A 71,942-nucleotide genomic window follows, 5' to 3' on the forward strand; every position below is an offset into this window, starting at 1 on the left:
CTAGGGGAAAAGAGATGAGTACAAATACACAGGCAGGAAATAAGACGAAGGGGGAAAAGGCATAGAATAATCCCTCTCCATTTGATTACTACTGCTCGGTCCTTCTGAAAGGACTGGGGAAGGGAGGAACTATCAGCAGCTCCATCACAGCTGGGTGGAGCCAGACCACCAGGGAGATGGAAACTGTGGGGCTGAAAGCTGCAGCTGCCTTCTCTGGGAGGAACATCTGCAAAATCCTGGGCAGCAGCACCAGAGGAGGCGGAGCGGGCACAGGCAGCAAGCATTCCCAGGGATGTGCTCACACAGATAACTGTCCTACTGGATAGCTTCCCAGATTGCTGCAGCGGCAGCACTTCCCTCCCCCATCAGGGATGAAGCAAAGACTATTATGTGTGATAAACAATTCAAGTGTCAGGGAGGCCTCTTGCTTCAGCATCCTGTTTCTTTTGATGATTTTGATTCTGGCTGACCAGAATGGGAACAGTTCTTCCTCACCAGTAACATGATGGTTTCTTCTTGTATAGGGACTTTGAGACTACTAGCACCTCAGAGTCAAAGCAGAAATTAAACAGAAGATGGCAGTTACCTTGAAGCATTTGCCATCACCTTATGATCGAATGTTTTTCTATAGGAGGCCACTATCATTATACAGATGGGAAAAGACAGCGGGGCAGAGCTGACAACTGACTGGCTGAAGGTTCACATGTAAGCTTGGTATGGGCTTAGGACACCAGCTCTTCTGGTGCACAAACTTATGAGGCTATGGAACACTCACTGGCTCCAACAGCCAGTACATGACCGGGGTCACATCCACACATTTTATTCCACTCCCACCAAAGGCAGTCCCTGGTACACATTTTCCCCAGACAGTGCTTGGACACTTTCTGGAAGAAAGTTAGTCAAACAAGCCAAAGGCATGCCAAAGACCCCACTAACAACTAAGCACTCTGAAAAATAAACCTTGGCCATGTTTTACTTACCAGTGTTACTGCAGCCTTAGAAGGCTGAGCGATAAAGGATCTTGATATCTTTGTCTCACCTCACCCTTGTGCTGATCTAGCTTGTTTTCTAGATCAACCTGCTACCTTCTTCTATGGGTCAAAATTCTTAATGTGAACTCTCTTTGCTATTTGTATCTCATAATTAATAAACTAACAGTATAGGTCACTCTGAAAACCCCTGTTCATTTGTTGTTCAACTCTACTAAGCTCTGCAGTATCTTTCCTGCTGGAGTTGTGAGTTGTCTGATGCCAAAATTTGACATATGCCCTCAGAGTATCTCTTTCTTGCCACCACCAAGCAGCTCCATGTTAATAGCATCTATATTTATTTGTTATATAAATACAAATACATAAAATAATATATATTATGAAATCAGGCAGAATGTTTGAATATTGTGGAGGTGGCTGAAGTACCACTTACGACGGGCAGGTACTAGTCTAATAGTGTTGGCATGAGTTATCATCCTGTACATCATCAGAGAAGTGTGAGAAGGCACATTCGAGTTTCAGTTTCACATGACAGACAGGGTTAAGCTGCCAGCTTGGGAGATGTCTCATAATTAACCTGCATGTAGCTGATGACCATTCCACAAAATGTCATTTCTGTGAATTGTGTGAGATGTGGGTTGCTTCTAGGTACCTCCTCTTCGAACACAAACACTTCAATATAGTCTTCTGCACAGAGCTCACAGCACTTAAGACACAGCTGTATAAAAATCTTCATCTAGCCTTCATTGTGGACTGCCTCAAGGGGCTGTCCATCTTTCCTCTCTCTCCCCTACCCTTTCCCACAGTCTGTCTTGCACTAGATCTTACCTGTCTGAAAATTAATCTCACAAAAATGCAAAAATCCAGAAAACAAAGCATTTACTGCAGTTTGATGAGACCTGCAGTTAGATCTAAATAACAACATAACGAAATTGCATCTTCCTTCCCTCTCACTGCTTAATTACAGAAAAAAAAATCCAAACGTGCAGTGTACTAATGTTTGGTTATTCTTATTTTCACTGTACAAGTACTGATGGTTGCAATCAGCCTGTGATTCCACTATGGAGAATGTCCAAGCACAGGAAACAGTCTCCTCACATCTCCTCTTTATTTTCCAAACAGGGGACTGGGGAACAAAGGCATAGGAAAATGAAATAGCGAGGAAGCAATAGCATCAGAAATGGCCTCTGTGCCTTCCCTGTTTAATGTCAGTACAGCATCTGTGAAGTAAGAACATGTAGTAGAAAGAGGCAGACAAGGACACAGTCCCTGTAGGTGGGAAATCCTTAGTATCTCAGTCATAGTAGTGGAGGAGAGTTAGAGTGGCATGGAGGGATGGAGAACAGGAGGAGGAAAACATAAGGACAGAATAACCAGTTTTGTAACTATATAGGAGTGGAATAAAACTGCAGACATAACCGGTAAACTTAAATGTCAAATTAGGTAGGTGTCCTATTACCTTATTTGCATTCCATGTTAATGTGATCATAACTACTTGCACACATTTGCATATTTTGCAAATATATATTTTAAGACGCAATCTTCAGAACATGTCCTAGTCTAAACAGGAAAAGCTCAGGCTCACAAAGCAGCCAAAACTTTGAAATGGTAAGGGTTCACCTTCATCACAAAAAAAAATTCTTTATGTCCAGCAATGACTGCACATTTATGCGGACCATCTGCTAGAAAAAGTTATATCTTTAAAAGAGCAAGCACATGGAGACAGGAAATGTTTGAGTATTTGCTAGAGGACATTTTTAATTGAATTTATGTAGACCATTATGAGAATGCTAAAAAAGCAGAAGCTCAGTCAAAATTCAAGCAAAATTAAGGGTTCTAAAGCTTTTCTTCGTAATTTGCCTATGCAATCAGCTATTCAGAGAAAAAGAAAAAATAGCATCTGTTGATACAGCTATACCGAGCTACCATAACGATCTACCCCACATTAGCAGAATCTTTAGGCTGAAGCCCATAAAAGATTAAAACGGTTTTAAGGCACCCCATAAAAATGCTGGGGATCCCGTGCAGAGTTACTGAACTGCGGTAAGAGTTGCTCTAAATTCAGAACCCCGGCTCCCCTCGCTCGACCACCTTCACCTAAGGGCGGTGGATCTGTTTCCGTAAGGAGCCGCAGGGTGGCAGTGCTGCCACACACCGCTGTGAAGTCATACTGCGAACAGGAAAGCAAAACCACATTAACAAGCAATACCGTCACGGATGTACTCGCAACTGATTTTAAGTCAGAATCTGAAATAATTATTCTTGACAAGTGAACACAGCAATGCATTCTATGATTCTATGTCAACGATTAAAGTGAAGCTACCAGAGGAAAACATCTCAATTCTGGAGTTCTTCAAAATTTAAATTTCACATGGCTCCCTCTATCCTAATTAAAGCTATTCTGCCATCACTTCAGACATGGAAAGTACATAATTACAGAACCTCAATTTCAGAAAATGGTCAATTCAGTGAATAGTCTGCACTGCACACATATAAATATACATATATATATACTTTTCATATAAAGATTGATGTGTCTTTATAAACCTAAAGTCAAGCTGACAGCTTTATGTCCGTCATCAGTCTGGATGCTGGGTCCTTAATTGGCCACACTGCAGCCATGCTCGTTTGTTCTTGGGTTCCCAAGTGAAGCACAACAAACAGCTCTTCCAAGAGAAAATGTAAGTATAGCCGAAAGGCAGTTCATCACAGGCTATACTCCCTAGAGATGGCACAGGTGGCACAGCCCAGGACTGTCCTGGACAGGGAGAACCAGAGCCATCCCAGCCATCCCCACTATGTCCTCTTGTCCCCTCCCATCTCTCCTTAAAGCATGCACCATGTGCCCACTTTGTAAAGATTAAATAAGCTGCATATTGGACAAGTGCAAAGCTACAGCCTTACTTTAGTCATTTTAATGTTAAAACTGAAAAGAAAAAAAAAAGTGGGCCACAGTCCTCGGAGGACTTGGGAATATTTGAGGCTTCTCAGCCACCTGCTCATATCTTTGTTTCACTTGGAGTCAGCAGTCTGTTCACACACCAAGAATTACTATGAGAGCTCACTCTCGCTGCTATGGACTAACCTTTCGGTACCAAACAACATTGCTTTGAATTTAAAAAAAAAAAAATAAAACAAACCAAAAAAATCCTGCTCCAGTGCAACACACATGCATGTAACAGCAATGCAGGCAGTGCATTGTTGCTGCCAGTCCGAACAGACGATGGCTGGACAAGCAGTGGAAACGGGACAGTCTCAGGTTTACTCTTTGCACTCGATGATCTTAAAAGTCTTTTCCAACCTAAACGATTCTGTGACCGTGTCAGGAGCACTGCTGACCCCCCGGTTGCCGCGGAGAGCGCACAGAGCAGCCGAGACAGCCAACACGAGGCGTGCAGCAAGCTCAGAGCGGCCCCACAGAAACGCAGGTACGTGTCATTAGCATTCACACCATCCGATCCCCAAACTGGATCAGATCTCCTGCCGCTCTGCTGGTGAAGGCGCTGCCTCGGGCGGTGCGGCTGGGATCTAGGCTTTCGGATCGGGCACTGGAGCAGCTACCCGGGGCGGTGGTTGAGTTCCTATCCCTGGAGGCGCTTAAGAGACGGGCGGACGCAGCGCTCAAGGAGGCGGTTTAGTAGCGGGCAGGTACGTTTGGACTCGATGATCTCAAATGTCTTTTCCAACCAAGCGCTTCCGTGGCTCTAACGCTACCCTAGCGCCTCCAGGCCCGGCGCCGCCCTCAGCCCGCCGCGCCGCAGGGGGCGCAGCAGGAAGGCGGAAGTGCGCTGACTGGCGCGGCCCCCTTCTTCCCCCGCCTCGCACGCCGTGACTTCCGGTGGCCGCTCTAGCCAGGGCCGCGTCTATGCCCGCGGCGCTGGGGGATGTTTATTGTCGTGGGGAGTCGGCCCAGCACCCGCAACGCCGCCGGGCGCCAGCGGCGGGGCGCCTAGCAACCGGCACCCCGCTCCGCCCCGCGCCGACCGCCGCCGACCGCCCCGCCCGCACGGTAACGGCTGCCGCGGGCTCCTCCTCCTCGGCGGGGCCGGCCCGCTCCGGGGGGATGCGGCCCCGCGCCGGGGGCGGCCACTGGGCCCCCGCGCCTCACACCCCCCTCGCTCCCCACCCCTCCCGTCGCTGCCCCATCTTTCGCAGTCCCTCTCCCTTCGCTCCCTTTCTCGCTCCCTTCACCCCCACCCCGCCGCCTTCGCACCCCTCTCCTTGCCTCCCCCGCTCCCCTCGCCCCCCCACTCCATTCACCCCTTCGCCGCTCCGCTTCCCCTCGCCCCCCTTCGCAGCCCCCCCCCCGCTCCTTCGCCCCCTGCATTGCAGCCCCCCCTTCACCCCTCCGCCCTTCGTCCCCCCTATCCCGTTTTCCCTCGCCCCCCCCCCCCCCCCCCCCCCCCCCCCCCCCGTCGCTCCTAGCTTTTCCTCCTCCTCCCTTCGCCCCCCCACCCCCGTTATGCTCCGTTCCCGGTTGGGTGCGGGAAGAAGTGGGAACCCTGTCGGCTCCTTCTGCCGCGGTGCCGTTTCCCCTCCAGCCCCGGGGCGGCCGGTGCGCGGCAGGGGCCCTCGGGGAAGGGATGGGTGCAGGATGTTCTCCAAGGGAAATGGGACGTTTCCCGGCGAGGCTTCCTCTGAGGGCTGTCCCGGTCACCGAAAGAACGTGCCCAGCCCCGGTGTAAGAGCCTAGTTCCCGGCAGCCACGTAGCGAAGGGTTGGGATCGGGCAGTGGCGGCCGGCGTGGTCAGGCCGCTGTCTGCCTGTGCTTTGTGTCTGCCGGGCTTGCCGGAGAAGTTTCCGGCTAGGATTGAAGGGGAAAACATCAATTGTTTGCTAACCCGAGTGTTAGGGCACTGGGATGCGTAGGGCTTTGGGTGAGATCCCCAACTGTGTGAATAGGAAAAATACTCACGTTTCCTCAGTCGAGATGCCCAAATAGTAAATGTTTGAGGGAGCGATAGAGGGATGAGGGGCTTGCCTGTTGTGTTAAAATATTCAGATTTGGGGGTTTCTTACAATATTTTATCAAGTTGGAATGGCCACCTAACTTGTCAGTTCAGACTTTTGCAATACTTCGGACAATTTTCCATATATCATAAACACCTAAGGAATTGTTCTTAATGCTTGGCATTTGACTAATACTGGATACTATAAGGGAAAGACGGCACAAAATTTGATGTAAGTGAATCTTGCTTTGAATATTAATGGACCTTTATGATGAGAAAGATTTGAGGAAAATGGCCTATTATGAATTAATTCAAAATAAGATTTGTAGTGTTTTTCTATAAACAGTTTGCCTTTATTCCTGCAACTGGATTTGTGTTGGAAGACCCCAGGTCTGTGGGGGTGCAGTAGGCTTATCCAAGAGATTTGACAGTAAGACAGGGCTTTTGTGTTCTACCGGCTTATGGTATAAATGGTGTCATCATTCTGTTCATTGTTCTAATTGGACAAATCACTACTTTGACACTGGTTTTGGAATTTTGGATTTTTTTTTCTCCAATATATATTTGTTTCATTCTATAGGAAGTAGTCTTGACTGTGCAAATCTTGAAAAGTGAGAATATTAGCTTCAAGATAGTGTGCTTTGGGCACAATTTACCTTGCCACTAGAGACAACTAAAAGTAACTAGTGGTTGTAACTAAGCAGGTTCTCTGGACCAGAGGATTTTCTGTACAGAAGGTAGTAGCTATGTTGCTCTTGGTTCTGACAACTCATTCACCTGCCACCATGTCTGAATAATATCTGAAAATTCAAGCAATTCAAGCTGATTTCGGAGGTCTGTCGCCTCCGGTGTTTCATATGGACCTGTTTCCTGAGGGGCTGAACACAGGTCTTTAAAAATGCACCTTCACTGGCATGATGTAATTGTCTCTCCTCATTCGTGATGGGCTTTATTTTGCATATTCTCTGTTCTCCTAAGGAAACCTTGTATGGAGGTTCGGGTAACTTCTGCAAAAATACTTCTAAAGCATTAGTTTGATGAATGCCTACTGGTGCCATAGTGACAGCTATTCCTTCAGCTGTTTGTGGGGTCAGTCAATTGGTGAACTGCTTTGGAGCAATTTTAAAAATAACCAGTAGAAGTTGCTTGAACTTAGGCTGCTGGTGAAAAAGGTGCTCATTAAACTGTTCTGACATTAACATAACCATTGTTAGATACCTCCTCGATCTGCCTTTGTAGCCTGGAGTTTCTCTGATCAAAGGTAGCCAGAAGCTTAAAATAATACATTGTTTATAGACCCCATCCCAAGTGCCTTTCCTCTCTCTTTGATGATGATGGCTTGGAACTTCTTGAAGACAGAGCGCTGGCTTTTTTTAGTTTGTAAGATTTCAGTGCAGGGTGTTTGTCTTCATGTGTATTCGTATAGTATCTAAAATAGTATGGTTGTGGTGGTAACTGGGGAGGTATGGGTAGTGCTTTGTTTAAGAACTTGAGTGCTCATTCCTTCCTCCGAAGTATTTCTTATTCTGGGAGGTTTCTCCAGTTTCAGTTTAGAATACATTGCTTTACAGGGACAAATATCCTTGAGTTAGCTTTTGTTGTTTTCATGTTCATTATCATGCTTTACCTACCTATTGTTTTTTTCCTTCCTGATTTTCCTTCTTAGGGTAGTATTCCTGATGTCTCCCTGAAAACTATCTTGGAACAAACGAACAAACTTTAGAAATTTCCTTAATAAAATAATACAGACTTCTGCAGAGATGTATTTTAAGGTTTTTTTTTTTCATTTTATTTTTCATTTCCCCCCATATCTTATTAGAGAACATTGTTACACCCTTTTATAAGCATGTTCTTCAGGCTTTTTATAGTGCATGTTTTGTTACTTTTTAAAAATATTGAACTTGCTTCTGTTCACATGGTTCCTATGAATTTGGATTTCTTTCAGACTTCCTGAAGAAAGGTAGTAGGATGTGTTTTCTCTAGATTTTATTCTTTGTTGTCAGTACAGTGTAAGACAGTGAATTGACTGCCAAGGCAGAGGTTGTATTAGGGTGTGCTCGCTCACTGCTTGGACAGAAGTATCCAAGTCTAAAAAGATTTTTCGTTTACCCAAACACTTCTAAACCATACCTTGGAAGAAGTTAATTGTGTTTATACACTAAATGGGAATGGGTGTAGTCAAAATTGTTGACACTTGGATTAAAGTTCTCAGAAAACATGGGTAGCATTTAGCAGCAGCAAATAGAGTGGTTTCATCCATACAAATGAGAAAGAAAACCGGTGATTAATATTTGAAATGTTTGATACTTGAGTGAGAAGTTTAACAACTAAATGCTTCTGTTAGACCAAGTAACAGTGAAGTAGAATAAAGGCAGTTTTTTCATATGTTTATGTTGTATTTAGATACTGCTTCTATAACAATTTATGCCCCTTTTTTAACTGAAAGTGACAAAACCTAGTCTGGAATATTAGCCACAATTCAAAATGGATTTCAAATTAAAAAGCTGCTCCCTAAATATCTATTGTCGTGAACTTTCAGAACGTGGCTAATGAAAAAGGAGGCATGCTACTGTAATGTTGTGTAATTTTTCTCCCATTAAAATCTATGCAAGTAGGTTGTACTTATAACTAAGATATATCATAATTGCTGAGAACATCCGTACTGACAGCTCCACAGCGTATTAGTTTTCTTTTTTCCTTCCAGAACGCGCTTTAATGATAGACCTTTTGTTTTTTAAATTGTAATTTTCCTCTCTTTCAACCACTTTTTCCTTTGTTCTGAATGAGCATGTGATTCTTCTCCCCAGATACGTTTAAGACAAGCCATCAGGGTTTTATGGAGACATTAACTTACAGTATTATGGTTTGCTTGAAGGTTAGCAATCTTTGAAGGTTGTTATGCGTGACTGTGTTTATTCTTTCAGAACATAGATGTTGAGGGTGCCAGTAGAAGCTTGCTGATAATTGGGAGGTGCTGATGATTGGAGATATCTTGTGTTCCTATGCGACAGTCATTCCTGGGTTCCAGTAACTGAGCTCAGCAAGAGCCAGGGTGGAAAACAAATGCCTCTCTGAAGATGCCATGGGTTCCAGCTCCTTGCTCTGTGCTGGCCCTGCCTACATGCCATTCAAAATCTGCACATGTGCTATCTTTGGAACTAGTGCAATAAATTGCTAACCCAATCTGTAGCAGTCCGTCAAAACCAGATGGGATAAATAATTTCTAACTTTGAAGATTCGTATAATTTTGGGTTGTTTTTTTTTTTTAAAAAAAAGGTATGGGAGTACTAATTGGTTACTGTTTGTTCTCTTCTTTGCTTGCTTCCACCCCCAGCCCCTTCAGCCTTTGGTTTTTCTCATTCTTTGTTGCTGTTTCTTCACCTCTTTTTTGTGTTCTCACGCACCTCGCCTTTTCTTATATGGGACGAGCCAACAATTACAGAGTAAATCTTTCAGCCTGTAACAAGCTGCACAGTAGAAGCAGTAAGCATCACAGCAGCTGACCTAGTACATTATGCACGTCGACCTTTTAGTTTATTGCTTCTGTTTTGTCAGTTAGTTGTAGTTAAAGATGTACCTTGAGTGAGTTCTTGACTGGAGACTGGCATGATGATTGGGAAGTTGTAGTCTGACAAAAATACAAAATTAACATTATTATCAGTATCTTGAAGATTTCTGATATAGAATGTTTAAAGACATTTAGTTTTGTAAGTGCATTACAGTCTGTTATGTATGTTGTTCTTGATGCATAGTCTCCTTCCATTGCAACAACCATGTAAAGCTTTTCATATTTCTGGCCGTTTCTCTTTATTTTGATCTTTGCTTTCTGTTGTGTTCGTTTTGGATTAAATACTACTAAAATTTTAGATGAGTGGATCAAGAAAGTATTGCCCCTGTTTGTTAAGCTATACTCTACTTAAGCTACTTCTCCTGTAGTAGAAAGCAAAAAATCCTTATTGAACTACAGTATTTTTACATAAGTCCTTTTCACTAAATATCAGTGTTCTTGCCCTTTTCCCCCTCTCCTTTTGTGATTTTGTGGTTTTGTGATTTTGATGTTTGAGATGTCCACTGTCTCGGGTTTGGTATGCTTACAGAAGAGATGTCAGGAAGTCTGAGGCTGGGCTGAACAGTAGCTCTACTCCCTGTCTTATGTTTCTTCTCGCCTGGTTGAGGTGTGTGTTAGGAGTGTCACCTTCAATCTGCACGGGCAGACTGGATGCTTCCTCACTGCCTTTGGTTTGTTGGGCATGCACTGGGCAGCCATGCTGTGCCTTCACAGTTACTCATGCTTTTCCTCAGAAACACTTGATTCTACTTCGCGTGTACAGTACATGCATTCCATGCAGTTCCTGTAGGCGGTGCAGAAGGGGGTGAGAGGCCACTGGGGCTCAACCCAGGCTGTTGCTGCCACCAGGACATTTTGTATAGTTCACGTTATGCTATTATATTGTGAGACAGAGGCCAAGAGTGCTAGGTGAAGATGGGAAAGCCGTGATAGCAGGCTGTCCACAGACTGCAGTTTGTGTAATCCATGTTAGCTTAAAGTTATTTAGCGGGCTAGTCCATCAAGCTGTTAAGAATTATCAACTTCAGCAGAGAAGTGTGTTCTCCCGAGATGTTTAATGACATCCTCAAATGACCTGAGGAAAGATTATCTGCCGGAGCTATAGAAGAAGTTTCAGTAATCTTTACTGTATCCTAATATAGTTGCTAAGAGTTGTAACATATTTGACTAGCAAGTTTAAATATTATATACATATGTATACACACTTTATTTATGTTAAGTCTGGCAGTGTGGCTTTAAACAAGTAACCTCCTGTTCTCAAGCACACAGGATACAGACACCTCCACTCCCCACACACAGTTAACTTAAATGAGTCACAGTGCAGTAACTTCTGCTTCTCCTCTCCTTTCAGAGACGGATGTATACAATGTATACAATACATTAATAGGCAATTTTCTACTGGTATGTCTAATTTTATGCTCTTCTTTTCTCAGGATGTGATCTTCACGGTGAGCTGGTGGGAAAACTGAGTTGTAAATCACCCCAATGGATGCAGACAGTGATGTTGCATTGGACATTTTAATCACAAATGTAGTGTGTGTTTTTAGAACAAGATGTCATTTAAACTTGAGGAAGATTGCATTAGAGGGAGCAAATGTGATATACAAGCGTGATGTTGGGGTAAGATATTCAACACACCTCAATTATCTGTTTCTACAAATGTTCCTTAAGCTAAACATTCTCATGTATTAGATTGTGCATAGAGAAAAGCATAGTTTTATTTCTGGATTTCTGTCTTGATAAGTATTTAGTCTGTCATATGCTAAATTATGGTAAGGGAAGTGAGTGAATACAGTCTTAGAAGACTGCAGCTAGTGAGGTGAATACTGGGCATAAGGTACGTGATGAGACCTCTTAAATCTTGGAGTCCATTTTACCTCTCAAAATTTTATAGTTTTGTCAAGAAAATATGTCCTGATCAGGAGTCAGCAACGTGGGAGTCACTGTAATGAGAAAAAATGAACACAATGCTCTGGGCTTTCAGCTTTTTGTTCAGAGGAAACTACCTTCATTTAATCTGTTTTGTGAACACTGAATCACTGGCTGAGATATCCCACTCTTATTTTACTCTTCTCGAGAGCTGTGGTTTTTTAATTCCTGGAAGGGATGAAGGAATAGTTCAAGACTATTAAAAATTGAAGGAAATATAATTAGTGTAACGGTTGATTTGTCTAACAGTCGATTACTTTTTCCAGTGTGAAATTGAACTACTACTAATTCCCTATTCCTTCACTTCTGTTTTTCTTTATAGAAAGTATTAATGAAGCTTAGGAAACCTAGGATTACGGCCACGATTTGGTCCTCAGGAAAAGTTATTTGCACAGGAGCCACAAGGTGAGTTCCTGAAGATTCTTTCCCTAGTTGTAAATTCTTGTGTCATTTAAAATATAATGTTGTAAATGAAGAAGATAGCAAGAAGCAGTACTTGTCACTGTTAAGATTCGCTCACACTGGATCACATGTAGATTGTTGCCAAGGTGTGTTGCCAAGCTGGAAGTTTTCTCTGTGAAATGTCTGTATGAGACTGACTTGAACTCTTAAGCAACATCAGTTGAGCCTTGTGGGAGAACGGCAAGGAAGACTACTTTCTGAAGAAAATTCTAGAGATTTCATTTGAGAACTCTTCAAGAATTCTGTATTTAGCCAGAACTTGAAACCTGGGAAGGGTTGACCTTTTTTGAGAGATATCTCTTATTCTTTTGTGAAAACACACCTGTATTTCATCAAGTTCTACAGTGTTGAGGGACTGGGAAGGGAAGCAAGAGCAGACTCTCAGTTCAGATATGGCTAAGACTTGCTAAACTCTTAATAGATTAATTCCTTTAAGATATGTCTGCATTGTGGAGTAGGGGCAAGACACAATACTATATTTGCATTATTCCTGTATATGATCTCTGTCTCAATGGAAGATGATAGTTCAGGATGTTAACTACAAACTATCCGTGATGATATTTGTCTCTTTATAAAGAGTATTTAGAGTCACATATGAGGAAAATAGGTCTCCCACTTCAGCTGGAGCCAAGTGTGAAAATATATTCTTCAGACAGGACATAAAAGACTCCATTTGAATATCTAGATAGTTAAAATGTAATATGTACAGTAGGATAAAATGAAGACTGTCTGTGTGATCATGGTTCATGTGCTATATGATGTAACAGTTCATTTTGTAGTCTGAGTAGCATTGTGTACTTTATTTCTGTTAACACTAGATTATTTTCTTTCTCCTTTATAGTGAAGAAGAAGCTAAATTTGGTGCCAGACGATTAGCTCGTAGTCTACAGAAACTAGGTTTTCAGGTAATTCTAATGAAAAGACTTGTATGACTCAAGCAAAGCTGGTAGTTATGAGGGAGCATAACAATTTAGCAGTGAGCATGTTTTCACTCGGCTGCCCCTTTTGTGTTGGCATACATTGTCCAGATGCTGGTTATAGTGAAGCTGGTTTATTTTGTGGATTTCTCTTTTATTTGGCAGCTCAGAGTAGTGCTTCTTCATTGGCTCATGAACAACAAAATTTGTTTAATAAATGAACCACCTGCATATGGTTCTTTGATAGACTTTATAATATCTTGAAAATTTATTTGGAAGGAGTGCTGAAAGAGTGTAAACCTGCTATCATTTCAACCTAATTTTCCCTCGTTTCTGATGGAGTTGCAGATACATGTCTGTCTTGTTAAGGGCAAGTTTGAGCCCCTTTAATTAAAGGGTGGAGGGGGAAGTGCTTATGTACTGTCAGATTGCACAGCAGGGAATAAACCAAATAAAATACTTAAGACATGAAACCCCTCTCTTTTCTGGGTTAATATTCCCAGTCAAAACCACCACTATATTTCATAATAAAAGCTGAAAAATAGCAATATAAGTGATTGAAAATGCCCTGTTTTAGTACTCTAAAACTTCCTGGTAGTCAATTGTGCTGTTTACCTGTGGTTTCAGTTTGCAGACAGACTACTTAATAGACACAATGGCTGTCCTTTCACAGGGAGAGACAACCTGTGATTGTAGTTCATAAAGGCATTCATGACAGGCTGTCCCGGCAATACTGCATCAGACCCAAGGAGAAGTTAGACACTCTTCCTGTGTCCTCTAAAAGCTGGAACGGAACATTAAATCAGTTTAAATGGAATATATTTTGAAGATGAAATTGATGGTTGACCCTTTATAAGGATAAGTTGCTCCTACTGGTAGTATCCTTCCAAAAAGTTTTGACTGGGGAATGGTCATTATAAAGTTCAGGCAATCTCAGAAAATGAACACAAGTTTCTTCAGTGAAATTGCCAACTCTAATGCAGTGCACTTGTTTACTTAGGAATTGTCTCTTAGCCGTTTTATTTCCATCTAAAATGGCTATGGTAAAGAATTACTGCAAGCCAGTAGTTTGAGCTATATTTCAGAGAGTAGAAAAGCAGCTTGCAGTACTGGTCACTGGAGATTTTAAACAGAGCAATTTTCACCTTTTTTTCTGATTCTTAACGTTATTAAAAAGGTGTATAGCAACAAAGCATTAAAGAAATTTTCAGATTGCATAAGATTCTTGTAACAAAGAAATTTAAGCTTTTTCTCTGCTTGTTTTGATGTTCCATGTGCTATTTAATTTAACTTATTTCCAGTTTGCAAGTGTTTAGTACAGCAATATGAGTTGTTTGTGTCTCATTCTTAAACTGTACGATAATAATATAATGCGACTGTGAAGTATCTTGTTCAGTAGTTACTGTACCATAGAAGGATAAAGTAGGTGATTTGAGTCCGATAAGTACTGTTTAGATTCCTAGTAGAAATACATCAATCACAAGGTTTTCATTCTGAAATCTCATAAAAATATTCGAATTAGTAGTATTCTAACTTTTTTTTTTCTGCAACCCATATGTCTGCTTTGCTGTAAACTGAATTTCTAATGTGTTTTTTTCCCCTCTCTTTTGAAAAGGTAATTTTCACAGATTTTAAAGTTGTGAATGTTTTAGCAGTGTGCAACATGCCCTTTGAGATCAGATTGCCAGAATTTACGAAGAAAAACAGACCTCATGCAAGGTATGGTAGGATTTAAAGGAATTATAGTCTTGATGTACTGCTTAAGATTTTTGGTTCTAGATCTATCTTTTTTACTTTATATTTTGTTTTCCAGTTATGAACCAGAACTTCATCCTGCTGTGTGTTACAGAATGAAAACTCTCAGAGCTACCTTACAGATTTTTTCCACAGGCAGCATCACAGTTACAGGTATATGGATGTCAAAAACAAGTATTTTAGCTTGTTGGGAACATTCAACTTTAGGGCCATTAGGTTTAGGAAAGGAAAATGTTTTCAACGATCAACAGATATGTGGAACGGATTTTGTTTCCCAGTGTTAGCACCTAGTTTCGTTTTGTGTGAAAGTGCCAGAAGAGTTGTAGGTAGTGTCTTATTATTGGTAGGCTTAAGAATTACTTTGAGTGTACATAGTCCGTCTTTGGTGCAGAACCAAAAACTATCACTTTCTGTCACTTTAGTGGGAATTCTATCTTCCATTTGTTAGAGCTCAGCTGCTGGTTCAGAAGTTGGTTAGGGTTTTTTGTTTTCACATCTTAATTCCTTATCAAATACCCAGGCTTTATGGGCAATATTTATCAGAGGTTATCAGAAGTGGTTTTTAAGTATACAAATGCCATCAGATTTGGTTATCTGAAAATGCAGGGCTAAAAAGTATTTCAAGATTGCAGTATATGTTCTGAACAGAGCAACTGGTCTAGCCAAAACTAAATTTATAATAAATAAGAAGCTTGAGTCTCACTGGAGTAGTACAAGGCTCTCAGCATGTCTTGTCAGCCTCCTTATGAGATTCTTTATAAGATTCTTATTACTCCACATATGGGATAAAATCACTTTCATATTTCCGGAATTGTCCTTTCAAATATGAAGGGAAATAGAGTAAACATCAACATTTTAATTCCTTTTGGTTTGCTTGTTACTGTGACTTTGAAATATTTCAGACTTCTGTTTGTTTTGAAATCTTCTGTTTTGCCTAGGCATTTCTTCTAGAGCAAAAAAAATGTCCACAGTCTTGTTCTAAAAACATTTTAAATTACTTTTCTGTTTTACTATATTCCCTCTCAAGCACGTTCAGATAAGGTTCTGTTTGGCCATTCATGCTTCTGCAGTACTAGTACCTGTCATGCCACAGACTCAAAGAATTCTATTTGAGATACATAATTAGAAATGAAAAAAAAAAAAAAGAATATGTGGGGTTTTTTTAATGGAACAAGTATAAAAAGATGTAGAGTTACATTGAGAAAACAAAATAAAAAGAACTAATATGTAATAGGGATAAGTATTAATTTTTCTTGTGCCAAAATGAGTGATAAGGGATTTGTTTTGTTTTTTTTCCTCTATTTTATATTCCCTGCAATGATGATCCAGTTTTTACATCTCTTCAGCCCTACGGGGAGTGGCATTTTTTTACGAGAATTACTTGCCCACTTGTACTCTCACTTTCTGAAGTAGAACTCGCATTTCTGTAGTAGCAGACAAATTTAAGGAAGGTGCAGTATCTGGTCAGAAGGAAGGTATCTTTCACCAGGCTCGTTTTAGGGGAGTGCTTAACTCAACTTTTGACCAGTTTGAAAATACAGGAAGAATTCTATTTCATTCCATTTTCTTTCTGAGTGTGTAAATTAAAACAATATTTCTAGAATTGCTTTAATAAGTAGTTAGTAACTTAAGTTATTTGTGATCTTTGGGAACCAGTTTGAACAGATTTCTAAAGTGAGGTAAAAAAGTACGTGAGAAATTGCTGTTTTCATTTATTTGCATCAACAAACATCCATCCAGGATTAATTTCTTGTGACATGTTACTGCTTGCTTATTTGCAGTCTTAATTGTTCATTGCATAAAATGGTTTAGTATCATTAGAAAGCATTGCTAGTTCATTCTTCCTTTTCTTTCTCCAAATGCTTGTAGGTCATGCTAGATGACCTTCATATGCTTCATCTTGAGACAATAACCATTCCCTGGCTTGCAGGTTTTGTCCTGAGATCAGTGGTCGAGGTATTTGCAAAATCCAGACTAGAAAGTAATGGTCTGTAATTTTCAAAGTAAAATAACCTTGCTTGAAACATATTTGTGTTATATCCAGCATTATTTAGCAGTAGTTTTTGTTGGTAGATTTTTAAAGGGAGAAATTAAAGTGGGTAGGCTTTGAGTAATACAAATTCCTAGAAGAGTGGCGTAAATAGAAGTATTTTTCTGCTTCTGCCACTCAGCCACTGCTGCCTGATCTGGGCTGACTGTTTAAGCCAGTAAATGGAAAAGCACATGAGTTATGAACTTAAATTGCGGTGTTACTTATTTATAGTCTAGCCGTTGATCAGTGTAGAGCATCTTGCAGATCTCATATAAGAGTCCTCTCTTGTGTGTAAAAGTGCTCAGAGAACACCTTAAGTTAGGTGAAATGGGGGAGAATTTATTTTTGTCTACAGTATAAATTTGTGGTAGCTAAAAGTATTAAGGACATTTTAAGAGATATTATTGTTCTAACTTCTGATTCCTTGATTTTTTTGTTCTTACTTTTGTTTTTGTGTTTCTTTTTTAAAATATGTCTCAGGGCCAAACGTAAAGGCTGTTGCCAGTGCTGTGGAACAGATTTACCCATTCGTGTTTGAAAGCAGGAAATAAATTTTATAATTCACCACTTGATGGTTAGGTTGCCTAACCAAGCACCTTTAAAGACTGCTGCACATTGGACTAAAAGCAAAAAGGAAAACTGGACCAACCATAGCAGAGGAATACAGACTCTCTAACTTGCTCATGGCCACGGTATAAACTCCAGTTTTTTTGGATTTTACTCTTAACAGTGCTGTATTGTAATGAACGGAAGTTTACAAGATATGAAATTGCTGCTTTTGAAAAGACATTCTATTTATTTTTGCAGTAATTTCTGTGTATTCATAAGCAAAGCTGTCACGATGTGCACTACCTTTAAAACTTCTTTTTTTTAGTTTGAGCTTGTGTTTTATTTGTGAATAGTCTTTTACATTTTTGTAAGCTGAATATTGGGCACCAAAGAAGCTGTAAAAGTTATCTTTTTCACCTGATGAATGTGCACAAATAAAAGTTTGGAAAATATTTCTCTTCATACCTGTTCTGTTATATTCCTTTCCCTTTTTATATTGCAGTTAAAATTGTATAGTTGCAAATTAATTTGAAACAATGTAAGAATAGTCTTTTGCTGATACCTTCTGTTTCTGTTTGTAGTATGTGTAGAACTTTGTGTGTGGGTTAGATTGAAATCTATAATAGTTACGTATGTTTATCTGAGGGTGAGATTTGGTTTGCTCACAGTTCTCTTAACTACATGCCAGATTTCAAGTATTGTCTTGCTGTTACATGAAGAGAAGACATTTCTGAAAATAAAGGTCTACAGCAAGTGTTTTCCTATTAGAGGAAATCTTATCAACTAAAGAAGATACTGTAGAAAACCCAACTGCCTTGTCCACCTGCTGGATGAAAACAGAAAAAAGTTGCTACGTGAGCTTCAGTTTTCAGGAAAGTGGTGTACTTCAACTCTAGAAGATGGTATGGTCACACTAATCCAGCCCCCACCTGTTGATGAAATATTAACACAGACCTTTTCTACACTCTTCTTACTGCTCTTCTTATTGTATAGTATTTTCATGACAGGAGCTGCCAACAAGCAATGAAGCTTGATTCTGACTTGTATTATTATTGGTATTAATCTTGGACTTGGAAGCCAGTAGATGTTTCTCTCAATAAGTGCACATTTGAAGCAGAAGAGAGGTGAATGCTTAAAAGTAACTGCAAATGCTACTTTTAAAAAGATACAATAAATATGTATAAATGTATGTATGTCGGCTTTTCCCTATCTCATTGAGGAGAAATGTAACATTACCATTGTGTGCTGCAGGTAATGTACAGTCTGAGTGGGTGCTAAAAATAATGAACAATGAGCTGATACTGTATCAGAAGTTGCAGCTGTGGAAGAAAGGTGGAACAACATCCAGAAGAAGCAAATCCTTTGCATAATGTATTTAATCTGTCTGGGGGGTGGTATAGAAGTTGAGGCTGTCCGTAGTAATTTAATGTAAAAATTATGGAAAGGAAGGAGCGGTATGGGAAATGCACAATCTTACAGAACAAAAAGAAAGAAGCAGCAATTTCCCACAAGTCTTAAGTGATATATTCATGAAAATTGTTTTAAGCTCAGTACAGATAGGAAAGAGAGGACTCATAACTATTCAATTACTAAATTGAATTCCACATTCCTAGACATTAGGAAGAAATTCTTTACAGTGAGGATGGTAAAACACTGGAAATTGCCCAGGGAAGTTGTGGATGCTACCTCCATGGAAGTGTTCAGGGCCAGGTTGGATGGGGCTTTGGGCAGCCTGATCCTAGTGGGAGGTGTCCCTGCCCATGGCAGGGGGGTTGGGACTGGGTGATCTTTAAGGTCCCTTCCAACCCAAAGCAGTCTATGATATGAACAGTAATGGAACTCATGATAAAGAGCAGGAAAAGGAGTCCTTGCTATATGCAAGCTTTCCACATTCTTTAGAAGGTAATGTGGATCTCAGCACTCCTGACACTAATGAGGATTTTGTGAAAAATCGGAGAACGTGATGAACAAACCACTATTATTATTACGATGTGTAAAAAAAAAAAAAAGGAAAAAGCAGAATGTATTTGAACAGTGAACAAAATTCTGGATTTTCCAGGCACAAAGTTTGGTCCTAAACTGATGAATGAGGCTGCAATAGCTGTCTTAGATTAGGCTTGCTTCTTTTTTGGATCAAATTACAAAGCACTTGAGTGCTACTGGTAAAATTCTGGAGCTTTTATCAAGCATATGTCTCCTAAATTTAACTGTAGAGAAAGAGGAATGTTTTCAGTTAGTGCTATCACATAGTATGAACTCTGCCTGTTAAAACAAAAATGAAAGGTAATAATAAGCTGAAATGCATTAAAATGGGAACTGTTTCTTTTGAAGCACTGCTTAGGTCTGTGCTAGCAGTTCGAGGCCTCCATAAGGGAGCTGAAAACACACTACTGAGCTTGTAAGATAGCACTGAGAAAGAGAATAACGGCAAATAAAAGATTCTTTGAAATATATGCTCACCGATCCTTCTAGCTCCAAGAGAGCCTCAATCTGTGACAAATAGTGCTTTAAAATCTCATGACGAAGGGCAATTGACGGTGTACCTTTATACTCAGGGATATCACTCCCATCACTGCTCTAAATCAGTAGGTCTCCGCCTCAGTCTGGAATAAGCCTCGCTGCTGCTTGTTCCTACATACGTGCATAGACACACACCCCCCTGTTCCCCATCTTCACGTGTCAGGCTTTGCTTTGCTGTGCTGCCTCCACCTAGGCTCTCACTATCAACTCACAGCCATAATGCGGACTCGGCCAGACAGTATGCCTCGGTAGCTCTGGGGCATAGCTTTGAATTAAATTTACCTGTCAATCAATCAGCTCTTCTTCAATAGCTGTGTTTTCTAGAGCATTGTTCATCTGCTGCTGGATTCTGCAGATGGATCCCATGCAAAGCTCCTCATACTGCTCAGCTGTGGCACTAGCAGCGCCATATAGAGTTTATTTCACATTCCTTTAGAGAAGAATTGGTTATATTTATATAACCTGCTAAGGGCTCCTCTTTGCAACAGAATTGTAACTCTGACTCATTGCTGGCTTGTAACTTGTCATAGCCACCAGATCTTTTCCTGTAGTTTCTAGCTCCATTTTATGATTCTCTGACTTATGATTAGGTTACCAGAGAAACTTGCACTTACGCTTTCAGAATTGTAACCTGCTTTTTCAGACCCTTTTTGTGGGTTTGAAAGCTCTGAATTCCAGCGCAGTGTCTTCCAGTTAAGTATTGCATGCAAATTTAATAAGCATATTCTATTTTGTAATCCAGTCCATTAATGAAGATACCGAATAATTTTAGGCCTGGTCCAATTTATTTTGTGGAGTGCTTCAGAGATCCAGGGATGTGATTTGTATGAAATATCCTTTTTTCCCTTGTATTTTCATAGTTGGTGAGGTTGTGACTGCCAGTTCTGTGTCATTAGATGTGCAGGCATTGTTATGGAAGACCAATACAATTAGAACTACATTTATTTAGTATAGGGCTAAGTCTGTGGTACAATTAAGAATCTACCTAAAATAGTTTAAAGAGCCCTTGACTGTAGCATCATCACCTTTTGGAGGTATCTGAAGCTATTAGGATATCTGCAGTTAAACGAGTGTTGGAACTATGCCTTCTTCAGAAAGATGGTATTTTTACTTTTTTGTTTCTACACTTAAGAGGTGTGCATGGGGGAAGCTGAGAAGAGCTCACAATGAGCCTCAGACCTGTAAGGTAGAGTGACAATTTTTGTGGTATCTTCTGAGTTAAATTTATTTTTTTAAGAACACTTGAAAATTTCTTACAGCAGGGGTTTGTTTGAGAAGCTGTAATGCTGAGAAGGATTTTGCAGATGTCCCTTTCATGACTTCAAAACCTGTATGGGCTTGGATGGCATGTGCAAAGTTATGCTATCTTGAAGCAACAATCAAGAAACACTACCGATGAGAGTAAATGGGGATGCTATTGGAAATGCAGGTAATCCACTACCTGGTAAGGTCACTGATAAGGAAATGGATTAATTTCCTGCAATTTAATCTTACTAAAAATACATTATATTGTGTAATTTACTGTCAGGCACTTGTTAGTACAAGAATGATAAACTAACAGTATATTTTGGAAGACTACACAGAATCACCCTAATGTTTTTTGTTCTGAAACTGATTTAGTACAATGCATGATACTGATAACTATCCTTCCAGCCTAAATGTGAGGCAGGTGGAGAGATTTCAGTAGACGTTAATACTAAACAACTGAGGAAGGTACTAACATGCAAAACCCAGAAAATGGTCGGTTCAGACTCTGTTATTTGTCAACATCATTTTACAAGTGTTCAGAACTGATACTGGAATCTGTTGGTCTTATAAAAAGAAAATATTACTGTTGATCCAAGGAAAAAGCTTTGCAGCACTAGCAGGTCCAGCCTGCAGCCCTTTGTTGGCACTGGAGAAGTTCTCTAGATCTTTTCCTTTTCTACATCAAATGCTTGCCAGACTTCAGACTTAACAAATACTCATTAGGCAACACATGGCACTGACCACATATCCCGTATTTTATTATTCTTTCCATTTCAGCAACAGAATGTGGTGTTTTCTTTTGCAAGAAGGCATCAATATTTTTCAAATATATTCTTTGCTTGAGCATACTGTGGTTAAAAAACAAAAAAAGAAATTCAGGCTGTATATCAGAATATGAGCTGATCTCAAAAGTGTAAAGATCAATATGCTGAACTAAGCAGTCCAAACTGTAATAATAATAAAACTTTTTAAAAAACCAACCAAAACAGTTTTGCTGTGTTCTGGTTCTGGAGTTCCTCACATCTCCAAGTTAAGTGTGAAAATTTAAGGTGAAAATTCACCCTTCTTTGTATGAAACATCTATGATTAAAAACTTCAGCTGCCCCTTTCCCCCCATCACCACAGTCAATCTCTGACCTCCCTGTGTGTGGCTTCTCTTCTGCTGTTCCAAACCCAGCTCTCCTTGCTTCACACTGCTATGAAACTTTTACATGGCTGACCTCTAATGCATTTTGCATCATTTTTCTGACTATTTATAGAAGTTACAGGAATGCTCTTACCTTTGTCAATTCCTGCTGCTCCAGCGCAGGGTAAACTTACTGCTGAGGTCAGGGAAACACAAGGAGACTCTTTGCTATGGGGTTCCCTGGACGGTGGCAAGGGGACCTTTTCTCCTAGCCTTTTGTGGCCCTACTTATCTGACCTTTGTACCAGGAATCCAGCAGGGGTTTGGTATTTGTTCCATTAAAGCTTATGATGTGGGAAAGTTGTGGTACAGACTGAGCCAGTAGGTTCCCATTCTGAGGTAGCTAAATTTCCAGTGATTTCTGGTAAATCGGGTCCTTGGCTTCAATAGTCTCTTTTCTGGTTTTGAACACATTCTCGCTGTCTGAATAGACATTCTCCTATAAATGTATGATGTCAGAATCTAGAATTGTGGCCATGTGAGAATCTGATCTGAACTGATCCTCTTTGCTCAGAGGTAGAACTTTACCTAGATCAGTAAGTTACTGCTTCATCAGCACAGGACACAGTCAGGCAGCTTTAATGCTATAAGACAGCAAATGAAGTGGAAACGTGCTTAGTTCAAAGTAGTATTCACGGTCCAGCTGACAGTGTCAGTCTTTCTTCCTCAATTAAATGCTGAAAGAAATGCCACTGTGTAGCTGTTAGGACAGCCAGTATACTTCTAAAGCATGTTTTTTTCTTTAGACAAAACCTCATTTGTTTATCTGTTAATAAATATTTACCTACCAATCACTCTAACAGAATCTAATAACCTTCTAAGAAAAAAATGAACTATGTTCTTTTATGGGAGCCATATAGATGTAGCCTTTGTAAATAAGCCTTTGTAGAGGCTTATTGGGTACTTCCGGATACACTTGTTTAGCAATAACCAATAATTTGATATAATTTATCACTTGCAGTGACTACAGTTTCTGAACTCCCTTTGTACTGCTCTGTACCACATAATTCTCACTTTCTGAATCCAAATGTCAAAGTCTAGTGTGCCCTGCATTGAGCAATAAAATGATTTTGTCATCAGCCTCCAGCTTCCAACTTTCCTGGAACTGGTGAAGTCAAAGAAATCCAGTCCTCTCTGCTGTAAGAACACCCTCAAACTAGAGTAATTGATTATGCAAATTTCCCCCCATTAAACAATTTGACTACATTTTCTGAGGAGTGTTTCCTAGGTCACTAAATCCTGGCCCTCCCAGGAAACCATATGTAAAGTTCCTTTTACAAGCTAAGCGCACTCTGCGTTATAAATTATTAGCTTCTCATGAACAAGATCCTTTTTCAAGTCTCGTTAAGCTGAAGCCCAAACTCATTCATAAACAGTTTCTACCCATTTGATCTGGACTAGAATCATCCTTTACACTCCATAGTTGTCCATTTTTGCTCCATAGTATTGTCTTCCCTAATGTACTAAGAGTTGTTCACCTCTTTCCTACTAGCATGATTAAACCTGGTTTTGCTGGGCTCCTATGAAACTCTTCCCTCTTCTTGGCACCCCAGCTGTTCATTGCTCCTCTTCCAGGCTGAACTCCTGTTGCATGTGGATAATTAGAATTGTACACAATACTCCAATTTTCATTCACCTCCTGTATGTAAGCACTGAATAACCTCAGGGGAAGGATGGTGGTTTGAAAAAGGCAAAGATTTTTAGTAAGTTATAAACTACAACAATCTTTAATGTTGGCTGTAAACTGCCACTGAAAGAAGCTCTACAAAGAAATGAAAGGGAGAATATCTTGTGTATAGTAAAGGCACCACGTGTCCCATCAAAAGTGTGAGCAAGCCGAACTGTTTTTCCTTAATCAGACTTGGCAAAGGCTGCTTTGATCGCCCCAGGTCTAGTAGAGCTGCTCTTTCTCTCTCTTGCTAAGTTCCACTGGTACCAGTTTCTCTCTGCGCTGGCTCATCCAGCACGAGGAGGTCTTCACGTATTTCCTAGAGATGGAAAAATAAATAAATAAATCCCAACACAGGTTTGCCACCCCATTCAGCCGGCAGAGTGCTCTCTCTGCTACACACGCTTAGGGCATGGCTGTGCTGACGGAAGTGGTACCCAGGGGCACATTCGCACCTGCATCCTGGGCAGCACCGTCCCAGGAGCATCCCAGGCAGCACGGCCAGCTCCCCCTACCCGGACTGCAGCTCCCCCAGCTTCCTGTGGATTTATGTCTTTCTATAAAGAGGAGGGAGGAGAAGGTGTGCGAGGAAGGCAGCGCAGGCTGGACCAGAAACACCAATTTCTCAGCTGATGAAAATCGCGGCAACAATAAGCTCCGGGCATTCTGCACTGGGGTAATTACTCTTCCCAAGCCCATAAGCGAATTTCTTCAAGCCTGGCTGAGTTGCAGCAAACCCTTGAGCAAAAATATTCTCTGGTACTCTAAAAACCCAAATACAGGATAATCCATCAGAGTAGGCTGCTCACACGTGAATTACTTCCACTGTATCTTATTTTCAATGTGAATATTTCTTGGTGTACCCTCAAGCTTCTTTCTCTGAGTGTCATCTGCCTCACTGAGAGGCAGCAGCCCACTGGCAGGCTGTGAACAGGGAGAGAGTGAAGGAGTCTGCATCACCCCATGGAGCCCGAGTGTGTGGACCAACCAGGGGATGCTGCCTCACCTGTAGCAGCATGCCACCAGCTGTGGTGAGGCCTGACTCTCACCCCAAGCTATCAATCAGCCCTACAAAAATTTTTGTCCACTAAATTGTTTTCCCTATCATTTCTTTATGCTTATATTCATTATGCTGGTAAATTCTGTGATGAGTCAAAAAAAAAACCAAGTAGCTTGCTGTAGCGCAGTTCTTGGAACAGATCAGAGGAGAGTACTGCACTTTTAATACAAGGGCTTCTTAGTTTTTTCTATATTTCTTTTATGGCCAAAACCAACCAAAGATAATGGGAGCAGTAGTGGATTGATAGTAAAAATCTCCAGTTAATTTATGGTCAGTGACACCTGCATTTGGAGATTGTAAGTAAACAGTGTATGTATCAGCAGACCTTTTAATTCTGCTTTCCAAACGTGCTGCTTTTATTGAATGGGCATAATTCCAAAGGACACTCTACTTCTGAGGAATGAGGGAAGAAGAATAGAGTCAAAAGACACAAAAACAGGTAGAATGGGTCATATTAAAGCAGCAGGCACGTGGCATTCACATCACCAACACCCTCTCTCCATCTCACTGCTCTTCTGCCCTTTTCATGCGGTGAGGTGGGGACAGAATACTCATGCTGGAAGAACCTTGTTTTAGTATGAGCTCATAGAATACAGAGCCACAGGAATCAGTAAACATACAAAAAAATACCTATCTAGAAGAGCTATCAAAACTCACACGAAGCCCTGAAGTATTTGAGATAGGGCCTCTCTTCATCCATTTTTCTGCATGCAAGCCAAGACACTTAGCCCAAAATATGAGAATACAGTTACCCTCCTCTCTGGGAACACCAGCCAGCAAAAGCGCTGAGGAACCTGGCCTGGTTGCAGGTGTTCCTCTCAGGGGTGCTGAAAACCACCATCATTTCTAGGGCAGTCCTTCACCACCAACAAAATGTTTGCTTGGCCACTGAAATCAACATGTACAAGCTCAAGACTTGAGAGAATCTGATTTTTCTATAAAAAACAACACAGTTTCCTCTTTTTTAGCATGCAGCATTGGAAGACTTTGTCCCTCTGGCACCTGTGCGATGCATTAACATGCTCAATACTTACTGTTTAGCTAGTTCCATGGATATTTGCTCCAAAGAGCATCCTTTTGTCTCTGGTATAAACACAATGATGAAAGCAAGGGATGCTAGGCTCATTATTGTGTAAATGAAGCACACCCAGGACAAGCCAACGAGCTCTACAAAGGAAGAAAACAAGTACTTTCAAATTTGCAAATGTTAAATGTTTTTTTTCTGTTGCTGTGTTTTTAATACTTTTAATAACTTCTCTTAATGCCCAGGAGAAGTTAGGAATAAGCTAGGCTGCTATTCTTCACTCACTTATTTGTGCCTGGCCACAATTGGATAAAGAAGAGTGAGCTTACTTTTTCTAATACTCCATATGAAAGAAAATTGATGAGCCTGTACTGACCTATTTAGCATGAACGTATTGATTTATTTTGCTTGCGGTCACTCTGGATGCAAACACTGAGTAGCTATTGTTATTGGCTTGTGCAAAGGCACCAGGAGTCACAAGAGTCTCGAATTTTCCCCCATGTCTGGTTTTGTTGCACATTCCTTCATGGAGCAAAACCAAGCTTTTTTCACGCTGTTGCTGTTGTCTCCAGCTAATCCTCCCACCTGTCAGTTCCCAGCATTTCCGCTGCAAGTCATGGGTTGCATGCCAGAAAGGGATCAAAGAATTAACTAATGGGACCAGCCAGGAGCTAGTGGTTTTCTGAGCCTACGGGCCAGGGGCAGCTAGATCCTTAAGCTGAGGGACGCACTCTGCAGCCCCTGGAAAATAGTGTATACAAACCAACCAGGCTGCTGCAGCCCCCTTACCCTCCTCCCCTGCTAAAACTAAGCCAGACAGGTGAGACGTTTGTCACTTGTGTCATGAGATAAAAATTGCAGCTGAAGCTGTTAATCCAGCCAGTATTTTCTGCACCAGATAAAATGCCCATTATGCTGGCCACTGTGACCTCCACATGTATTCATTTGAGGACAGAAATTCCAATTCTGCCTTTCTGCCATAGACTAGGAACACTTATTTGCTTGTACTTACACTTTCACAAATCCAGATTAGACCCAGCTAAGCCAACAGAGTTACTGCGGCTTTACATTAATTGAAACTGAGATCAGAATAATGGCTAGGTGTGCTTTAACAAGTAATGCCATGTGATAGGAGGGGACCTTCGGGTGAAACAGTTGATGCTGAGGGCTTGACATCTGAACTATCTGTTTTGGGGGACATTTCCTTAGGAATAGCTCTTGTGATTTGCTTCTGAAGAGGACCCTTGATCTAACTAAAGTGCTAGTGTGTACACAATAAGTTTGACATGGCATAGTTTTCCTAGTTTAATCAAGGCAGTACTCAAGCATTTTTCTCTCTTTTCTTTTTTAAGAAATGAAAACACAAATGTGAAACCCATTTTAGTCACAGAACATGTTTATTTTCAAATCTGTCTCAGAAAGCATCTAACACACTGAAAATCACCTCAACTTTTTGTGGGTTCCTTACTTTGCCTTTGGTGGAAAGTAATGTAGAGTTAAAGGCAATTTGAATTTCTGTTCCCTTATATATTTTGATTTTCAGCATGTATTTTCCTCAGAGTAAGACTGAAAACTAAAATTTGCAAAACTTCTTTTGAAATAAAATTAGAAAAAAGATTTGCCAATCAATGAATTTCAACTTTTGTTTATCATCATGTAATAAGTTACTATATAGTAGTCTGCTTTCTTGCATTGAAACATGAAACATTTTTATCTTACAAAGACAACGTTTTTTAAAGGAAATTTTCTCAAAGCTGGGACATTCCTGTGGAAAGGAATTATTTCAATGGGTTTGTCTTTAAAAATACTTGATCAGAAAAGCTGCAATCTGATCTAGAGGAGAATTTCCATTAACTTCAGAAGCCACAGGACTAAATCCTAACTATCACGTGTTTTCAGCCCACTAAGGAAATTAGTTTTTTAAGAGATGGGGTTCAGAGCCTATAGAGTCAATGTGCAAGGTGCTTTAATAGCCAACACTGCGAGGCTGTAATTACTAGCACAAACTTAGAGACATGTGGTGGGGATGGTGCTATTACAGCACCTAAAAAAAGGTCTATATTTGGCTCCTAGGGCATCATGACTGCAATTTTTGCAATGTTATTTATATAGAAAATTTTCATATTGCCCATCAGGAGAATATTGACTTGGAAGGACACAGAGAAATCTTACCAGTTACAGTCAAAAATGTCAAGGAGATGAGGAGATTGATACCCCAGTTCATGCTAGATGTCAAAGCCATGGCGCGTCCTCTGATCCCACCAGGAAAAATTTCACTCAGGATCAGCCAGGACACTGAAATGGAAGAAGAAAAAATATATATATAGTCTCTTAAAGGATAACTTCCCTTGCCATAAATTCAGAAAGTCTATGAATATAGGTGAGGATGCCTGAAAGAACAAGCTGATTTTCATTTGTTTTGGCTCAAGCCCCTGAGGACCGCTCATGCTCTGCAAGCAGCAAGGGCCGCAGTCAGCATCACCCCAGGGTATTATCACTGCCTGGTGCCTTGCGAGTGAGCCACGTGTGGAAACATGGAAGGCCTCAGGGAAGTGAGATGTGACTGCACATCTGTGTTTGAAAAGGAGCTCTGACTAAATAACTCTCAGGTGACGTAATGCTAATGGAAGTGGGGCAGCAAACCAAAGTAATCTTCAGCCTTGGAGTGGCACTCTGTGTTTATGCCACCTTATAGATCAACCTGCCACACTGAAGCAGGTTTGCTATTCCAGCTGTCCACTCCATATAAATAATATTGTTGATGTATAAATGAAGACAGGGGGCCAGGATTTTGGGTCTTTCATATCACACCACAACACATATGATCTAAATCTGGTGTTGCAAGCCCACAAAACCAAATTCAGTCATGAAGAGCTGGTTGTGTAACCACCTTGATAGCAAGAGGGAAAAAAAAAAGAAAAAAGAAAAAGGAGACACCACATTTCTGCACTATTCCTGGTTATCTAAAAATCAAAGACTAAAATAAAAGAAAAACCACCCTCCTTTTGTTCGTAAACAAGATGCATTAGCAAGAGGTTGATGTGCGGAGGGGTTGTGGGTTAGCGGGTGACCACAGCACAAAAGCAGAGATACATGTGGGTGAACTGTATCTTCAGACCCTTGGACACAGTCATTATAAATTGGCCCTGTATGGTGTTACTTCTTCAAAATAACTGATAGGAGTTTCCTCCGAACACTTGCACTGGGCAATCTTAAAGTTACATTTTAAAAATAGAATCCTGCATGTCTGAGTGTGCATTGTGCCGGAATATCCTTTTGGATGCCTGTGGGATTCCTGTGTGACAGTAATGGTAAAGGTAGAAAAAAAAAGGCTTGGAAGGAGACTGTAAAGGACCAGCTAAAAGGGGGGGGAGGAAAACCAACTGACCCTTGAGTCAACAGAGCAGATTCAAGCAAACTCCTCATTTCTTCGTACCACAGATTTGAATTCAGTAATGTTTTCTGGAGCTGGCCCAGATTTATTTTTTTACAGAACAAAATAAAGAGCTTCACTCCCATGGTGGGAGTGACCTGGCAAAGTGGTGATTTTATTCTGAGGAATAAGAATGAAGACCGCAGTGTGTAATGGCCTAACACTGTTGCACATATTCAAGTGGCACAGAGTCGTAACACAGCCACCGTGTCTTAACGGCTGTAGAAAGGCTTTTCTCTTTTTTCTGAATTTGATGACAGTAAAGTTTAATACACTTGCTGCTGACAAGACAAACGTTGCTCTAAAGAAATGCCTTGTGCATGTTCTGTGAGGTCTGTAGACACAAGAAGGGGCAAAGAAGAAGAGAACTGGCTTCTCAAGAAGGTATTTTTCCTTGCCAAGCCAACAAGCCCTGCATCTAAGTAAAATCAGGCCCTGGCAATGCGTGATCTCTTTATTGTATTTTGCCCTCCTTCAGCATTGGGACTGTTGAACTACATACTGCTCATCACAGCCAATACAACACGCTATGACAGGGAGTTCTAACTAAAATGCAAAGCAGCAAATGAGATGCAAAGGAGCCCTTCTCAGCAGTGTATACACAGCTCATGGAGTCTGTCTCCATAGGAGCGTCTGGCAGCCAGCAGCCGAACTCAGCTGGGAAGATGGTACGCTAAGACTGGCAAAGAGGATATTCACAGTCACATTAGACAAGATTAAAGTCTGAGAGAATTCAAACCTGCTTTCTGCATAAACCAACCTCCAGATGTCAGGATTAGGAATAAACTTTTTCTCCCAGTACTTTCTTCTATATTTGCTTCTTCTCGAATCTTCTCGCAAGCAAGCTGCAGTGGCTGCTCAGAGAGGCGCTGAGTGAGGAGGATCACATCCTGTGCACTGACACGACAGCCCCTCCAGACTGGGCAAGCTCTGAGCGTGGTGATCGTCAGCAGCGTTATGGACACTGGCAGACGGCTCATGCCACAGCTGAAATGTGTGGCATTGTGCCAGCTCCAATACCATGCATTTTTCCAAGGACAGATGGGTCCTTTCAGGCTAACTACAATTTGTCTGGAAGTTTGAAACAAATTGTTTTCCTGTTAAGAAACCAAAATACTTAAGCATCTGCATCAGCCACAGTAATGTTTAGCTACTCTTATTTCAACCAGTTATTTAGTTCAAACAGATCCCACCAACATACCAGATCTGTTCTTCACGTCTGCTAATGGTAACTACTTCCTCTGGCATGGCTCTGACCTCCACTTAGCTGGTGAGGAGTGGATAGGCTTACTTCCCGCAGAGAATGAGCAGTTGTAGAAATATGAGACTTATTATATTCTGTTTATCCCTTTCTCCAAGCTGAGGCAGCGATGATGATTGACTCTCTGCTTTTAGCACCTCTCTGGGATTGTTTTTACTATTTGTACCTTTGCCAAAAAGCACCAGCTGCTGTAGGCGTGGCAGAGATGTAGTTTTCTCTTGAGGAGCCAGCAACTAGGTTTGGGCTCCCATTCATAATGACTGCTGCTCTGTCTGCATGCAGCACTGCAGAAATTGAACCTGCATGATCCCAAAGTCACTGCAAAATCAACTGTATGCTCTGCCCTCACCAGTCTAAGCAGCAGCATTTTAGAAGTGATATCAGCCCATCCTTGATAAGAGGATCCAAATAACACCATCCCACCACCACCTCTCCTTCTTTTATGTCATCTAACATTATTTCAAAAGGATGCTGTGATAATAACCACATTGCACACACTTAGTGGTTTTCAGTGTCTGCTCTGGCCACCCTTCGCTGTTGTTCATAGACTAGATGGGAAAAAGAGCTGATGCTCTCCAGACCAGATGTGAGTAAGAGATGAGACTAAGGACTCAGAATGAGTCTCTATGCTAAATTCAACAACCGCAGGATTTATATATGCAGGGGCTGCAGGTAATAAATCATCTTTGCTGATCTTTGCAATACATTGTATGTTGAGAGAACTCAAAAAAGATTGTACACTTGAATGGTCTTTTATTATGGTATAATCCAGGGGAAAGAACACCCACTGCAAATGCAGAAGAAAATATTGCATTGGGTCAGAAAGCTTAACTCTTTCATTAAATGTCACAGAAACTTGACAACCTGATATTCCTTGCCCACGGAGGAAGAGCAGAAGATTCAGGCAAACAAACTAATCTTTTACCAGGATGGAGATTTTCACCTCTAAACAAAGTCACAGGGGCTGTAAAAGCAGAAAACAGAGTAATAATGGAAGATTTTAGCTGCTCCCATTAAGGCTGAATAAATTGCATAATGGAGCATAGTGCTGAGACTACATTTTAGACACCATAGATCGTGGTTTCTTTTACTTTAGAGGAAAAACACCTGCAAATCTTACTTCAGTGCTGAGCAGTGGTAGTTCAAGATGTAACTGTCATGAAGATGCTCTGTTATATTGGTTTATTGGTTATAACATTTCAAATTCAACATTCTTATAGAAATGGAAAGCTATTAGCATGCCACATTTTGTTTCAAAAGAAGAACAATGTTAGAGTAAGCATATTTTCTATTAGAAATTTAAAGAATAGTCAGGGTAAATGCTTCAGTGGAGTGATGGAGAATGTTCAAAGTACCTGATTAGAGGCTTAAAATACACATATAGCCAAATAAAATAAAAAGAAACAGCTCAGCACAGATACACAACTGAATGAAGAAAGCTGTTAGAAATAGAAATATGCCTTCCATGAAGGTTCATGCTGTGTCCAAACAAAGAAAACACAGTATAACTGCTGAAAAGTTATTTGCAATAGCATCATCAGGCAGCCAAGTATTTCAAGAGTCTGCTGGCTGAGAGGCTGAGAAGCCAGGAATGAAGGAGGTTACATATGCCAGCACTGAAGAAAATATTCTGTGGGGATCACCCCAATAAACTGCTGTACCAAGCTGCTGCCTGGAGCTAGGATAAATCTAAGTAATACCACCAGCAAGAAGAAAAGGAGGAGATGTACATTGTCTTGAGGAAGAGTAGTTTAGTTTTGCTCAGGAAAGCCAAGTCTCTTTGAAAGAGTTAAAGAACACGAGGATCTAAATGAATGAGCTGCTGTGCTTTTCAGTTTCAAAAAGCTTTGGTGGAGTGTCCTGGGATAGGAGAGAAGATATTCATATAGATTAATAACTGTTTATAATATGAAACAAAGGACAAGGTCAGTTTTCACAGTGAAAGGAGATTATTAGGTCTGCTTAGTATATTTCTCAGGAAAGGGAGGTGGATACACCTACAAAACCTACTGATTGTACAATAGTATTTAAGGTAGTAAAAATAAAGAAGGATCATAACGTGAGGATACTCTTCATTCAAGTGAGGTACGTGAATGAAACATGTCCCTCTTTTTACTTTATTCCTGCAAGGAGGCAGAAACGAACTGGAAGACGCTCGCAGCTCAGCAGCGCTCATTAATGAAATATTGGATTCCATTGGTATTCATTTTATGCTTAGCATTTTTTAGTTTCCTATACCTGTATTATGTGAGATCAAGTTCTTTATGGTGAGATTTGGAAAGTGAATGTTGCAATACTTAAAAGGATTTAAACTTCTAAGTTATAAACTCTGGAAAGAGATTAAGTGGATTTACAGCTTAGGGAAGTAGGCAGAAGTATGCAAGACTTTCAAAGGAATGACTGGGTTATCAGCTGCAAGAGGTCCAACGGAAGAAAAGGAAAGGATTATCCCACCATTAATGTAGGCTGATCATCTAAGAACATGTAACAACTGATCGGTGTTGGGGAAGGATGCAAGCAAGCCACTGCAAGGCTGCCACAAGAGGAAGGAAGTCAAAGGGCATGGGTAATGACTGGCTTTGCCAAGCCCAGATTTACTTCCAGGCTTATGGAACTCCACGGGTTCTTCGTTTACCTGGTTTCTGACTCTACACCACACAAATAACAAGATGGCCAACTACTTCTCATGAAAGGTCAGCTTTGGTGCTGGCTTGCCTTGATTTCAAAGGACACATTGCAGGGGACGGCACAATACTTTGCAATGTGCATAATGATGAAGTGTGTACCCGTGAGGTCACACAGCACAGAGGCGGAGATGGGATCTGGGACAGGGGAGATCTGCTGCTGTAATGCAGAAACACTATCCTGCCACCGCCCCCAGCACCCACACAATGCAACCCCTACAAAGGCTTTGCAGCAGCTCCAGTGAAGGAAATTTGGGAGACTGGTAAAATCAAAGGATGCTTAGACTGGAAAGAAGAGAGGACGAGAGAGAGTTTGTCCTTTTCCAAAGCAGGTAAAAGAGATATGACGCATTAAAAGTACACTGAAACTCTGCCTTTGTTTTTCGCAAGACGACTGTGACTATTATTAAAAATCAATGACTCTACTTAATGAGAACCATTTGTCTCTCTGGCTCTGCCTCGTGAAATGAGACTGAAGTGACTGCTCAAAATTAATAACTGCAAATATGTAGCAAATGAGTGGCTGTATTACTTTGGAGAGCATGTAAGCTGCCAGCAGAGTGCCAGCCTGCCAAGAGTCAAATCAAATTCTGCGTGTGCATATTACAAGATGTGGAATTGCTCTATTTCTGAGAGATAAGGGACTGAGGATAAGCCTCAGCTAATTTCATGCCCCTACCTGCATTCTGATTGCTGCAGGTGAAGACAGTATATCCTTCTATGGCTTCTGAGGAACTTCTTTCCAAGCACATTTATGACTCTAGGTTGCAAGATACCTGATACCATTGATGACCAAACAGGAGCTTATGCGGTGTGGCAAATCTTAATATTTTTTTTTCCTTTTCTTCTAGTACACTGCATTCCTCTTTCTGATGTTTAATCTTTCAGACTGACTCCTTCAAGTAACGTATGTTACGACAAGCGGAATTTAATCCTTTTATCTCTGAGGCTGTACGAGAGTACATAAAAACTGTTGTCCAGTGTTTGCACTACTTGCATTACTATCTAATAGACAGGCTGAACACTGGTGTGCTTTTGTAAGGAACTTTGCAGTGAAACATAGAAATCACCCTTCACTCACACCTCCTCCAGTATGCATTAGAGCAGCAGGAGTTTTTGTGGTGAAGAGACTGTGAGACCAACACATTACATTCTTCCCGTGTTTTCTGGGCTGTTTGAGAAGTAGGGCAGTGAGATGTACTTCACCTCTGATTTTTCCCAGCAATTATTCCTCCCTGAACCTTCTCACTACTGTGAGCTTTCATTTTGATGCCTTTTTAAATATTATTATTATCATTTCCATCTCTGTGAACTTGCAAAACTGTAATGCCTGGTATGGGGCTTCCTGTTTCAGGCAAGCTGTTCAGTATATTCTTAAATCTATTTTTGGTGATCTTCAGTTGCCATCCATTTTCAGCTTGCAAGAATAGTCACAAACAAGAAGAGCTTTCTTATAGACAGTGATTCCTATCCGAAAGATTTCTGTACAAAAAGTGTTACATGTGTAGAATTGTCTTAGTTAATGTGATCTGTCGCCCATCTTGCCCAATAACAGTGCTCAGCAGCAAATATATCAGTAGGGCAGTAGGGTGCATTGCAGCTTTACTTTAGGCAGGCATATAATAGTCTGCACCTCTTTTCAGGTCCCCTAATAAAGTTGATTTGAACTGATGTATGAGATGAAAATTCTCTTCGCAACTGAATTTCACAACCACTGTCGCCCTTTCTCATCCTTTTTTTACACACTCACACTGTCCCAGCAAGACAGAAAAAATCTTGTGAGGCAAGCAGAAAGAAAAAAAAAAGAGAAAAAAAGAAAAAATAGAAACAAGCCTTGAAGGGAGAATGTGTTTATTATAATAAATCACATACTGTCATCCAAAAAAGGGGCTTTTAATTAAAATATGAAATGTGTATTCCTGTTTGTAGGTGTTTATTTGTTCAGAATATTGAATCCAGGATAATCCCCTGAGGCATTTGCAGAGGAATGACTGCAGAAGCCAGAGGCTCTAATTCATGAGGAAATTGTGCATGGATTAGTTCTGATTATCACATATTTCACTTCTAAAAGGTATGGAGAGGAGAAATTAACCAGCTGTGTTGAGTAAATGAACCTGTTTTTCCAGTATCCAAGGGACAATATGGGTCCTTAAGGAGGTGCACAACAGAAAAGAGCTGTTGAGACACAGCAGCTGGGGACAATTTAGGACTTTGCTCTTGGAAAACAGAGATTGTGCATATGCTTTAGAGAATTCCCAGTGGAAAGGATAAGCAACCTTTTACAACGGTGATTTATTCAGTGACAGGCCTGCAGTGATCCATTTTTAAGTCCCTGGTGAGTCACTGCTTGTCATTATTTGCTTCGCTTCGGTTGTTGCTAAAGAGAGGCAATGAGGAGGAAGGTGTGAAGGCTCTAGGTCCATCCACCACAAATTATCTTTTTGTTCTCTTTCATTCATAACTGTTTTCTGGACTTAGGGTTTATTTTCAAAGGCAAAGAAGCTGGGTGCCCTCCTGTGTCCCCTTTCCCTTTAAGAAAATCTTCCTGGCTTTCCTCACAGAGCTCAGTGACACACAAACTCAGATGCCACGGGTAAGGCACTTTGACTGCCAGTTTATGCCTTCCTCAGCAATGCCAGTAAATTGCATGACTGCATACCTTTATCTTTCTGGCATAACTGTTTTCTCATACTTTATAATACATCTTTTAGCTTTATGGTTTTTATGAGTGAAATAAAATGCTGTCTTTGCACTTGAAGTCCTACTGACAGTTCTAGTTTTTGCACAAATCTGCCCCAAGACCAGCTTGCCTCTAAGAAATTCCTTTCAGTCCTCTCTCTCAAACGAAACTAGATTTTACGAAGCTTGCCATATGCCCTATAAAATTTTTCATGGAGTTCAGTGTCATGATGATCTTCTCTGTGAGGACATGGTCAAGGAAAATGAATATAAACATTTTTTATTGTCTTTTATAAGATTTTCAAGGGCTGCTGTTATTTACTGAATGCTTAAATGCAACACTTGACCTACAAATAAGAAGGGCAAATTTGGCTAAAGATAGGCAGCTCTGATTATCGTTATGAGAGCTTGTACAAGAAGGTGTGCTAGACTCACTTGACGTTGCACTTTACAGAAGTTAATGTCCCTATGGAACAGAAGAGGATTGCTAGGCCCAGTTACTAGTTAGAATAAAAGCAAAATTCATTCTCTAGATTTTTTATTAAATGAGTCTGGAGGTAAAATACTTCATTTTGGCCAGTGGCTGCTAACTAACCAGCATTGAATTTTAAAACTGTGTCTAATTTTAAACACAGAAGCCATTCCTCTTAAGCAGAGCCTTTGTGTCTGTAGTTTTATTAACACACAACTATTAGTAGAGGGGTATTTATGTAAGTCAGTGACTTGACTGACTCAAGTCACTGTTAAATAGAGCATAGTGCGCCAAACCACAGGGAGTTCCCTTCCTTTTCTAGGTAGTTCTTGGATGGCCAAATTATGTGCTCAGCAGCAGCAGGTTGAACTGCTGTCTTTGCAGAGACACAGGAATATTGACTGGGACATGGTGTCACTCCCTACCAAGGGCTCTGTCTTTCAGCAGGCAAAGCCCTTGGCCTGATCTCCTAAAATTTTCCCTCATTCACATACTTAAAAGTAAATTTATCAACAGAAACACAGATGTCAGTGAAAATGATGTCCCAGATTTCTGGTGTGCATCTCAGTATATAGCTTAAGTTTGGTCTCAAGGCTGAACAAGGCTACTCTCCTCTTTGCAAAATGGAGTCTTAAAATGATTGAGGAGAAGCTCCCACTGATTAACCTCTGTGACTGGTATTTTAAAGAATACATCCTGCAATTTGAAATCCTGTAATTCAGCATACAACTATCCAAAAATATCTTAAATTGGCTTGCATATCACTAGCAATCAGCCCATAAAAAGGCAAACCAATTCCTGAGTTAGCAGATGTGTTAACAAGAGGCTTCAAATAAACCTTGTCTGGGGCAAGGAAATAGGGAAAAGCAGGCAGTCCTTATTCCTTACTTTATTTTTAACTTTGCATGCCTTGTCTTTGTACTGCAGCTTGGTAGCACAAACATAGTATAAAATAAAGGCCACATGATGCACCATTTGAATAACATAGGAATAATGAACTAGATAAATACTAAGAGTGTCATATTCGAACCACATAAATGCATGCATTAAAAGATGATTCAGTACAAATTATCAGTACTAGGAATCTTGTAATAAAATAAGGATCCAAGATAATTTTTTAATTATCTATAATAGAACTTTCTGTACTGATCCTCAGCGAAGCATGCACATTTCCAAGGTTTATTATTCTGGTTTAGATCCAACAAAGCATTTAAGTTCTTGCTTATCTTTAAGCACTTGATTTAATCCCCACTACTATCTCCTTTTCCAGACTAAACCACAAAAAAATGTAGAATCAATGCTGGTAATTTCTGTGAAATTTAAGGCCAGGCTATGGCTGCTCTGCAAAATGTAGAAGCTAAAAAATACAACATTGCAAACAGCTGTCATCAAAGGCAATGTTAAGCATGAATACATATCAACATCAAATTAATGTGTACTATAAATTAATACAATAGCCACATGTTTTGTAAAAGCCTGAAATACTGCTCTAACAGCAAAGATATTGATGTGAATTCTAGACACTGCTATCTTTTACCAGTGTTTTCCAAGTTAGTGCAAGGCTATACAGCTTAAAATATTTCAGAACACAGGAACAACCAACTAAATCCACAGAGGTTCAGAATTTCCACATTGCCAGTTCTCTTTCCCACAAGAGTTTCCGTTTTCTGGTAGGGCATTTGGTGGCCAAGATTAAGTCCAAGAGCTTTTTGTGGCAGAGAAAATGCAGTCCTATGCAATCTGGGTTATAAGGGTGGCAAGAGATACAACCTCTGTGATTGAGTCCCTGGGCTGTTCAGTGTCATGTATGAAACCCGATTCCCTGGGTTTTGTCACCTATGCATTTAGTGACTAAGATGAAAGACACAGAAAAGGTTCTGCATTTAACCATGCTAATTAGCTAGCCATGCTTTAGCTCAGGTAGCCAGCTAATCAAGAATCACAGAGGCAAAGTCAAGGGGACTAAATCTTGTCTCCAATATAATTCTCTGAGATTTAGGGGAATGTTCCAGCTTTGGATTCTGGTTGCTTAATCCAATAAAAAACAGAAAGAAAGACTGCTACAGAACACGTAAGATTGCATAAGAAGGATAGTGATGGATCGAAAGAGGGACTTATTTCCTTCCTCACCTCTATGGATTTTACTTTTCCTGTGAACACTTGAGTTTTCTTACACACTTTTTGATCTTTCTTGCTTGATCCTTCTTCCATCTTCCTCACTGTCCTCAACATGTCTCAAGTCACAATGAGGTGTGAACAAATGAAGTGGGTTTTTACATGGGGTGGTATGGTATAGGATGGGATAGAGTAGAGTAGAGTAGAGTAGAATAGAATAGAATAGAATAGAATAGAATAGAATAGAATAGAATAGAATAGAATAATTTCAGTTGGAAGGGATTTATGATGATCATCTAGTCCAACCGCTTGACCAGTTCAGGGCCTACCAAAAATTAAAGCATTATGTGACACGCTATCAATGGTATAATTTATCTTCCTGGTAACCTTAAACTCCGTCAATAGCCAGTGAGGAAAGGAGGGCTGTGCCAAAGGAGAAGTCAGAGAGCAGGGATCTGAAAGCCCTCCTTATGTGGTGATACTATTTTCTTTTGTCGATTACCTGGGGAATCTGGCTCCCACATCAGTTAAATCTCCAAACATGTTAAAACGTCTGCTCCATTTTAGGTATAAATTAGCTCAGTTTTAAAGCATCCATTCAAGCTGATATAAATTTAACTCTGATGTACTCAACACAGCAAATCCTCACAGGTTTAAACTAGAAATGGATATCTCCTATTCCAAACTAGTCTTTTATCAGTAAAAACTTGCTCCTAAGATTTGTCATCACTGTGGGCTTGCCTTCACTGACTTCTCTCTGTGGGTTTTGCTCCTCATGGGGCCAACGACCTCACACAAAGCTCTCACAGCAGCGAGATGGTGCCTCACAACAGAGCTTGCTGGACACCATGTCCACTGCCCCTTCCTGGGAGGACCCAGGCTGGGGGACACAAAACCAGAATTTCAAGTCCCTCATGTGGGAGGAATATAATCAGTGTGAAACTAGTGATCCAGGGGCCACTTGGGCTGGATGACCTGTCACCATTCCCTGCCCTAGGATCATATGGATGCTCAAAGCACAAAAGTTAAAACTGAATGGAAAGTAGAGACATTGTAGGAAATAAAACATCTTCAGTAACAGATAACTCAGGAGGGAAGCCTTTCCCTTTTGAGCCCTGGATGTGAGATCAGGATTCCTGATGAAGAAAGTGACTGTATTGAACACAAGCTACTGGATGTAGGAGGGGATTTGCCCAACTCTCTTTTGTGCCTGCCCCAACAGCTTTGAATCTGCCTGCTAATTTCAGCCAGGCAGTTGCATGTGCCTTCTGCACGCACACACAGGGAGCAGGGAGTTGCTAGGGGTACCCAAACACAGGAAGAGGTTCAGCCTGGGATGGGTGTGAGTCAGCAGCTGAAAGTCCATCAGGGAGACACCCTGGGGGGACCACTATCCCCAAAATTGCCATGTATTTTATAAAAATTATGCTTCATTGGCTCTGGCACTAGTACTTGGTCCTGTGTTAGCCTGCAAGGATTTCCCGCTCTCCTCTTGCACACGGCCTTTAGACATGATCTTCATCCGCTGTGGTCCTGGATTTCATAGCCCCGGGCACTGGCGAAGTGCTCCCACAGACTTGTGGGTAACATGTTCTCTTCTGAAGTTAGAAGGAAACACTGCTGTGAATGGAGTGATGAACATGCAATTTTTTCCAGTTTTCCAATCAGAAATATTCACCTGATGGCTAAGGCTAGCAAATGGCAGCAGAGGGCATAATATACCAGTTTGAGAAAGCTTTCCATGGTATTTAATGCCACTATTAAACAGGTTTTAATTGGTACCAAGGTACTGCCAGTCCTTCAAGCACCCACTGTTGCAAGGTAGGCTTCGATGGGACTGGAACAACTATGTGGAAAAGCAGGATTTGCAGTAAGTTCTAAACCCCTCCTCCATGTCCCTGCATTTATTTGTCCACCACAAAAAATGTACACACACCCTCCCATTATTTAGACTTTATATCTATCTATATGGGTATATATGGTATTTTTTTTCCAAGCCCTGACACCCTGCAGATATTTCTCCAGCTGCAGACACTGAACTGTCTCAGATATGTTATGGCCACAAATGTGTGTATGCCAAGCAGGTTCTGAGCACTCAGGGCCAGGGAATCCCTGCAGCTCTGAGAAGTCACCTGGAAGAGGAGCCTACCATGGCTTCCAAGAGAAAGGATCTGAGAGTTTGGACATTGTTTCCGGAGAGTTTCACAAAGCTGATGGCTGCTCTAGGATATGCAGCAATAGAACATCATCAGTCCTAGGTTGGCAGAGACATAAATACCTTCAGACTTTATGCATCTGAAGGTTTTGAGGATGATTCACATCATCAAACTGCACCACAGTCCCACTTGAAGATGCTTTTGTTGATTTGCATGTGCACACTCAGCAGGAACTGCCATAACGACAGTGGAGTTGATGTGATTTGCACCACCAGATTTTCCCAAAGTTCATAGACAACTGCCTAAAAGCAGTTATACAGAAATCTGTTTTAAGGACTAACAGAGGAGGAAGAGCTCTGCTGTGCAACATATCAGTGTCATACGTGCAGTCCAAATGTATGCATTCAACATCTCCTCCTCAATTAAAGTGTTCCCTACTCCACAGAAAAAATTCCCTGGGATGTACATTGAGCCCCATGGGCTCCATGCAACACTCCCACAATACGGTTAAAGAGGTATGGCCCAAGTCCTGTTTTGCTCACTCACTTTTTATTTGCTAGAAAATATCCTAACTAGGAAAACAGATGACCCGTTGGGTCCAGACTGAGTTTGCACTACTTGTTGGAGTCCCTCTGATTTTTGTTTGATAGAGAGGATTTCCTCCAGACCACCCCTGTATTAATGTGCATGATGCTACTCTTGGTTTCATCTGCTTATTGGTGAGTTTATCCAGTGAGACCTCCTCACTCAGAAATACATATGAAAATATGGAAGGAAGTTGTCGCTGTTCAGTCTTTGATACTAAATCGTGCAAAAGGAGATGATCAGGGCAGAGAAGCAGATCTTTGGTAACAGGTGCCATCTGACACCTGAATGTGAATTTTGTTTGTCACAGATTCACGAGGAAAGCAGCAGGGCTTGGGGTACCCACTCTTGCCCTTCAAGTGGCCTGAACAGAGCACCTGGCAAATGGGATGCTCTAGAACTATTTCAGTCAACGCTGTGTCATTTAGTAAGTGGTCATGTACGGTCATGTCCTGACTAGAATTTCTGTGTGTCTTTCGTGTTAAATTAATTTTAGGGTCGCATTGAACTTTTAGCTTGGGTGACAGATTGATGATCTACCTGCACACCACGCTCATCTTTTTAGCCTGCACTCATTGCTCCCTGTGCAAGGTGTAGCAGCATTTCTGCAAGGCTCAGATTTCTCCTGTCCACTCCCTTCACATACAGCAGGTTCAAATGCCTCTCCTTGTAAGCATGCCCTGAAAACAATGGAAAAAACTCTCACACTCCTCACTCTTTATGTGGTAGCTTGAGAGAGGTTTCTCTTGGACTGTGTGGGCATCTTTCCCTGGTGAGAATGGTTGATCCTTGTTTGACCCTCCTGATATACAGACAAGGGTAACTCAAGACAAAGATGGGTGTCAAGTAAATCCCCTTACCTAATAAATGCCTTGAAACACCTCAGCAAACACCCCTGGAGAGACAGCATGTGCTGTTCTCTAATGTGATGCAACAATGATTTGTTGCACCTACAAAATGTCCTCATAATTGTGTGAATTTGAATGTGAACATATAGTCGAATTGCAGTAATCAAACATAATTAATCCGAAACAGAGTAACAGAAATACTCCTTTTATCTTGTCTAAGTGTTGATGACATAAATACAGAGCACCTCAAAATAAAAAAAAACAGTTGACTAAGCAGATGCTTGCTAGTCTGTGAATTCTTTTATAATGCAAAAATGGCTTTTATCTCTCACTCTCTGTTTACGAGTGTTCATCACTGTGCTGGCTGGGTGCTTTGATAAATGGCAATAAATATATTTAACATATGTTTAGTTAATTAAAAAATCAATCTACATCATGTAATTTGGAGACAAAAGAGAAATCATGGCAAAATACTGCATTTCTAAATTTCTGTTGTGCAAATCTGGACTGTAATTAGATCTTTGACCACAATCACCAAAAAAAGGAAGGGGAAAAAAAAGGAAAAGGTCATAAAAAAAAGATGAGAGAGCTCAGGATGTGTGATCTGCCCTATGAAGAGTGTGCCATTTTCGTAATGGTGCTACACAGGCTCTCCTTTATTCCTGCAGAACATAATGCATCATGGACTCAGAATAAAGTGAGTGAATTTTTTCCTGAAATGATCTCACGGGGAGGAGGGAAATGAGCAAGATCCTTTATGATCTTTGTCCAAAAGAGGCCGATTGATCTGTAGCTTACCAACAAATACATCCTCGGCACTGCCTTCACCTTAACCAGCATGATGGGCAGACATTGTGTGGAGTATGTGAATTTGCATTGAAATTATAGTGGTGTGGAGGTTACACTGCTTCTGTCCCCATGCTTTCCTGGCCACAGAAGCCCATGAGTGCAGCCTCAATACCTCCCTCCTGTTGCGGAGTAGGCAGTGGCTAACTATATAGTCCAGATCACAAACCAGATTTAGAGATGAATAATATAAACATGTTAAAGTTGTTTACTTTATATAAGCAGAGGGGCTCTGTTTCTTTATGCTAAGAAAGGCATACAAAGGATAAGAAAGCTAGGCTTTTTACGATATATTCAAGGATGTGAACTCCAAGCAGCAGATGTTGAAGGCTGCATATGAGACAAAAATCATAACCTTGTGACTCACACCACAATAGATCCTTTGCAAATTCCAACAATCTCTTGATTCTCTAACCCTTGCACTTTCTATATATTATCAATTTTAACTAAAAAATGTATTTTTAGGGGCATGGAAGTGACTTGAAAGTACTTATCTGCATTTTGAAATACCCATCTTTCTCCCAGATCTGACTTTCACTTGCCATGCAAACACATATGTCAGATTAAATTGCCTCACTGTGGTTTTATCATATGTGATTTTAACATGCTTGAGCTAAATGGTGTCTCTTCTTTCCCATTTGCTGTTTGGGAGCATTTGTGCTCTTAGTCAAGAAAGAGGTTAGAAAACAAGCAGAGGCCTCAGAGACTTCCCAAATGCAAACATACCTTACAGTATCTGTAACCCTCGAGGAACTAGATGTTGTTATCAGTAATGTGACATAAGGCCAACACAAATGGAACCAGGAACACATTTACAGCCAGGTCAATAGAAAAGCAAGTTTCAACAGGAGTCCGAGCCTGAATGCATGCCACTGCCTTGAGGATCATTAAATGTGTGTTTGCAACATCCAAGTTAAAGCTCAAATAACATGGTTTTCTCTGGCATCCATGATTTTGAACCTGTGTCACCAAAAGCAGAATCCAACCCCAAGATGGTCTGGAAGGGAAGGAATAATGCTGTAAAAATACAGTTAAGCCCATTGCCTTGGCAATGAATGCTTATTTCATGCCGCTCTTCCAGTGAGTAATGTTTAAAATAAATAAATAGTGCAGGGGAGTTTCTGTTAGTGCAATTGTTGGGTTGTATTTTTGTGGCAATCTTTTTATCATAATAGTCCAACAGGAGTACAGCGTGTTTGCAAGGCAAGTTTCAGCCAGAGCACAAAAGTACATTAAGTCTGTTAATAAATAATGGACTCTAAGCATGTGGTTTTTGCAGTGTGACTAAAGAACAATAATATGCAAGTGCTATAAGTGCTATTGAAAGAAAAACCAAACAAATCAAAACCAAACTAAACCAAAATGAATAGATTTAATTGCTAGTGCCTGGACATAGCATCCATTTCTCCTCTGGAGAGAGATGCAAGTGTGCTGGCATCTGTAGCAGTACCTCAGCTGTACAGTGACATTTGTATTATTCCACTTGTACTCTTCTGCACCGGTAGTGGCGATAACACTACAGTTTGCTCATGAAGTATGATTCCTTGAATGTATTTCTTATATCTGAAGGCTATTATATAGTCAAGATGTCAGATCCCCAGTGGGACTCAGGCATACTGGCATTTCATGGATTTGTTGGTGTCATACCATACAGAGGTCTAGAGCTTATCATTATTTTGTGCTTATGAGGTAGCAAATGCCTACATCTTAACCTTCCCAATGTAAGGACACAATAGACTAGGATGTAGAAAGATAACCAGGGGCCCCATAATGTTGCTGTACAAAGCTCACAGCAGTTCTTAACTTCATTGAAGAGGAGCATTTAATTTCACTGAATCGAAGAGAGATTAAACTCTTGACCTTAATGGGCAATGCTTCTTCCTAAAGGTACAACTCAGGCCCACCAAGACCATCTGTGATGATATCAGCGCATATTAGTGAAAAACCCTGCTAGGTCCAGCTTGGGACCCGCATGATGCCAAGTCAAGCATGTCCTCCCACCACTTAATCCACTTGTAAATTAATCATTACAAAGAGTTTAAAAAATGAAACACTTACTTGGTCCAAGACCTATGGAAAATGCAGCAACATAAACAAGCAGACTGGCCAGTGAGAGCCATTTCTGGACAACAGGAACCTCCTCAGTTTCCATGTGAGACCCTGTTGTGCCTTTGCCTCCTGACAGGGCAGTCCTGTTGAGTTCTTCTGTCCTGGCAACACGTGGGCTTTGTGCATCAAATGATGATATTTCTGGTGAAGCCATGTTAGCAAAGAGGTCCTTGAGACTCCCATTGGTCACACCAGTGAGGTTTTCTGGTCTCTGGAGAAAGAAATCCTCTGGAGATTGGCTTCTACAAACGTTGGTAAAATTTACATGTATGTTACGGCTGACTAAGCCCATAGTGATTAATGATACTGCCATAACTGAAGAGCCAATACACAGAAAGGTTTTACTTCCAACTTGATCCACAAAAACTGTGGCTGGGACTGTGCTGACCACTTTAACCACTCCAACTCCAGTAGAAGCCAAGCTGGCGGCTTCATTGCTCTGGAACCCAACTGACTTCAAAACAGTTGATGCGTAAAATAAAATGTTAGGTTGCCCAGTTGTTTGCACAAAAAAAACTAGAGTGAGTCCTACCAACATTCGCGCCCTCATGTTGTTTTTTGAACTAAACAGGTCCAAGAAACTATACTGATGTTCATCCTTCAGGGAAGACTTGATCACAGTAAGTTCTTTAGTAGCATCTGTTGTTTGCCGTAGCCTCTCCAGTACTTCTCTTGCAGCTTCATCATTATTTTTCATAACAAGAAACCGAGGACTTGGAGGAAGGAAATACATGGCAATAGCCTGCAGAGCACCTACTGGAATCACGAGGCCAAACATGTACTTCCAGCCATGAGATACACTGGAAAACGCATAATTTGAAATATAGGCAAAGAGAATGCCTATCACTATCATGAGTTCATTTAACGATACGAGAAGGCCTCTTCTGTGCTGTGGGGCGATTTCAGCGATGTACACACATGTTGCAATTGATGATAGTGATATGGAAACACCTATGGCAATTCGTCCCACAATAAGTATTCCATATGACTCATAGAGCAGTAAAATTAGACTCCCCAACACAAGTAAAGAAGATGCAATAATAATAGCAAGTCTCCTTCCAAATCGGTCTATCAGGAATCCACCAGTAAGGGATGCAAATAAGGCCCCAAAAAGCAGGGAACTTACAATGATTTCCTGCTCTTTACAAGAGAGTGTTAATATGTTGCTCATCTGAAGAAGAGCTCCAGAGATAAGGCCCAACTCATAACCCATCAGAAGTCCACTTACAGCAGCAATGGCAGACGATAGAAGAGTAAATGTTCCACAACCTGAAATAAGAGGAAAAAAAACCACAAAACTTGAAAGTGTGACTTCTGCAACATTCTGACAACTAATGATAATTTTATTTGATATATCAGTCCAAAAAAACTTCTAGACAAAGCAGTTAGGTGCACACAAACCAGCAGGAGTGGTGTCATAAAAAGCTTTTTTTTTAAATGAAAAAAAAAGTCATTAACCTCACTTTAATTTTAATGCTTTTGTATTCCTTATCTTCCTCATCCAAAGTCAATAAGGCTTCAATCAGGCCCGAAATAATTAAACCTTCTGCCTCAGAATATCGTGGAAAAAGGTAACACTGACAATGCGAGCTCTGGTGAGAAAACAATTTATGCCTTGAGACGTTCTCAGTTTTTTTCTTGTACTGAACTGAGGAAGTGTTGTCCACTCAACTAGTGTACCATGAGCAAAAAAAACAGTAATTTCTCAGCCAAATTGTTTCAACCTTGATCTGAATAAATAACAAATTAAGTTTTTCCTTGCCACTTACTAATTCCTTTGCTTCACCTGAGGATGCCATGAAGGCTGCTGGTACCAGTGTTTTTATTTTGTCAAAAGGAAATTTATCCACTGAGTACCAGCCTGAACCAGATAGCTGGGATATTCTAAGGGAATCTTTGAGGTATAAATTCATGAACTTTCTGGGCTCTGCTCGTCACTAATCTGAGGTCCTTCGGAATAGAAGGATCAAATATTTTGCATAGTTTATGACAGCCACAAGGTCAGGAATAAAAAACAGATGGTGAAAACATAAACCAAATGGAGATTATATGCCTTTGAATGTCCACTTTAAAACAAACTCATTTTATACAACTGCGATTCATTGTTTATTGTTTCAAGACAGATTTGACTGATCATATTCTACTAAATGTGAAGCCTTTTGCACTCTAAACCTTGAGGAATACATCAGTTTGTTATTGTTGATCTTGTTCTTTCTCTCAGCATGATTTTCCTCTCATCATAATGTTGGCTGCCACACAACTAGGAAAAGAGTAAATTGACTTCTGATTTTCTGGTTAGCTGGAGAGATAGGATGTGTCTGAGGAGAAGTAGCTTTTGCAGCATAACAGAATCTGTATTTCAGTTAATTTTCCTGGAACAAGCCACTTGGCTGGAAAGTGGTATATGGTCTAATTGAAAATGATACATAGACTTTGTTTATTTTTAGCTTATTTTTCCATGTCATTAAGGCTCTTTGATCATGTTGACTGCCTGGAGTGCCTTGCCAATAGCTTTTGAGCATGCTGGTGACGTTCTGTCCCATTTGACAGAGGATATTACATTTCTAAAGCAAATCATGAAAAGAGTGGGGAGGAGGGTAGCCCTAGCAGTATGTCTGCACTACTAAAACAAACAGAGCCAGAGCTGTGGCCTCAACCCTGGCACATGGCCACGTATCCCACTAACTTGCTGGCAAGGTCCCTGGCATGGGTGTGTCCCATGGCACCTTTGGCTCTTCTAAGAATCCCCAGAGGTAGTTTGGCTCACCCATCATCGCACCCTACAGCCATTCCACAGGAGGTTGGGTTATTTTAGAGGGTAACAGAGTACAGCTGTGTGAACAAAAGCTGTGCCTCCAGAGTCAGGGAAGATATGTAAGCCTGTTAAGTCTATAAAAAGAAGTATTGTCTACTAGCTCTGCTACCTGGCTTTCAGTTTGTTCCATCTGAGCCAAGCAGAAGCAAAGTGGCAGCAGCCCTGAGGAGCTATTGAGTGCAGCCAGCGCTCTGCCTCTGGGCTTGGGTGGCTGGCAAACCAGAGACAGACAGGGCTGTAAGGGCATGGAAATGAGAGTATTGTGAGAAGTCTTTCAGAAGATGAGGCTGAATGGGAGATTTACTGTGATGGAGGTGGGACAGCTTAAAGAAAACCACACGCTGAACAACACTTCGATGGGTGTACTACTGACTCCAGTTAATCTTGTTTGTACTACGTGTGCTCCATCCTCCAATGCATTCACGTAATATACATTTTATCATTGCAAAGCCCAGTTTCTCTCTCCGTTTATACATTTTACTTTCTTGCTTGCTGTATATTACGACATCTGGAAAACATGTTCTTCCAATGAATCCTGCCTGCAAATAAGGGCTAGTAATAACAAAGTGAATGAATGGGCTTGGGTATCAGAAGCTACACTGTTAACTTGATCGCAGTGTTCTTCCCAAACTACTGTTCAGTGCTGATACTTGTGCTTTCTTGGACATCTCTGTATTTTACATCACCGGGCTACATAGATTTAACATAAGATTTTTCTTTAATTTATATATCATGAAGCCAAAAGGGACTATTGTGGCCATCCAGTCTGACTCTAATGAGCAACAAAACATAACCCTTCAGACTCATTTCAATGACATTTTATTTGAACTAGGCCATTTAAATATTCAGCTTTGACTTAAAAATTGCTAGTGGTTGGAAGCCAATTACTATAATCATAGTTGTCCCAATGGTTAATTGCTTTAACTGTAAATTATTTATAAATTATTTCTAGACTTAATTTCTGCAACTTTGGCTTCCACCCATCAGATCCCATTCTCCATTTGCCTGCACTTAGCTGTGTTCACTAAGTACAAGATTATAGCCTGCTATTGAATCATCCCACAGACCTCTCCTTGATAAGCTACTTTAAGCCTGTGAGGCTTTACAAGTTTACCAGTCTCTTAAGTATACAAAGCCCTGTTCTCTGAACTCTCCTCAGATCATCAATATCTGCAATAAATTGTGGGCTGGATCCAGCACTCCTTCAGTGGTTACACAGTGCCAGATAGGAACTTGACATAGTTGTCCTGCTCCTGATGGAAATTTCCCCCTCTACTCGTCTAAGGATTGTCACAGCAATGTACATGAGCTTATCTTATGGTCATTATTCTCCAGGATAACCAACCTCTTTTCTTGACTGTGTTCTTTCCAAGGCACTGCCTTTCCTCTAAACATGACCTGCCTTCTTGCATACTAACTAGGAATGAAAATCAGTTTGTGTTGTATTAAAACACATAGGATGTGTTTCACTTGCCTAACCAAGGGAGATCTACAGCATCTCTAGATTTCTTCTATAAACAATTGTGAAAAATAGGCACTTCTCTATGTCTGAAGTAGGTCAGACGCCTATTTCTTTCCATTGCCTATATAAGGAGTCTGTGTGGCTTACTCACATGCAGATGTCTAAAGTTAGCAGAGAGGAACCCCAGACAGCACATTCACTTGTAGTCAGCAGGCCAAGACATTCAAATTGCATTCAGACAGTGACATATCCCATTGATAAATCACCTAACACCTTTATCACCCACAAATAATCCATGACGATCTAGTTCCAGGCAACTGAGAAAAAAATAAGTGACAGAAGAACAAAAACTGAATTTAAGGCTTACCAGAAGAAACGCAACAGTGTGAGCAGTGTCTAATATCATTACTTTTTTGCTGCATGGCTTTTAATTCCTTAAATGAGTGACTCAGTTTTGTTCCAGTTTCTGATTTAAAATGACAGTGCCAAGTCAAATATCTTGAAAAAGTCTGTCCGCAGCACTGTTCTTGCTTTGCTCAGAGCAATGGAAGTCATTATTTACTTTAAATATGAGAGGCTGTACAGGCTGGGTGTGGAGTTTGGACACCTGGGAAGTTGCTAGGGAAGCACTCAAGCATATATATTTCTTGCTTGTCCAAGTACAGCAGCTTGACCAATGTCTTAATGTTTCTTTGGTTTGTTTTCACTAGGTCAACTGTTTGTGTTCATCTACCAGTGACACACACCCACAGTCTTATAGAAATAACAGTGGGCTGTAGCTAAAGCGTATCCCTGAATGAAAAGCGGATTCTGATCTCATGCAGAGGGAAACACACTGTCTTTCTGCATTAATAGCAGAAAATTGAGCAGTTAAGTCAGTGTCACTTGTCCCTCATAGGCACTATTCTGCTGAGAAAAATCTTTGTATCACTATGGAGTTTTCTTGTAACTGGTATACATATGATTTTCCTGCTCAGAACTGCCTGCTGAGTTAAACCATGAAATCTCTGCTTGGTTTTTCCTCCATGGTCTTCCTCCAGACAAAATCCCCTCTGAATTCAGCACATGTTTTGCTTTAACATTTCCAGATAAAGCATGTTGCAGTAGTTGTACTCACAATCCTTTTAAGTGTCACTTTTTATGATGTTGCTGGCAGTTCTCAGGCATTCCTTTTTTAAAAAAAAAAATAAATAAAAATCTTAAAATGTATCTTGCTCTTATTTTTATGAGATGCCTGCAAAATACATGGCAGTATGCAGCCCAGGGGAATAATTATTTTAATAATGGCTTCCAGAGAAATTTATTCTGCCTGCAGCAAACACCATAGCTAATGAGTGTCTGACTGGTATGTGACAAGTGATTGGAAAGTATATTCTCTAGTTTCCCCATGTAAACAAAATGGTATCTCACAACTGTTGCTCAGGTCAAAAGCAGCATTACTTGGCACTACTTTGCTGGCAGTGTTTATGTTCGGTCCCTGAAAAGGAAACCAAGTGTAGTTGTAGTGTAGTACAGTGTACTGCTGATTAAAATGGATGGGGCTGAGTTAGTACTTGCCACTCTGCCCTTTTACTTATTTTCAAGCACATATTTGGGAAAATAAAGTCCTTCCAAAGGCAATATATTTGGTCTGTGCTTGCATTTTATTTGCATTATAGATAAATTATCTGTACCAGGGAGATCTGCAAGTAGTTTCAGCTGGGAAACTACACTCTTCTCCCTCTCCATGTGAGGAAGAGCTGTGGGAGAGGTCCCTGAGAGCCTTTTCCAGTTCACATTGGCAGTACCATGCGCCACATTAGTCCAGACACTAAGGTTTCTCTGAAGTGTTTTTTCTTTCCTTTCTCCCAAGACAACATGTGAGGTGTGTACAAAGAACTGGAGGAGAAAGGGGAAGAGACTATACGTGACCTGTGCGAATACATCTATTATGATACATGGCCTCTCTCAACATGTTGCTTTCTTCAGCTGACTTCAATTTAATTTACAGTGAGAAAAGTCTCAACCTGGGAGGGAAGGAAAATATTTTTCTGGAAGGTCAAACTTATATTCTTTAAATCCTTGGGGATTCTTTATCTCTTAAGACACATAGAAGGTGAAATCAAGCCTTGTCAACTCTTGGTTAATAAGCACAGGTTAGAAAATCATGGCAAGTTGAGTACACTGCATACATATGAATCCACAACATGGAATCTCCCTTTTTCAATAAAACAAGTCATCTGCTTTTATCCATGATAAATCTTAGAACTACATCTGTATCTGAAAATTTCAATCTATCTTTAACAACGTATTTCTTCTCTATCTGAGCGCTGTCTGACATACAAAAACTGTGCCTTTACAGGCAAATATTCTTTAAAAACCCCAAACTGTCTTTAGAGGAGCATTTTGCTGAAGTGTATAGCGTGTGGATCACATGGTTTTGTAGTATAACTATTTAAAGGCACGTGTTGGGAATTGCTGCATAAAAACATTAAATTTATGAAAAAATAGTGTCAGAGCCATGTAGGATAATGATCATTTGACGAATGTGGCTCCTCGCACCCGAGTGCAACAGGCAAACCCAAAATTAATATTTTGTAAATTGAACTAAAAAAGAAGGCAGAAGGAAGCTTAACTGTGTCACACATTTTCACACACCTAAATTCTTGCAATGGTGGGAAGCATCGTATCCTTTATACATCGTAAAGCCTGATTAATGTATTGTGTGAGTAATATTCAAATTTCAAGAATGAAATCCCCCTGGCACTGATGGAAATACAGGGAACACAGCTTCTGGACTGAATCACCCAGACCATCTTTCCATCTCCCTTAGCGCTCTGCCATGTATTTTCGTTATGTCAGCAGGCAGCCCGACCTTTCATTACATTAAATGGGATTTAGGTTTTGGTTTGCTATTTTCCAATAAGAATCAACATTTTCTTTTAATTCCTAGCTAGTTAATTATAAATTCCTCAGATTACTGCTTCAATTTCTGAGAGTAAGGCCAGATGTGTAATTTGCATGTACTCTTCTAACCATAGCCCTTGTACTGTAGTACCTTTGCAGTCTCTCTATTGTAGCTGCTGTGCTTCCCTTTGACAACGCTATCCTATAGCCATCCATATTGCTCCCTTCATACCCAAAGGTAATATTAAATATGTTTGCACACCAACTGGCTTTCTGCTCTTGATTATCCTCTGCTTCCAGGTTATTAGTAGATGTTACTGGACTGATAACTGCTACACTCCAACAAAGCAATTGTGCCTGTAGTATCTGAACATTCATGGGTTAATCAGTTCATTCATTCTTAATGGAACAAAACCTGCTTGGGACACAGTAGTTTCTGGTTTACAACATGCTTTCCTGTTGGGCACAGCTATTTTGTGGGTGACATATATCACGATTGTAGATCATTTTCCTCTTGATCTTATCATCCATGAAAGAGACCCAAGATGCAAAAACATGCTGTAACTCAGAAAAACTATCTGGGTAGGAAAGCAGAAGTGAAGAACTATGAAATTCAGCTTCAGGACTCAAAAAACATTTACAAAATAAATTGTACAATTAATCTTTCAAGGCACCAGCATAGAAATCCTGCTTTTCCTAAAATGCTAGGAGAGAAAAGACAGGATGGAGTCCCAGTCCCTCCACCCTGTACTTTCCTCTTGCCTGAGCAGGTGCAATGCTTGCCTGGCCTCTCTCCACTTCACTGAAAAGTGCTGGATTTTTCCTGAGTGTGCAAGGACCAGAGCACCAATTGTTATCTTAGATGGCAGCGGGTTCTCTGATTTTTCACCTGACTGATCTTCAAAAACAAAAGGGATTTACACAACAGACAACACATGCGTGGACACTAGGACTGAGGACTTTGGGAAAAGCATCACATAAACATTCATTCAAAATTCACGCCAGCATTCCCCTTCCTTACTCACAATTTCCCCTCTCATAGTTTTAGAAATTGGTACAGCGTGCCCCGAGATTTGTTGGATTTGTGGGGCTGTTTACGCTGAGCCCTGAGCATTAGCTACGCATGCACACTGCTTGCTGACTAGCAGCTGGCATTCAGACCCTGCCACTATACCTGGTGCAGCCTGGAGCTTGCAGAGGTGGTGGCAGTTGCCGTGGTGGCTGTCCCGGCTGCTCTCATCATCCTCCCCTGCTCTCATTGTCTGGCTCTGCTGGTCGAGGTCCCCTGAGCTCTGCCCGGGTATCATTGCCACCCGCTTTGCACCTTGGGGCAGGAGCACTTTACAGGGTTGGAATCCTTTGCCGGCTGCTGAGGAAAGCACAGATTATTTTCCTCATGGCAACAAGTTGCTGAAGCTGGCTGAAACCAACTGCAAACCACAGAGTGGTTTGTGAACAACTTTGCTGCTATTTCAGAAGGCTTTGCCCTTTGCAGTGACACAGGCAGTTGCTATTCTTGGGAGCCTATTGCAGGCGAGGGGAGGGCCGTCTGTCGGAAGTATTGCTTTTGCTTTTTAACAAATAGTTGGAGACATCAGACATCCACGCACAGCTCGATGCACATTCCTTACCCATGAGCTTAAAGAGTCTCTCTCCCTCTCTTTCTTTTCCACCTCTCTCTGGTGTTCATACACGCAGGTTTTTAACAGAAAAGGCACACTGAAGGGGAAGATTTGAAGTGTTTACTCTGTCAGCTGAAGTTAGGGCACCAAGCACACACATGAGGTATCACTTCATTCTTGGAAAATGAGCAAGTTGTGGTGAGAAATAATGGAGAGGAAAAAAAGCATCCCTTTGCAGTCTGCAATGGTAGGACTCAGGATTTTCCATGGCATAGATGCCTGTGTTGTTTTACAAGCAAGGCAAGCTACCCTCTCTCCCATGACAAATATTTGTGAGACTGTCTCAGTTACATTAAGTCAAAGTCTTGATTTTGAGACTTGCTAGGAGCCACCCCTCTCCTACTAACTTCAGTGGAAGCAGTGTCCACAGGCTGGACCGCAGCAAGAGGGAAAGGTACAGATAGCACAGACAAGCTGCCTACAGTGGCTGCCTGCCCCATTCTGGTCCTGGCCCTGATATGGGAGCCTCCAAGCCCTCTTATCATACCCTTGAGGCAAGTTGTCCAAGCTATCTCCAGTGGGAATCGCCGTTGTATAATTTGACAGTGCTGCAGGATTCTGGTTTGTGCTCTTTTTCATTACTTGCTGCTTTGTGTTGGTTGGTTTTGTTTTAATACACTAGAGCCTGCAGATAGTGTGGGAGCGAAGGCAGGGGTAGAAAGTTGGTAGCTTTTGCAATATTTCCAGGAAGGAGAATTCCTAAGCATTATTTCCTTAAGTAAGGCAGGCATGAGACATCTTTTATCAGTGTTTGTCTAACAAGAAAATTTGAGAAAAGAAACTGTAGCTGCCCTGTCTGGCAGCTGCCTCACTGTCAGCTTGAGAAGGTGGAGTGCCAGGGATGTCACAGGGGCTCTGGTTCCAGTGGGTAGTTTGCTCTTGGCAGTGCCTTTGTTGTGGATTTAAATGAGTCAGCCTAGCTCTGCACTCATGTGTAACATATTTTCCATGTAAAATGTCCACCTGTGAGGTGGTACCTATCAAGGCTGTTAACAATTTCTTGACACAGTCAGGGAGGTGCTTTTTCCTCATGAGGTATGTGCAAAAAGTAATGCCAACTTTTAAAGAAGTTATTCTGATGGTTTTTGAAGAAAAATGGAGGCTGTTTAGGCTGGGAAAGGAAAGGAACTATTTCAAAGATTAAACTAAGCTGTGACAAGTTCCCCCTGTGTAATGTGGTGTGTAACTGACCTCCTTAACAGCCCACGCCTCACATAACCCACAGCTCTGCTCAGGCTCCTACTCCCTGGGTACTCAGTTAACTCCATAGCTACACACTTGTCTCCTTCTCCCAAATGCTTTTGTATGTAATGGTCCACCAGAAACCAGAGAACTGCTAAGATGCCTGCGGCAGATTGCTGGGGAGCAAAGCTGTGCCCCCAGAGGTGTGGTCCTGGAGGATGAGCTGGGGTTCACTCCTCCTGCTCACAGCTGCTGCCTGAGGAGGGCTGACCCAGGGGCAGTGATTCCACCGCCTGCTGAGGAGCTGAGAGAAAAAGTGAGTTCAGTCCAATCTTCAGTTGAATGGCAGGTTCAGCTTCACATAGAATTGATGAGATGCTCCCCAGGCTCCTGGAAAGGTCTGGCAGAGATGTGGGATATTTCAAAGAGAGAATGGTCAGTGGGAAATGAGGCGCCCTGAAGACCCTGAAGAGATGATGGGCTTCCCCCACACCATGCTCTTTTTGCACCAGGGTTATTCAGTTATCTTCAGTTTTTAAGTTTGATCATGTGAAATTACAGAAGGTTTCTCCTAGAAAATCTGCCCCATCCTTAAGTAATCAGGTATGCAAGAATCAACTACTTAAGTTTACTATTAGCTTTTGCCATCCAGCTGACAGGAGGCTGCTTTGCTGAAATAAGGACTGCGTGAAATTATCAAGACAAACTTACAGCACACCACTGGTGGGACTGGAAGAGTCCATTGCTCCTTTTGCCATTTTTTACAAACTTCTGCAGCCTGTCTTTGTCTCTTCATTCCCCCAGTTCCCCTCAAACCTGATTCTGCCAACCTCTTTGAAGGCAGCCTAGACAAGCATCTCTGTATTTGTCACACCTGTAGAGCGTCATTCTTCAGCTGTGAGATGAATCAGACTCATCAACTACAGGGTATCACTAATTTAGATAGAAGTGAGAGGTATAATACAATTACAGCTCTTTCCAATCAATGCCACTTCTCCCACCAACTGTAGTCCTTCAACTAAATATACTGATTATGTATAGCTGCTTTAGAAGAACACAAATGATTGTCAGGATCTGCACCCTTCCCTGAACAAGCAGCGTACTGCCCCTAGGAGTAAATAATAAAAAGAAAAGACTGCTTTTCATCAAGTTCCCAAATCTTGTGATGAACAGAATTTAAGTGATGAATGTTAAGCAAGTACACTTGTGAACTCCATTCTTTTTTTTAAAAACAAGCAAAAAAAGAAGAAAAGCTATTTTAGGCAAACGGTGAGATTCCTTTTAACTGTATTTAAACATGGAGTTCAGGCTGCCTACATTCCCCTGAGAAGCCAGAGCCTAGACTGATTTTTAAATGTTTACTGACTTGTTTACTCAGAAATCCAGGAGACTAATTTTTCTCTTGACAATAAAGGCCAAATAACCCACTTACCTCCCCAGCTCTGCCTTTATTTCATGGTATCTATGCAATCTGCAACATAGCAATGGCTTAACTTTGCCTCCTGTGGTAACCTGTGGAGGTAACTGGCTTTCATGGATGGTAAAGCAGCCAGTACACAGCACAAATAACAATGGCCAGAGAAAAAATTAAGAAAGGCATTGTTATTCTGAGGGCTTGCATTTGGGCTTCCCAGAAGGCAGTGCACCCTTGCCGTACTGAGCTGGGTTTCCTGGGCTTTGATCCATTCCCTTGTCCTGCAGTTACGCCTCATGACAAAAATGCTTAGACCTTAGCCAAAAATGTTTCCAGTAAGAGGAAACATGAAATATTTTACCCTGAAATGTGCTGCTTGGCATGGCATGGTATTGGTACGAGGGAGGCTTTGCAGAATCATCGGTAGCCTGCTGATAGACAGTGAAAAGCCACAGCTCAGCAGGTGCAAGAATCTGTTTTCACAGTTCTGGCCAAAAAGTGAAGGCATCAATGTTATTAGTGTTAACTGGCATCTCAGAAAAGGAAGAAACTGGAAAAAAGCCTGTTCCAGACAATGAGAGCAAACAGAGGGGAGGAAAGCAAAGAGCCTGTGTTGTTTCTGCGGCCAAGGTGATCATAAAGGGATCTCATGAAACACAGTGACTGTGAAACCCTTACTGGTGGCCACAGGGTCTTGGTCCCACGGCCCTGTACCCGCTCTGTTTCCCAGCAGAAATAAACTAAGCCAGCAAGTAAAACTCTAGGACAGCAGACATGAACAGGATAAAAAGGAAGAAAAAGAGGCGTGCTTCACTACTTTTCAGTTTTCTGTTCTTTTCCTGTTACTGCCTTGCCTACGTATCCTGTTAAAACAGCCACTTGGCTCACATTGTGTGCCTAAAAGCAAGAGGTGTCGGTCAGAGCAGGGATGCTGCCGGAGAGTTTGCAAGGTAGGAAAGGATTGCACCTCCTTTGCCCCAATCACTGCTGCCTGGGAAGGGAGTCCTGGTGCCTGGATGGTTGGGGAGAAATGTTCCAGAAGGCTAAAAATCCCAATTGTCAGGACAGGCAAACTCCGATGAGTACAAGCCCTATACAAGGTCCAAAACTGTGCTGTTTGAGGCTGGGCAGAAGATCATGCACTTCAGGAGAAAGAATAATGGAAAAGATGAAAAAAAACAAAAGCAAGGAAAAGGTCAGGAGACAAGCCAGGCGTATGAGTGTAACATTATCATGAGATTTTCTGGTCAGTTTTGTCTACTTGCAGTTGCCAAGAAATCATCTTTTGTGTTATTTTCTCAATTTCTTGCTTTCCAAACTGACCAAACAGTTTAAAATTAGAGGCTTGATTAGGCTAGAAAAAGAAGGTAAGATATTAACATTAAATTGCTGAATAAACTGCCTGGAAAAAGCCTGTGAGTTTGGGGCGGACGTTTCTTCTAAAATCTCTGGTCATGATTCGTATTTGTCTGCCATTTCCAGCGATTTAATAACCCAACTTTGGGACTGTGGAGAGACAGAAAAGTTGGCATTAAACCAATAGGAATGAATCAAAAGCTGAAGGACTTCCTGAACCAGTTTTCTTATGCCATTTTTATCAGAGTTTGAGTAAACTCTGTTCCCTGTAGATTTTATAACCCTTTGAAAGAAGACAGTAAAACTCTCCCAATTAATTTATTCTAAGATGCAGAAATAAAGCTTTTCAGTAAAACTATGGAGAGGATTTTCTTGACGTGTCAGCTGAAGTTATATTGCCTGCATCTGTGATCATTGAGCTTTGCTCTCAGAATTAACAGTTCACTGTTTGCAGAAGGGGGTTGTAAGATAGCCAGCACTGGACGACAGGAGAGAGGCTTGGAGAATGAGAGAAGGAAAGAGATATGGAGCACAAAGAAAGAAGTGGAGCAAAAACCCCAAGAAAAATGTACTATTTATTTGACAAAAAAAGTACCAATCTAAGAAAGCACAAGTTGCCTTTACTATTATTGTTGATGCATTGACAGCCACACAAAAGGAAGAAAATGTGCCAAAATTCCAGTCACAGAGCAATGAAAACTAGACAAAAAAACCCAGAAAGCTATCTCAAGAAAGTGAAATTATCCATCCTTGAGGAAGTGTGAATACAGAGAAGATAATTGCTATTTCTGTTGTGCACCAAATGAATTGTAATTTAGTAGTCAGCTTTGCAAAAATGCTTTTAATAAATGTAAGATAAATTTAATAAACATAATATTTAGGCTATGCCATTTGTGTCATTTTACAAAGGAATAAACTCTAAATGCATCAGTAAACAGATAATACTACGTAAGTAAATAAATAACATAGTCTGTCATATAGCAAATTCATGACAGAACTGAGCACACAAGTTTCTTCATTCTGAGTTCTGTGGTTTCTTGCTAAGTCATTTTCTTTGTGTTTTGTGTGTTTTGTTCTTACTCTTTGAAAGGCACTGATTTATACTACTATATTTTTATCTAGCTTTTAAAAAGTCTTTTAGAAAAGTTCTTGACCTCTTTTGATAGAATAAATAAAAGATAGAGTCCAGAGCTCACCACACTTCACAACTCCCTCCTGGGTCTGAAAAACACCTGCTGACTCACTGCACAACTATTTATTCCTGCTGCTCTTCTGTTACCATCATCTTTAAAAATGCAGTGTGGCCAGGGTCAGCAACTTTAAGAGTTTGGTTTTAGCAAAAGCTTAAAATCAAACTGATGGTGAGAACTGGGCGGTGGAAAGTACAATACAAAAGGAATTGACCTGATGACACAAGATTAACACTCAATTTTACATCTGGATTCTACTTACAATAAAAGGAAAGGTCTTCTACCTTCTGGGTAAACTGAAGGGCTCCTTGTGACAGTGAACAACATGTCTGTGGTTTGCCATCACACACTGTTCTATCCTGTTTGCTTCAGATATTTCACACACACCTTTTTTTAACAAACCATAGAAACAGCAGGTCCATACATTTGAAAGAAAGTTGTCCATCTGAAATAAAATTGGGAAGCAGTGATAAATGAAAGCCAGAAATTTTAGTAAGAATGCCTGTACAAAATTTATCCAGTTAATTATCCTGGGGGAAATGGAAAACCAATTTCTCTACTCAAAAATTTTGATAGGCTTAATTTCTTTGTGACCTGCATTTGATGTAACTTTCTGGAATAGGAGGAGAAAACCCAGTATGAACCAGTAGGAAGTGTATCAGAGCTACATTTCAAATGTCTTTCTTAGTATCCAGGACACCGCTTTGTGTGCCCAGAGTCCCTTCAACCAGCCACTGCACTGGCAGAGGCTGAACTTGAGCCTGAACTCAGAGGAAGCATCTCAGAGAGATGAAGGGGGAGGGAACAGCCCTTTAGATCACTGCACAGTGGAAAAAAGGTTCACTCCTTCCTCATATGATGAATTGTTAAAAATTTGTAAGCTGAAGTTCCCTTTGCCTGTTCCAATTAAGGAAAAGGATGTACATTTCTAAGAAAAATGTGAGCTGCTAAAATGTATTTTTTGTTGTTGCTGGGAAACATTTTCTCCCACATGGAATATGTCAGCCACACAGGAAATGCAGTCATTTTCATGGTTTTGATCATTGCCACTGAGAAAGTGTTTTGTTTTCTCCTGAAAATCTTGTTGTTGCAAAAATAAACAACTAAATGTCATTAATGCCGTGCTTTGACTTCTTGCTGTTTTTTGACCACAGCTGGTAACCTTAAAGTAGTTTTACATGCTTTCATTAATACCAAATGTCTGGATAAAACTTTCCAAAGTCCAGTAAAATTTTCAAATTATTGCAGGCAAGCAGGAAATGAAACCAGCCTCCAATGCACAAGTACAGGGGAAATTTGATTTGAGAATATCATTCCCCTTCACAGCAGGAGACACTGAAAGCTCAGCTGATAAGTGATGGATCTGATACCACCCAGGACAACATAGGAGAGTCTGTTACGAAGAAGCAAAGGATTTCTGCCCCAGAATCCTTCCCTGCCTCTCACCAAAATCCTATCATTTGAAATACAAGTAGGGGAACGCTACACGTACAGTGCTTCAACAGGGAGGTGCCAGAGAAGATTCGTGACACGCACTCTCTGGAGGCACTTTGCAGCCCACTGCAGTTCAGGAGCTGGCGTTTGCTCTTCAGTTGTTTGCATTTCTATTTGCTTTTTTAAAAGGCTAAGGTACATATCACTTCTGGCAAAGCTGATTTGGTGATTTCCAGGGTCGAAGTGAACGCTCTGCTAAAAATTTCTGTGTATTTTACCAGTGTTTTTCAAAAGGACTTTGCTGAGCAGCTGAGGGCTGCAGCCTGGGGGCTGATGCTGCCTCTCTCCTCACTGCTGGCACAGGTGGACACAGCTTTGCAAGATGGCAGCTGTCACCTGCCACCAAGGTCCCTGCCATCCCATCACAGCTGCTTGGCTGAGGTAGTCCTGTGAAACAAGAGGCATTAGCAACAGGACTTGGACTTCTCTGAAGATTACAGAAGTCCTGGTGCATGTCTTCTCCATGGCAAGGGCTGCCAGCCTATGAGCAACTCCATTCACAGCAGGCACCCTTCTCCCTCACTGCTCCTTCAGATTCCATGCTGCTTAGTTTGGCTTAAACCTCTCTGTTTCAAACCAGTCACTGTAGCGTTATTTATTTTTTTTTTAATTCACGTTGTAAAAGTAGGCATTGGCAAAGATTGAGGGGCTGTCAGTGCCACTGAGCAGGATTTCCCTGAGGAGAGGATGTCTGAGATTGGGTTCACAGTAGACAGACTGCACGTAATACCTCAGCTTTCCAATACAACTTATAACTTCAGCAAGTCTGTTCAAAGAAGTGTGGGTAAAGCATGGTTTTGTAGTTAGCTCTCAGAAAAATTAACTTTTGGTATGGACTTTCCTACTGTAGACATAGCAAATAGGAAATGTTTTTGAGCATGTGGAGTCAATAGGCAGGAGTTGCTGTCTTGGCTGAAAGTTATTTTCCTACCACAAAAAGTAATCAAAAACTTCAGAGCAGCATTAGGGTGGCTGCTTAGTTGCAATTACTTTTATGGGAGTAAAGCAACTTGATAGTTTCTTCCTGGCATCCCTGGAAAGGTGAAAGATCCATTTGCCTTCATGCTCATCACAGTGAGATCACACCAATCTCACTGATTTTTGGGGAAGTTAGTTTTAGCTAGTTTTAGGAGTTTTAGCATTGCCTTCAACTTCTACCCCTCCAGACAGAGAACTCTGTACATTTTCTTCATGCTCCACCTTCTTCACCAGATCTTACTCTTTCCTAGGTAGTGACCAATATGTGCTCCACCACTCAAAGAAAACTCTCTGCTTCCCAATCGGTTGTGAAATTTCAATTATGGTCAGTGAACATGACTACACAAACACACATACACACGCACACACACTCTCTTACTCCCACCTCCCACCCAAGGAGGCAGAGCAGCTGCAGAAGCAAGGAGGGAGACTCAGATCTTCTGCTCCCTTCTGAAGAAAACTCCCAGTTCACTGCAAGACATCTGACTTTTAAGCAGCTTTCTCAGTGGTTTAGGATTTTTTGTGACTAACAACATATTTAGGCATGAATATCCATGTTTATTGTTGTAGGGTTTGGCTTCCTTGTGAATTCTAAAAGCAAATACATGTGAGCCAGCTATAAACCTCTTGGATATGCATCACTGAAATAAGGGGCAATATGTTAAAGCTCCTAATTCCTGGATTCTTGTGATTATCACATCTATACAACCCACCCTCTCAGTTGTAAAAATGTGAAAGCCGGAGTTAGTTGAGCTTTATCCACAGAAACTCAAGTGCGAAAATGAATGTAAATAAGAGCATTTTTTAATATTTAAAAGCCATGTTTTCTAAGACAGTCTTTTGAATTTAATTTTCTGTGAGGTGTATGAAGTGTTTAACATTTTATCATCAGCTTGGACATACATGAAATTAAAATTGAGGAGAAGCAATTTTATGGATAGAAGTGATTCAATCCCTCAGGATTATGACCGCAGCATAGTTGGAACAGTCCAGCCCTTGCACCATTGACATGGATGGGGCAGGGGTGGGCACATACCTCAAGGACACTGCTTAGATATGCAGCAGCTTTGCATCATAACCCTGAAAGTCAGGTTTTCAATTTGAGAAGCAAGGGCCTGAGAACGACCTGAAACCACTTCATTGACCTGAAATCCTCCCTGGCAAGTAACACCCGTACCAGTGGGAAGCAAGAGTAGTGAGAGATGTGGGACACAGTGTTCCCCTTTTCTTTGCCAGATCCTCCTTCCTCCCAGATAATGGGTGGCATGAAGCAAGTGGGTTGTAGAAGGAGGTTCTTAGAGAAAAAGGAGAGGAGCTACAGTGTACTGTGTTGCTCTGCATGGTAACTGCAGCTGGCCAGGTACAACGCATGGGCTTGTACCTAGCACATTGGCTCAGGAGCCTGCGGGAGATACACAGGCTGCAATCGCAACAGCACAGCAGTGATTTACTCTCAGATTTGGCATGGCTGCTTTCAGAGGCCTCTTGTGTCATTCCATCCCTCTGGCTTTGTTTGCAAGTGATTGGCGGATCAAATTGAGGTTTGATTGAGGTAGGTTGCTGTGATGAGGAGAAACCTCTGGGCAGCCGACCAGGCCAGGGGCCACCTTTAGTCCCCACAGACATGGTTCCTGCCTGGGCTGCACCACCCTGGGAAAGAGGAAGGTGGGGAGCAACTCACAGCTGTCTCAGCAACGGCTTGTGTTGTGCCCCACTCCCTTCAGCCCCCTTAACTGAGCAAGGAAATGAAGCAAACAGCTTCTACTGTTCAGAATGAGTGACCTCATGATAAGACAGGTTTGTCTAGATTAATCTTATATGTGTGTTCTTCATGTTTGAGTACCACATCAGTTTATTTAATGGACAAGGGCACCTAGAAACACTATTACAAAAGGCAGCTATGTGGAAATTCAGAAATGCCAGAAATAGAGAACTCACGCGTCTGTAACTCAGCTCTTTTGTCCATATGCACATTATATTGTTTAATACCTTTACCACATGCAGTTGCTTTCACACACCCTCACTTTGCTCAGTACACAGAGCAGATAATATTTAGTTAATAATCATTTAGAGGTCTGTGTTACATCAGAGTTCCTGCTGAAAAACCACAGCCATTGCTGCTGCCCTTGTAACCTAGAGTGCTAGTCAGTATTTTGATTTTGTTTAATTTGTTCCAGTCTATGATCTTAACCTTGGAAATGGAGATAATCCACCACAGAGACATGGTTAACCGTTTCCCTATAAAATGCTAGAATGCATTGTAATATATTAAAATTTCGTAAGCCTGAATTAATCCGTCTTCACAACATGCCAGTAAGATGTGTGGATAGTATTATCTCTGCATTGAGTTGAGGAACTGGGATCTATAATTTTAAATTCAAAAACATCCCTTAAATTTGGACACCCAGCCTGAGAAACCTAGGAATTGTCCTTGTTATTTAAACAAGTCTTAATATATACAGGCAGTTACCATTGACTTGGTTCACACTTGAGAGTCTTGAACACAGCTGAAAATAAAACAGATCCTACAAAGTGAAAAAATAAGTCTGACAGCATTCTCTGTGGGCCATCTAGTCCATCTTCCAGCACTAAGGAAAGGTCAGCTATCATAGTCTTCCTGAAGCATCCCTATTGCTAAGTTGTTCCTATCTTCTGTGTTCTCCCTAGAAACGGAGATTTCACTGTCTTCTGAGGCAGCTCTCTTCCAGTGTCTAATTATGCTCATTATTAGACCAGTGTTTAGACTAAACCCTCTGTACTGCAGCTAGTCCATCTTTCCTTGCTTTGTCCACAAGCGGACATGGAAGACTATATTTTTCTGCTCTTTGAAAATGTTGAATATCTGCTGCTGGTTCTCAGAGCCCTCACTGGTTCATACCTTTCTTTGGGAAATGCTGCTCAGAATGGGACACAAAACAACCAGCAGAGGCCTCAGTGGTGCTAAGTAAGGTAGAAAGTGCCTTTTCTATGTTATTCTCTGCTTAGATGTCCCAGATGTGATCCTCACATTTCTTTACAACAGTGTCAATGTTATTGATCATGAATAACCTGAGATACGCTGCAGGCCCAGTTCCTTTTCTGCAGAACTATTATCCATCCCACCAGGTCCCGGTTTGTGATTGCTCATATTTAAATGTAGACCTTTGTGGTCTACACACCTTACTGGATTATTTCCCACATTTTTTCAACTCACTATGCTAATTTGTTAGTTTTCCACCCTTCTGTGTGCCTGCAGCTTCCCACCCAGCTGGGTGCTTGTTTTGACCTCCCACACATCTGTAAATGAACAAACTACCATGGAAAGTCTAAGTGACTCCCCAAGCATCAGGTAGCAACTCTGTGTCATAGGCTGGAGTTGGAGCTTGACTTTCACTCGTCTCCAGGACGGGGCACATCTCGGGCCCTCGTTCAGATCGGTGTTGCCTGGGGTGGCTGGCTAGGGTGGCTCTCTCCTTCGAAGGAGACAGAAGGGCAAGGCACAGCCTCTTGGGAACAAGGAGCTGGGAAGGAAGGACCCACTTACTGATGATAGCATGTTTAGAGACTTCAGCTTTTAAGCTGTAGCACATGCGTGTACATGCCCTGACTCCTGATTTAACCAAACCTAGGCAATTTTTTTCAGGAAAAGGAAAGCATACATTCTTGGCACAAAAGGTACTCCTGCTAAATTTCAAGTGATTAGTACGAGGTAGAGTAAGGGAGGAGGACATGGCAGTAATGTTTTTGAAACTAAATACGTTTTTGAGCACTGTAAAGATCAAATTTTCTCCTGGCGCTGCTTGTGGCAAGAGCACTGTTTACACTGAGCTTTGCTGCAGGCAGATCTTAAATGCAGTGGACCTGCTGATCATAACACTTGGAGCAAGATTTTCAGAGCTAGGGCAAAGAGAAGTCAGAAATAGGGCAAGTCAGGTGTTGTAGCAGGCTGTTGCTCTGTCCAGGAAAAATGAAAAGGACCTGGGCAGGCAATGGGAGAGCCCAGGACAGGATGCTGAACTAGAAGGAAAGATAGCAGTTCTTAAAGTGCCTCAAAAAAAGGATGGCGTCGTTGCACAGTTACAGCCAAGTTTTGTGTTTTATTGCCACGAGCAACTACTGAGATTGCCTCATGCGTTTATGAATGGAGGGGAAAAAAATCAGTCCCTAGCTGCTAAGTCAAGTATATTAACTGAGTTGCTATGTATTTAGTTGTTAAGAGCCCTGCTTGTGGCCAGCTACAGCATGGGGACTTGCAGTAGCTATTGACGTTCACGTCAGGACAGCTCTTCTTTTACTCTTTTTTTCCCCGTCATTTCAGACAAAGATGTTGAATTTTAGTTAGACAACAAGCAGTCTGAAACAAGGTACCTAGCACAAAGCAGTGGGAACTTTATGAATGCGTAGTGCTCATTACTGGATGTCCACTGAAGGTATACCTTTGAGAAACCAAATGCCCTCACGTTCTCCACCCTCTGGTGACAGAGATGAATGACAGCAGACACCGGGTAGGATTCAGAAGAGGTGTGGAGGCTCTTCCCTTTCGCTTGGAATCCGCTGTTCAATGCACTTCACCGATGCCACATACCTCCTTTATGCTAACAACGGTATCATAATCTTCACCATAACATAAATCAATCGGAACTATGAGGTCATAGAAGCAGGTTTTGTATTGTTGATTTAATTGTTGATTTGGTTTTATTGTTTATTTTGACAAGCAAAATAAGCTCCTGTTTTATGGAGTTCAGATCAATACGCTTTGGGGGAAAAAACCTACTGCTTTTAATGGGGATTTTTTTGAGGAATCTTAAAAGCATAATATATGTCTATTTTTATTCCACTAGAGGTCGCCAGCACAACATTTTTAAAAAGACTACAGAAAAGCGCGGGATAATTTCAATTCAAAAAGTTCACTTGAGACTTGAATAGGTGATGAATTTGGCCAGCTAATAATTCTGGAATACATGTACCAAACTGATTTGAATAAACTTCTTACACAGATGGCTGCTTTGGTAGCTGAGCATTTTTCTGAAAAATATATCACCTCAATTGAGTACTAGAGTGTTCACACCATAAAGGATGGCTTTGGAAAGTTAGATCACACAAAAATAAGTACACTGAGCAGTTATTTTGAAGTGGCTAGACCACAATTAAGTGGAATATTCACTAATAAGAGAGCAAATTGAAATAAAGATTTGAAATTAGAGTTTCTACTCCTTATTTCCAATTGCCAGCTCAGTAAATGAGGAACAGAGGGGATGTTTTGTGGCAAGACACATTAATCCAGACCTGGGACTAGCTCTATAACTACTTTAACGTCTATGACACTTGGCAGTACACTGGCAGATACCCCTGCCCGTGGAACTTGTGCTGCAGTTCTGTGGGGATGTAGTCTGTGGTCAGAGCAACAACTTAACTCATTAGGGACACACTCAATGAGGCACTGCTTTTGCTGTAGTGCTGTGCCCTCCATTACTCTGCCTCTTCAATGGGGCTGGAGGCTGCACTTAGCAAGTGGTTGTTTCATCTTGGTTGTGAGTGGTATCACAGCTGGCTAATATCAAGTTTGTTCTAATATTCTATATAACATATAGATAATCGGAGCTGGAGTGGCAGCAGTTGTTAAATTGGCCCCATGTCTCTCACACATGGAGTCAGGAGTATCCCAAAGGGAGCACCAAAACTGTCTTCCTGCTACAGCAATCTGAGGCTTCTCATAGCTCTCTTCTTGTTTCCCCGTGGCAGTGTTGCAGTCCACTTTTCTTCCCCGAAAATGCAGTTATCTCACTCCATGTCATTGCGGCAGTGTCAGATTGAAGCCTAACTTAACGCATTATCCCAGGGTCTTAATATAGCCTCACCTTGACATCTTAACCTACGAAAGAGCAGGTCATATAACAGAGCCACAGACTATGTACATTGGTTCAGTTGCTGGAAGGTTGTATTTTTCCATGAATAATGCAACTGCAGGCCTCAGTGTGCTTTTCCAGAGAGGCGTAGGGCCATCACACATCCTGCTGCTCCAGAAGATAAGGGCACACAATAGTCTGCTGCAGTAGTAGTGCACAGCCCCCTGCTTCATGACCAGGAACTTCAGCTTTGCTGATGGATCAGGTCAGGGGCCAGACCACAGGAAACAAAAAGAGTCTCTTCCCAGAAAGTTGTGCATTGCTCATGAATCACCTGATATCTATGGCAAATGCAGCTGCCAAAAATTGTGCACTCCACGAGCAATGGCTGTGTAAACCATTTAATGAGTTTATATGCACCTTTGCAGATATTTTCCTCTTCCATGTTAAGACGCTATCTCTTTGCAAAGCATTACCCCGGTTATTTCCATGTTCTTCTGTCCACTTTTGGGTCTACCCACCTCCTAAACTTGTGCAGGAACTGAAGCAGACTCTTTCTGGTGCTCCACTATGCACAATGATTTTGTAAGGAACAGCAAAGTCACTCTATCTGTGAACAATGTATGTGTTCTTGGCACTTGACAAGCATCAGTTGCCCTCAACTCAGAGCAGCTAGTGCGTCTCAGCAGCATTATCACTGCAATGAAATCCGTGTAGTTTAGAAGGAGCACAATGCTCCTCCATGATGTCAGACCCTGCCAAAATAATTTTTGCCCTTTTTTGGTCAGGGTGAAAAAACAATGTAAGTAAGAATCTGGGATGGAATATAATTGGCCTTTCAATAAACTGTGGATATTGACTCCCTTGGTAGTTGCTTTTGTTCTTCTCTGGCTCAAGCTTAGAAACCACAAGTGGCATGGAGAGGGTGAACAGGGATTGACCATTCACCAACCTCTCAATACAATAGTTCTAGGTCATCTAGGAGAAGAGAGATATGGAAGAAGAGATATTCCATGACTGTAGGCAAGTAACACTGCTGTCCTCCCAGAGCACAAATTGACAAGCAAGACACAACTGTGGCGGATGACCTGACACTTTTCTCTTGCATATCAGGAAAGGTGGGAGATCTGTTGCCAGCAGAAGGTCTGATGACAGGACAGAGAAATGCACTTAGTTGAAACTCAGTCTGGTGAGCTTGAATACAAGCGGTAGTGAAGAACATCACGCACGTGGTTTCTGCACAGGCTCACTGCTGAAGTGAACACCATATGTCCCCTGTGGGTCTGCTGAGCCTACACTGAAAGCTCGACTGTCATGTTTTCCTTGTTGTTGCTGTCAGAGTTAACTAGGATAAGCATCGATCAAGCTAACAATGTTCCTGCGGCAGAACTGACTGCAGATTGTCAAACCCAGCTAAGAAGCACAATATGTATTTGACCCGTCAAGCACCCTGCTAGCAGCCTCCCAGACAGAGCTGGGGATGTTCACATCAGCTCCTTCAGGAGAGCAGCCTATAGGCACCTTGAATCGAGGGCACGTGTGCATTCATGCAGGCACACTCTGGTTGCAGGGTGCACATACTCCTAGGGGCAGATTTGAGCTATGGTTTACGAAACAGGTTTTCTTGCTTCCAAGACACAATACTACGTCTCCTCTTAAACTGGCAGTATGGCAAAGTGGTACTTTTATCATGTGGTTTTGTATTAAACCAAATGGGAAGAGCTGCTTATATCACTTACCTGGAGGGCAAAAAACCTATCCTACTGTGCATTTATTCTGTTGAGGTAAAAAAGGCTAAAGATAGAATTAGTATACACAGAGTGAGAAGATATCAAGGTACACATCTGCTAACTTCAAGATGCAACTGCTATCAATGTTTGGGTTTGTGTGTCTACAAATTCTCTTGTGTTCTATTCAAATTGTAAATTAATCTGTCATTCAAGTAATTAAAGAGATGTCATTAATTAGCTTATTTTGGAAAAATCAGTGCAGTATATTTAAAACAAATGGGATTAATGTGCTTTTCTGATGAAGAATTTATTGTATGAAAGATCTATATTCCTAGCTCTGGAATATATTGGCAAGCTTGCACTTTATTCAAAGAAGGGAAGGGGAGTAGGTTTGGCATTTGACGTAATCAGCTGGCTTCTGAATTGACTCCTCATTGTAGTAATGGCACTTTTCCAGCTGCCTTTTCAGAGAACAGATTTTAATAATAAATAAATAAATAAATAAATAAATAAGGCACATTTTTAGAGAACTAAGCTTCCTGGAAATGCCACATTTGAACTCACAAGCTTCTTAACATCCTTTTAATATCCTGGTGCTGTAATCAGTGTATTTTCGTCCTTAGCCGGCAAGTAATTTGTGATTAACGCCTTACCGTATGGCTGCTCTAAAAGACTGCAGATTTAAGGTGAACCTGTGAGGACAATCTACACCTATAAAGAGACAGTCTATATTTAGGAGGGGTAATAGAAAGCATTGTGTACTTAGAGCTATAAAGGAAAAATGAATAGCATCTTGGGAACAAATTACTGTTAGGATAGTCAGTTTGTTAGCGGGACTCACTTATTTAGTGAGAATAAATATGATCGCCAAATTTTGCTTTCAATTTTAACTATGAAAATCCATATGACTCTTTGGCCTTACTGTAATTTATGTTGACATAAATAACAACAGGTTTTCCCTCTATTTTTTAAAAAATCTTTTAAATTTTTCCCTTTTTGAAAACTGGCCAGTTTCTGAGAAAAAGTTTGCAGTCTTTAAAATAGGAATAAATTCTTGTTTGGATTTAGAGCTTCCAGAACTAAGGTGGAATATCATTATTCTGCAACAAGCATCTTGTGAGTCTATGAATTAAAAGCTTTCCTGGAAACAAAAAGTGGACAATAAATGGAGGAAAAGCTGAGCTTTCCAAATCTTTACCTTTTAGTTCCCATAGGATATTGTTAGATATGTGTACAGTTCAGAAAAAAAATTGGGTCAGACTGTTGGGGCTTGCTATGCCATAGAATAGTTAGGGTTGGAAGGGACCTTAAAGATTATCTAGTCCCAACTGCCCTGCCATGGGCAGGGACATCGCACTAAATCAGGCTGCCCAAGGCCCCACCCAACCTGGCCTTGAACACCTCCAGTGATGGGGCAGCCACAGCTTCCCCGGGCAACCTGTGCCAGTGCCTCACCACTCTCATGGTGAATAAATTCTTCCCAATGTCTAGTCTAAATCTGCCTCTCTCCAGTTTATACCCGTTTCCCCTCATCCTATTGCCACCAGCTTTTACGAATAGCCCCTCTCTAGCTTTCCTGTAGGCCCCCTTCAGGTACTGGAAGGTCACTTTGAGATCTCCTCAGAGCCTTCTCTTCTCCAGGCTGAGCAGGCCCAACTCTCTCAGCCTGTGCTCATAGTAAAGGTTCTCCAGCCCTCTGATCACCTTTGTAGCCCTTCTCTGGACCCGTTCCAATAGCTCCATATCCTTCTTACATTGAGGATTCCAGAACTGGACACAGTATTCCAGATGAGGTCTCACGAAAGAGGAATAGAGGGGCAGAATCCCCTCCCTCGCCCTGCTGGCCATGCTTCTTTTGATGCAGCCCAGGAAACGGTTGGCCTTCTGGGCTGTGAGTGCACATTGCCCGCTCATGTCAAGCTTCTCATTGACCAGCACCCCCAAGTCCTTCCCTGAAGGGCTGCTCTCAATCACGTCATCCCCCATCATGTACTGAAAATGGGGATTTCCCTGACCCAGGTGCAGGACCTTACACTTGGCCTTGTTGAAACTCATGAGGTTCTCACAGGGCATGATCAGGGCAGAACCTGAATCAAAAGACTTGCAAAGAAAGCTGTTAAAGGTGCACTTCAATGCCTTATATAGGAAACTGAGGTACCATCTGTGGTAGGAAAAGAGAAGATGTGACATTTCCTGGTCACAGAGAAAATACCCTTGTCTGAATCTGACAGGGACACAGAGACAAGGTTATGGCAAAGGGCAGATAAATAGAGAGGGTCGTGGGGCAACCACCGTGATGGGTTTTCAGCTGTCATCTTTGTGTGAAACCATATCGCAATTATAATTTGCTACTCAGTGATGGATAATAGAGAAGTATAATAGAACCTGGTTTTAACATATGATTACATAGACAACCGCTGGATTTTAAACTATAAGCAATGTGTATTTTATCTCCATATATAATGGGTTTAGGTACTGCAAGTGTCTGTATGTCTAATACAGTATACCTAAGCATCATCCATTAGCAGTGAGCACCGTGCCAGGAATAAAAACGCAGTGAAAATTGAGTTTTTGAATTCTTGTCCAGTGAAGGGTATTGATCTCCATTTGGTCTTTTCAAAGAGGCAATTCTAGGAACCATGAGGTGTTTTTATTTTTTACTTGAAGAGAAGTGGCAGGATGATATGGTAATATAAAAATGTATTTGCTGCAACAGATGAAAAAGCTTAGATTAAATGGAAACACTGAATAGACCATATACTTGGATAGACGTGGGAAAAATATCCATTACTTGGTTCATGCGCACCCACAAAATGCCAGAGGACAGATGCAAATAGCTTATTTGCAGTTCCTCACACTTTGTAGATATTTGCAATTCATCTC

The 71,942-nt window shown here is 41.2% G+C and overlaps 2 protein-coding genes across 5 annotated transcripts; one reads left to right on the top strand and one right to left on the bottom strand.

Annotated features, from left to right (window-relative positions):
* Positions 1-4,687: 4,687 nt before the first annotated feature.
* Positions 4,688-18,255, top strand: TBPL1 (TATA-box binding protein like 1). Of its 4 annotated transcripts, none has more exons than XM_054062252.1 (8): positions 4,688-4,998; positions 9,273-9,445; positions 10,940-11,126; positions 11,758-11,840; positions 12,739-12,802; positions 14,430-14,533; positions 14,628-14,722; positions 17,082-18,254. In XM_054062252.1, exons 3-8 carry the CDS (start codon positions 10,992-10,994, stop codon positions 17,150-17,152), a joined length of 552 nt encoding a protein of 183 aa, XP_053918227.1. In that variant the 5' UTR covers positions 4,688-4,998; positions 9,273-9,445; positions 10,940-10,991; the 3' UTR covers positions 17,153-18,254. The 4 variants fall into 4 exon arrangements, 3 of the variants coding, with proteins under 3 accessions (XP_053918227.1, XP_053918226.1, XP_053918228.1); XR_008449101.1 differs by lacking the exon at positions 9,273-9,445 and having other exon boundaries at positions 4,690-4,998; positions 17,082-17,293; positions 17,839-18,253; XM_054062251.1 differs by lacking the exon at positions 9,273-9,445 and having other exon boundaries at positions 4,690-4,998; positions 17,082-18,253.
* Positions 18,256-18,423: 168 nt separating this feature from the next.
* Positions 18,424-53,714, bottom strand: SLC2A12 (solute carrier family 2 member 12). Its single transcript, XM_009559711.2, has 5 exons — positions 53,383-53,714; positions 44,995-46,314; positions 28,030-28,152; positions 25,868-26,000; positions 18,424-24,092 (listed from the first exon to the last, which is right to left on the bottom strand). The coding sequence occupies exons 1-5, from the start codon at positions 53,513-53,515 to the stop codon at positions 23,996-23,998; spliced, it is 1,806 nt and encodes a 601-aa protein (XP_009558006.2). The 5' UTR covers positions 53,516-53,714; the 3' UTR covers positions 18,424-23,995.
* Between the last annotated feature and the right edge of the window lie 18,228 nt (positions 53,715-71,942).

The sequence above is a fragment of the Cuculus canorus genome, chromosome 3 (genome assembly GCF_017976375.1).
Source record: "Cuculus canorus isolate bCucCan1 chromosome 3, bCucCan1.pri, whole genome shotgun sequence".
Lineage (NCBI taxonomy): Eukaryota > Metazoa > Chordata > Aves > Cuculiformes > Cuculidae > Cuculus > Cuculus canorus.

Coding starts and splice junctions, on each gene's coding strand:
- TBPL1 (XM_054062252.1), top strand. CDS start 10,992: ATGGATGCAGACAGTGATGTTGCATTGGACATTTTAATCACAAATGTA. Junction 14,534..14,627: donor AAAAACAGACCTCATGCAAG/GTATGGTAGGAT, acceptor TTTGTTTTCCAG/TTATGAACCAGAACTTCATC. Junction 14,723..17,081: donor AGGCAGCATCACAGTTACAG/GTATATGGATGT, acceptor AATATGTCTCAG/GGCCAAACGTAAAGGCTGTT.
- SLC2A12 (XM_009559711.2), bottom strand. CDS start 53,515: ATGATACCCGGGCAGAGCTCAGGGGACCTCGACCAGCAGAGCCAGACA. Junction 46,315..53,382: donor CAAGCTCCAGGCTGCACCAG/GTATAGTGGCAG, acceptor CTCTTATTTCAG/GTTGTGGAACATTTACTCTT. Junction 24,093..25,867: donor TCCATGGAACTAGCTAAACA/GTAAGTATTGAG, acceptor TTCCATCTCTAG/GAAATACGTGAAGACCTCCT.